This window comes from Phoca vitulina, unplaced genomic scaffold (genome assembly GCF_004348235.1).
Source record: "Phoca vitulina isolate PV1807 unplaced genomic scaffold, GSC_HSeal_1.0 scaffold35, whole genome shotgun sequence".
Lineage (NCBI taxonomy): Eukaryota > Metazoa > Chordata > Mammalia > Carnivora > Phocidae > Phoca > Phoca vitulina.
Genome location: NW_022589738.1, coordinates 14,909,395 through 14,981,483, shown reverse-complemented (window position 1 = coordinate 14,981,483; position 72,089 = coordinate 14,909,395). Strand labels below are relative to the sequence as shown.

Below are 72,089 nucleotides of genomic sequence, written 5' to 3'. Positions count from 1 at the left end.
TATTACTCATTACTCTGTGGGTTAGGAATTTGGACAGGTCAACAGGACAGCTCATCACTGTTCCATGTGACTCCACCGGGCCTGGAGGATGGAAGATGGACCCACTCAACCATCTATTTTTGAAGTCCCACTCAAAAATAAATGACTGGTGCTGTCTGTTGGGTGGGCACTTAGATTCTCTTCCAAGTGGCTTCTCTCTCTCCACTTGGTCTCTCATTCAGTCACCCAGCCTGAGCTTCGTTTTGTGGCAACTCTCTTGCAAAAGGGCAAAATCAGAAGCTGTGAAACCTTTTAAGTCTTAGGCCAGGAAGTCACATTGTCACTTCGGCCATGTTCCATTGGCAAGTCACAAGGCCAGCCACAATTTAAGGGAGGGAAAATCAGCTCTACCTCTTGGTAGGAGGAGAGGCAAAGTCACATTACAAAAGGGCACATGGCCTAGGTGGAATTGTTGCAGTCATTTTTGGTAACAACCTACCACTGAAGGTTACAACATAGAAAGAAAAGATAGAGTCTTCGCCATTCAGCTCAGCATCTTGTAGAAGCACTCTAGTTGAGGTGGCACACTTTATAAAGGGTTATTGGCAAGCAGGAAAATCACAGAAGAAGAATTACAAATGGTCAATAAACATAGGGGGAAACGCTCAATGCCAATAGTAACGAAAGCTCACAGAGGACACTTCTCATCTGCCAAAGTTACTAAGTCTTTAAAAGTTATCCACCTTTGAATGTAAAGGATCTGTAGCATAAACATTTGCAATTTCAACTATTTGAAAGCAACCTCACAGGCTAGATTTGACCTGTAGTAATTTGAAAGTATCCTGAGGCCCAAATTTGAATGCCACACACCAGGAGTGCAGAACAGAGTCACTGAAACTAGAAATGGAGCTCTGGAGAGCCTCTAAAAAATAAATCTCAATTCAACTTTGCTATTTTCTGCTACTTCTGCATGTCGGTCTACTTATAAGCTGGAAGGAAATATCCCAAAATGTCAAGAATACCTGAGTAGTGAGTGATTTATACTGTCTTCAAATTTTTTTGTATTTTTCACATTGCTTTGTTTCCAAATATTTTACTTTTACACTCAGCTAAAAAGAGTAAAGATTAGGCCCAGGATTGAACGCAATATTCCAATTAGGGTTTCTTTCATTTTTCTTGAATAAGACAAGCACATCCTCCATCCAGATCTTTGCACTCATGGTTCCCTCCGCCTGCAGTGTTCTTCCTCCCCACCCAACTTATTCTTTACTGCCCTCAAATCTTTGTCCAAATGTCAATGAAGCCAGCTCCCACCACCCTATTCAAAATTGCAAATAACCCCTTGCAATTACAGCACTGCCTTTCCCCCTTCCCCACTGATTTTTTCCATAGCTCTTATATCTATCTAATAGCTCGTATAACTTATTTATTTGTGTATTGTCTCCTCACCCCTACTCCTCATAGAATTTAAGCTGCAAGGGGGCAAGGAGGTTGCATCCGCACAGCCTAGAACAGAGCCTTGCACATAGTAGGTCTTCAATATATGTTGTGGTATGGTGAGCTTTTAAAAATCAGATTCAGTCCTGAGACCTGCATCCTACATTTCTCTTCGTTCAATCTCCAACCACATCAGCTTTCTTAGCAGTCACACTACACAGCTGTCTCTTATTAAATTTGTTGTCACTGAAACTCCCAGACCTTGTGCACAGGAACTACTCTCATATCCTGTCCTGGTATAAATCATGACTCTATATTTTTTATTAAACTTTAAGTTCAAGTCCCTGCATTTATCTTGCAAGTGTTGGCCATCCTTCCAGCCGGTCAAAATCCTTTTTGAATTTTGATTCTAACATCTCTTGCACTGGCTACAGCTCCCAGTTTTGAGTCTGCAGATTTGATAAATGTTTTAAACATCTTCATTGGTTTGTGTGGGACAGGGCCTAATGAACAAGTGGAAAGTGTTGAACAAATGGTGACTTGTACCAAATAATTTATGCATATGTACATTCTCTTGCTTAATCCTCTCAAGGGCACCATGAAATGAATGTTATTTCCAATTTACAGGTGCAACAACTGAGGCTCAGATAAATAGGCCACTTGCTCAAGGCCTCACCTATAGTAAGTGGTAGAACCAAGATTCCTACTTGGATCACTGAGAGCCATATACAGCTGTTATCTAAAGACTGTCTCAGGTCTTTATGGCCACCAAGAACCCTTAAATTCCAGAAGTAGGTTGCTGGCTACAATCCTAATTGAAGTTACAAGCACTGCACTTAAAATAATATTTCTGGGTCAATGGTTAACCCTCAGTATGCTTCAGGATCACTTGGGAAACTTAAAAAAAAATTACTGCCCGGGTTCTACCTCTCAGAATTTCTGACTCAACTGGTCTGCCATAAGTCACCCTAGTTTATGCAACTTGCCCACGTGACTCTAAGGTGCAGCTAAGGTTAAGAACCACTGCATATAGACAGAACGGAGGAAATGCAAAACTGCCAGCGTTCAGTGATTTCTAAATGAGAGAAATGCTCCATTTGCAGAACCCTCACATGCTCTCAAAAACCCAGGCATATATTACAGATGCATATATAACCAACACCAACCCCCCGCCCTCTTTTCTTCCTTTTCTTAACTCCACCCAGGTTTCCACTATCACCTTTCTGGAGTGTTCTATATGCTTGTCATACTACACACACACACACACACACACACACACACACACACACACACAGTGAGACCTTCTTGGTATCCTGTGGAGGTAGGTCCTAGGACAACTCCTTTGATGCTCTTGAAGTCCTTCCTTGGGGAGATCCCTAATGCCATTTGGTTTTTTTCCAAGATTGAGTAAAACATATTATGTTTTTGTATCTAAATTACACCGAGAATCAAACATTTACACCAGTGGGTGTTACATGAACAGATCTATTTCTTCACCATCCTTGTACTTTTGTTTTGCTTTTCTGTACAAATCTGTTTTATTCCTCATAGGCTTAAATCTACTTATTTCTAAAATACTGTTTGAATTTGAACGTATTTATATATTTATGATCATGCTTACTTTTGATTGTTTTGCTCCTTTACTTTGTTTCCCTAGGCCACACCACCTCTCCCTCCATTTTATACACTCCCACAGACAAAAAATCTAAAAGAGCAATGTAGAGAAACTTCAATTTTTGTAAACACTGAACTGACCCAGCTGTGAAATAATAACGCAAAGAACAATTTTCAATTCCACATTAGTGGGAATGTATTTCCCAGAGGTTTTTTTGGTTTTGTTTTTGTTTTGTTTCTCTCCCCCCACCCTGCTCTCATGAAGCATCAAATCCCCAGCCAGGTGACTTTTAGATGGTCAATCTGAAACTACAGTGAACGTGTGTGTTTAATGTTAATGGGCCCTACCTTCCTGGCGTAAGCAAATAAAGGCCTTCAGAGAATGTAAAGAAACCACAGTGAATATCAATCAAAATCCTTTAAATAGTAGTGTACCTTTAATACATCGTCCCTCCTGAGGATATCAAACTCTAATAATCTGTAATGTTGAGACTTCAGCCGTGTACGTTCTGTGCCATGGGGATTGCAGAATGTAGCTTGTGTCTCACTGTACTTCTCTGATAGGCACAAAGAAATTAGCCCAAGTACCGTCTGATGGAGAGGAGGAGCCCGTATATCAGTGCCTTTTGCTTAGACTTCCCTGCCTCTCCATTGGGGGTCAGACACCATCCTCGATGGCCTTTCTATTCAAAATGTGTTTTCTCGGGGATTACCCTCTTTTCCACATCTTCCTCCTCATCACAGTCCCTCCAGCAGACAAACACACATTACCCCCCAGTTCTCAAGTGGGGCCCTTGCCCAGCTTATTCTACCTAACAAACCTTCCATTCAATCCATTCATTCTAGTAGCTGTCATGGATCGCCCACCAAGTGTAGAGTCCTGAGCGAGATACAGAATATAGGTCATAAAAATAGCTCCCTGGCTCTTTACGGAACCAGTGGGGTTGTGAGGATTCTAGATAATATAAGTCTGTTACCTCCATTTTACACATGAGGAAATGGAGGTTTAAACAGGGACGCTTAGGGTGGCACAATCGGTTAAGCATCTGGCTCTTGGTTTCGGCTCAGGTCATGATCTCAGGGTCGTGAGATCCAGCCCCTCATCGGGCTCCATGCTCAGTGTGGAGTCTGCTTGTCCTTCTCCCTCTGCTCCTCCCCCCACTTGCTCTCTCTTTCTCTCTCTCTCTCTAATAAATAAATAAAATCTTTTTAAAAAGAGAGAGCGAGATCAGCTCACTTGCCCAAATCCACACACAGTTAATAAGTGGTAGAGTAGGAATGAAAGCTCATGTCAGTCTGACTCAAAAGCTCTCCTTATGACTGCCCCGAATAAACTCTTTCCCCTGTGATGATAGAGGGGCAAAGACATGTAGACAATTTTTCTAGAAAGTTAAATAAGGCTCTGAGTTCAAAGGTTAACATTTTCATTTCATCGAGAAGATCAACAGGGTTTTGGGAAGTAGGTCTTTGTAGGCTTTGGGGTGGAAAATTGTTTTTAAATGATATTTTACAGAGCCTAATCTAGCAAAATTAACCAGAGGGGGAGAAATGAGTCTTAACAGAGACCAGGTAGCAGGCAGCTGATACAGAAGTAAACACATGGCCTTTGGGGTTCATTACATCTAGGTTTCAATCCCAGGTCACCGAATACAGGCTGTGTAATCCTTGGGCATGTCGCTTAACCCCTCTGATCCTCAGTTTCTCCCTCATCCTGTAAAAGGGGGAGTGTGCTACATACCTCGCAGGACTGTATACTTATTATACTGCTAATGGTGCCTAGCACATAGTAAGGACTTCCCTATTGCCAGATGGGATGGCATATTGAAAGAAAGTAGTGGGGAGGAGAAGGGCTTGGAAGGAACTGGAGCCACGGTGAAGGAAAAATTGAGTATATTCAGTAAATGATTGATGAGAAGGTTGACAGAGAGGGATGGAGCAGAGCACTCAGCTTTGGGGCTCAGTAAGCCCCACCCCAATAGAACACGCTAGTAACCAGTAAACATTGCTGCTCAGAACAGGACTGGTCAACTGTACAGCACTGTTGACTTTATAAGAGCCCTTTCAAATCCCTTCTTCTGTTTTACGATAACAGTGTGACCCATACTGGCTTAATGAGACAATCCATTTGGGGAAGATCCCGATAAATATTTGCATGTTAATAAGAGGAATGAAGTGATCGTCCACAGTCTCTTCAGTAGTCACTGCTTTTGGTCAAAGTATAAACATTGTGATGGTCACAGTTGGTCCTTTGGGGAACTTCAAGCCCCCAGTGCATCTCATAATGATTGGCAGCCCAGTGCTGAGTCCACACACAGCCCTACTGATACTCACACAACTATGCAAATACATTACACGGCTGTTCACTACCATGTGGCTTGTAACAGAAGAAAAAAGGAAAATGACCTAAGTAACCATCAGAAAGGGACAGATTAAATAAATTATGATATATTAATACCTGGAATACTATGTCATGTTCCTTTGAACAAAACGTATAAAGATGCACAGATAGAGAATAATCTCCATGATGCATTATTAAGAGGAAAAAACCAAGGCACAGAACAATACGATCCTGTTAGCTTTTTCCCAAAGAAGATGTAGAGATAAGTACACTTAGATGTGCATCAAAAAATTCTTAGGAAGGGGTGCCTGGGTGGCTCAGTCGGTTAAGCATCTGCCTTCGGCTCAGGTCATGATCCCAGAGTCCTGGGATCGAGCCTGGCATCGGGCTCTCTGCTCCATGGGAAGCCTGCTTCTCCCTTTCCCACTCCCCCGTTTGTGTTCCCTCTCTCGCTGTGTCTCTCTCTGTCAAATAAATAAATAAAATCTAAAAAAAAAAAAAAAAATTAAAAAAAAATTCTTAGGAAGATTCCAGAAATGACTAACAGGGTTATTTCTGAAAGGTGGGGTATGGGTTAGAGGGAAAAAATAGTCTACACATCAGTTTTTGTTTTATAAAGTCCTATTCTGTTTGAAATATTTACTTTGTGAATGTATTCGTTTTATGCTAAAAAAGAAAAGTAGTTTTAAAAAAATCTCTATGGTTCTGTGAAGTTCTGCAGGCTGAAAACACTCCATCAAATCCAACAGCTTAAATTAAAGAGACAGATGTGCCTCTTCCCCAAGTCAATGATTGTGTTTGTATTCTGTATGCTATTAGGTGATTGTTTTGCTCTGGAGGAATTTTATTTGATTTTAAATTAGAGATAAGTGAGTTATACTCATAGGGCTATTGTATTGATACAGAGTGCTGGAATTGAATGCCTATTGGCAAGGGCAGCCTCATTGATGGGTATCATGAGCAAATATCTTTCCAGACATTGGAACAGTAGTACCTCCAACACAACAGTATTACGAGTAACGTCACCTAATCTTTGGGTGTGCTCCGTGTGTGCCCAGCCGGGTCCTAGGGGTCTCACCTGCATTATCTCATTTAATCCTCACAACACCCTTGCAAGGTAGGTATTCTTAATGCCATTTTCAAGATGAAGCCAACTCTTACCCTCCTAGCTAGAGAATTATTCCAAATCCTTTCTTGAAATGTTTGAACTTGCAAGTTACCGAAACCACATGTAGAAAGCATGCTTAGTTGTCATCATAGCATTGAGGACTTGGCACTTTCTTAAAGGCCCCAAATCCAGGGCGCCTGGGTAACTCAGTCGGTTAAGTGTCTGCCTTCGGCTCAGATCATGATCTCAGGGTCCTGGGATGGAGCCCCACGTCGGGCTCCCTGCTCAGCGGGGAGTCTGCTTCTCTCTCTCCCTCTCCCTCTGCCCTTTCCCCTGCTCGTGCTTGCTCTCTTACTCTCTCTCTCAAATAAATAAATAAAATCTTTTAAAAAAAAGTCCCCAATCCTCTGACATACCAACATGTTCAGGAGCTCCCCCCTCCAAAAATTCACCGGTAGGAACCCTGGAAGTCAAACATGGCCTTTGGGGTAGATTCCTGAACCTCTTGACCTCAGTTTTTCATCTCTAAAATGGGAATAGGAATACTCTCCTGACCTCCTCCAGAAATTTTTAAAAGGATCAAAGAAGGGGCGCCTGGGTGGCTCAGTCGTTGAGCGTCTGCCTTTGGCTCAGGTCATGATCCCAGGGTCCTGGGATCGAGCCCCACATCAGGCTCCCTGCTCCACGGGGGTCTGCTTCTCCCTCTCCCACTCCCTGCTTGTGTTCCCTCTCTCGCTGTGTCTCTCTCTGTCAAATAAATAAATAAAATCTCTAAAAAAAATAAAAAATAAAAGGATCGAAGAAGGTAATTATGTGAAAACTCCAAGTACATCCTCCATCCAGATCTTTGGCTTTCCTTCACAGGCAAGAAAACTTATAGTCAACAGTGATCAACAAATGCAATGAGTTTGTTTCACAGAGTCAAAGATTTTTAGTGCTACAAAGATCCCAGAAACCAGACCCCTGATTTTCAAGATAAGAGCCCTTGGGGGAAAAGAGCCAAAGTGACCTATCCAACATCACACAGCAGAATCAGCCCTCAAACCTCAGTGTTTCCAATCCACATCTCAGACACTTTCTACTTCCTTGGTTGTCTCTCCTTGCGTCCTCATCACTGCATCCCACCCTCTAAATCCTTTACCTGCCAAGTGTTGTTTTAGTAGGCAGATTCCTGCCCACCCCCATCACCCCCGGCAGAAAGTCAGAGATGTTTCTCTGACCCTCAGTTTCTTCATCTGTGAGATGAGTAGTGAGCAACAGAGGGCATCCTGCTTTTGTATGCCCCATGGCTAAGAGAGTGGGGACTCCACTGTCTCCAACAGACACTGCTCCCAGCAGAGCTAGTTATACTCAGAAGCTTAATAGGCAGGGAACAATTTATGGAGTCATTGAAATTGTCCCCCAAGGAAGTATCTCAGCACCAAAAAAGTCTGAAATCCCACTAGTAGAAAGCCATCCCTTTGGGTTAAAGTTTGGGTCTCACAATTCGCTATTAATGTGCAAATACCCTGAAAGGGACAGCACAGTGGTCACTTCCGGCCATTGACACTGGAGCTCAGGGGACTGGAAAATAGATACTGGCCTTGGAGTTGGAGCTGAGCTCAGATCCAGTCTCTGCCACTCTGCAGCTATGTGACTTTGGGAAAGATGTTGAGCCGCTCCAGACCTCGGTTTTCACACCTGTAAAATGGGTATAATCACCCTCATTTCACCAGGGTGGGGATAAGGAAGGTGTGTGTGGCATCTGGCTAATCCTTCCTCAGTAAATAAGGTTGCCATTACTATGTTATTGATGATGCTGCCTTTTAAGGTTTTTTGTTTTTTTTTAAATATGACAGGGTGCATGAAAGACCCACAGGAAATAGGTTTGGGGGGGGCACGGAGAGGACCAAGAACATCAGAGTATACCAAAACACCAGGCACAGAACTAGGCCCAAGAATCCATTAAAGGATAATTTTTTTTAAAAGGTAGAATTGTGACTCTCTTACACCAACAAAATGAACACCTGTCAAAGGTTTGATTTAATTCATTAGTTAATAAGGGAACCAGTAAGATTTTACAACCTATTCCAAAAAGAATTCGAAGCACCACTCATTTATAGGCAGATAAGGAATCCTGAAACAAAATTACAGATACAAGCAAAATGAGCCAAAAACCAATTGCATTCAACCAGACACAACGAATTTGTGTTCCTGTGGGAAAAAAAAATAGTTTGCATTCTTATCAGTTGACAACAACTTACAGAGTTGTAAAAAAAAAAGCTCAACGACAGTGAACAGTGGGGATAACCATGAAAGGTACACTAGACAAGACACTTAGTAATTCTCTTTTCTATTTCAAAGACTTGCACAATTTTTCCTGATAAGTCATCCAAAATGATCTGACACAGCGGTTCCTTGAGGTCAGGGCCCTGGGAAAGGTGGGCAGGGAGGAGAGGGGGACTTGGAGAGAATATGGAAGGAGACAAAGAAAGAGAACAGGTTTTCTCTTCCTCTGAAACATAAGGACGACCTGTAATAGAAGACTAGCCCTGCTGGAGGTCTGTTTGCTTTGCTCTTAATAAAAGACAAGCAGTGTGTGACAGAAACTTAATTATCTCTTGATATTCATTCTGCTTTTCTTTCTTAGTAACAGAATCCACCATTTTTTTTAAGCTGGACACAGAGCCATCCAGAATAAAGACAACACTTCTTAGACTCACTGATGTGTCCACATGACTAAGTCTTCCGGCCAGTGGGATGTGAGCTGAAGAGTTCTGGGAAACTTCCAGGATTGGTCCTTATAGGGAAAGTACATGCCCTTCCTTGACCCTTCTGCTTTTCTGGCAACTAAAAGATAAACGTGAGGACTGGAGCTTCAGCAGCCATCTTGGTGAATACCACCTGTTGAGCCTAGCTGGGCATCAAGCTGGCAGGAGCCCCTGACTGATAACTTCATAAAACTGCCTTCTGCAAAAGAGAGAAATGAACCTTGAACTTTTATTTTTATTTTTATTTTTTTTACTCACATTTGTTTCCGCTCTTTCAGTTTGGGTGTTCTGTCACATGCAGCTGAACCTAATCCCAACTGATGGGGGGAGGAGCCCTGGGGAAAGTTTGAGTTGTTTCCTGGGGAATTTCCATTTAAATTTACAGTGGTTTCTCTGAAAAATGCATTTCTATTCATAGCTAAACGGCAACTCTGTGTGGCCCTCCATTACTACCCTCTGCTCACTCACCTGTACAGAGTTTCCTAGGGGACAGAGTAAACTTTGCCTGTGACCCATAAGGGGCATTTGGAGACCTCACCTAAAATTGACAGTAGGGATTTACAAATAACGGTAGTTATTGTAAAGAAGAAGAGAAGCCCAATGCAGTTCCTGGTGTTTGCCCCATACCTGCACTGAAAAACCAGTGCTCCAGCTCCCAGCCCAGGATGATCAGGTTGGTTTTTGAGCAGGAAGGGAGCCCACTGAAAGCAGCGCTATGGGAAGGGGACCAAAAGGATGTCCCGCATGCTGGGAGGGAAGAGTTCACTCCCCTTCTGACTATCTGCATTTTTATAGCCTGAATAATCCAAAACCACATCCAAAATAAAACCCAGTGGCGTCTGGTTTTTGGACACATTCATTCTTGCAGCGGCTGCAGATTTACCTTGGTGATTGTATTTTCCTGGAGCTAATATTAGAGTGATGGCATTCCCCAAACACATGCTAACTAATTGCAGGCAAAGCAAGCCGAAGAAGCCATACTGGGATTAAAATTTTGATGCAGATAATCAACAAACCAAATAATCCACCCACTGATAATCAAATTCACCAAACTATGTAATTTTCAGACTCTGCTCGTCCTCCGTATATTTCCTGTGAGATAGTAGCATACCAGCCCTCAGATTTTTTTATACTTTTCTTTTTAAGGCACCCAACATTCCATCCACTTCTTTAAGTGTGTTCTGAAAACTCCGTGGTCTCTGTGAAAATTAAGCCTTTTTCTTTCAAGCTCCATTAAAAATCCGTATTTTGAGGAATTGTTTGAAGATCTTTCCCAAGGAGTAAGATAATATTTTACACAAAGAAGCCTAGCCCTTCTGCAGACATGACAACCCTGGGAATCACGTTTGCATCCGACTGATGCTTGGAAGGTGCAGGTTGAGGACTTCCATACAGATCTGACTAAAACATCGAAAAATAAAACTATATACTGTTCCCTCTTTTACCTCTTATAATTCAAAATATTTCTTCCTATCCTCTTTTCTGATTTTTTTTTTGGAAGCAGGAAAGAAAATCTGTTGCTTTTGTTTGCTGTGCTCTGAAACTGTTTTTTTTATTTTTACTCTTAAAAACCCCATGGAGGGATGAGTAGGCAAAGCAAGGGGGATTTTTAGGGTGGGTGAGAATACCCTATATGTATAACCTACGTACCCTAAAATGGTGGATACATGCCATTATGCATTTGTCAAAATTCCCAGAATGTACAGCATCCAAGAGGGCACCCTAAGGTAAACTCCGGACTCTGAGTGATGATGTGTCAATGTCGGGTAATCGATTGTAACAGATGTAGCACCCTGATGGTGGATGTTGATAATGGTGGAAGTTATGCATGTTTAGGGACAGAGGTATATGGGAAGTCTCTGTACCTTTCCTTCAATTTTGCTGTGAACCCAAAACTGTTCTAAAAAATAACATCTCGGGGCTCCTGGGTGGCTCAGTTGGTTAAGCATCTGCCTTGGGCTCAGGTCATGATCTCAGGGTCCTGGGATCAAGTCCCGCATCGGGCTCCCTGCTCAGCGGGAAGTCTGCTTCTCCCTCTGCCTCTGCCCCTCCCCCTGTTCATTCTCTCTCTCTCTCTCTCTCTCTCTCTCTCGCTTTCATAAATAAATAAATAAATAAATAAAAATAAAGTCTTAAAAAAAACCCATGCACAGGTCGGAGGGGCATCTCATCCCACACCGCCAGCATATGAAGGCATCCAGACCTGTGGTTTTAGTGTCAAACTCAGTGCCTAATCCCTCTGCAGCCCATCAGAAGGTTAGAGATAGAGTCCCCAGGAGGCTGCCCACCTTTCCAGAAGTGGCTGACCTCTTGTTCACAGCCCACCTTCACTAGTAAGGTGCCAAGTCCACTTTCTCTGCAAACCACTGGCATCAGACTCACTAAAATAACAAACAAAAATATCCACATTATTGAAGACAGTCATTTTCACCTCTTAACCTTGCCATCCGTGACCTTCGACAATTGTTTTCTTTCAACTTGACTTAAAAGGGCTTATTTCTTCATTTATTTGTATCTACTTCCCTAGACTTGGGGCTTAGGCCTGCTGAGGTTGTAACTGAGCTCCCACTGTATTAATACAAAGGAAGCCTTAAATCGATGGTCCTCAAGGGTGATCCTCCGACTTTTAGCATCAGCATCACCTTGTTATAAATGCAAATTCTGAGGCCCTGCCACCCTGGACCTATAGAATCAGAGTCTGGGAATGAGGTGGAGAATGAGGAGAGCCAAGCCCTCTAGGTGATTCTGATGCACGCTCAAGTTTGCAAACACTGCCCTAAAGCAATGGTTACTACTGGGATCACCTGGGGACCTTTCCCATGCCAGCTCCCCATGCCCAGAGAATGGGATTTACTAGGTCTGTGATGGGGCCAGAAAGGATAGTTTTAAAAAGCTCCCTAGTGATTCTTAGACTCAGTCCTAAATAAGAATTACCATGTGGTCACCCATGATAGCTATAAAGAATGCATTTGGCCAACTACCTTGTTTCTACAGTATTTTATTTCAAAGAAAGAATTTGGGAGGGCTGGATGACGGATGGACAGACCAATGGAAGAAAACAGCCAGGAGATCAGCTTTGCTTCTAGTTATAATAGCCAATACATTTTAGAAGCCTAATTTGAAACCTTCTCAGAACCAAGAGATAACTCTATAAATAACCAAAGATCAAGGTCGTTTAAGACCAAAACTTCCTCATCTTTTCCTTTTGACACACAGCCTGCCCTTAATGCATTTCCATCTTTAAGTGTTCTTATTTGGGGTAGCAGGAAAGTGAAGAAAGGAAACCAACATTTATGGGCCAGGTGCTTTATACTGAGTAGCCCATTTAACCAGCTCAACATCCTCCTCAAGGAGCTAGTCCCCCTCACAGAGGGAGAAACTGAGCCTCAGACATTAAGAAACATTCCCAGTTTCCAACAACTACTAATCGGCCAAGGTGAGATTTCAAACGATAAGGTTTGAAAAAGTTAAAAACCCAGACCAAATGGGAGAAAGCAAAGGCATCTGAACGTATTCAGCCTGGAAGAGAGATTTAAGATTGAGAGCACTCATCTGAGCTGGCCCTGCTAAGCTTTCTGCAATGGTAGGCGCTGAAAAGCTTCACCTCCTGCTCCAAGTCAAAGCTAACACTGCTCGCTTCACCCCCTTGGTAGTTAGCTAATAGTTTCCCCTCCAGAAGTTTACAAAGTAACCAAATAAAGATAAAGCACCCAGACACCAGGGTGGATGGCACACACTGCAAAGATACTGATCGCTATTTTCAACAAAGAATTCATTCTTTCCATTCCCATAAACCAACATGCTTGGTCCTCACCCCTCGAAAAAAAAATCTAAGGTTCAGAAATCTCGAATTCCTGAATACCCTTCTAATCCAGCCCCCAGGAGCTGCTTTCTCATGCAGATGATGTGCTGGTCTTTTCAAAGGGGTTTCATAAGCTCCTCCATTTACCTCCCCTCCCCATACACACACCATAATAAGCTATCCAGGAAGTCCTAGGCAGAAGGAAATTATAAATGTCTCAGAATGCATATTCTAATTTCAATCGCATGTCCTTGGTAGGTCATTTGCCAATTGAAGCAGAGAATTACTAACAGCTGACCTTGCTTGGGGAGCTGGGGAATCTTACCCAGAAAAGGCAGAAAGTAAACACAAAGCATATGCGTGGCAGACACTCACGTATAATGATCCCGCAACAGGCAGAATGCAGATGTTTCTATGACTTGAAGGAGGGGACAGTCCTGGACATTGACCCGACAAGGATGAAGATCATCACTCTCTAGGGGACACGGCTTCAGCCATAGCGGGGTGCTGTGCACAGTCTTTCTGACGATGAGGTCGTGGGCCACCTGAATGGTCATCACCTGGAGAGACAGTTATAAATACCGTGTCATCCCCAAACTTCCTGAAATACTCACAGAAATACTCACATTTCTAACAAGCACCCAGATAGATAAGTCTTTCTGCAGCACACAAAGTCTGAGAATCACTACTGGCAGAACTTGAAGAACTTCCATTCCGGATGACCAGCCAGGCTCCATTGCCATGGCAACGTGCTTGACAGCCATTTAGAAGCAACTTGCTCTAATGTCACCACTGGATGGGAAACACACTACTGCTCAGAGGTGTCCCAGGAGTCACAATTGAAATAATTAAGGAGCGGTCCAGTCACCGTGTGGGAAGATTCAATCAGCACCACAGACTGGTTTGCCAAGAAAACACAGAGCTAAGTGCTTTTAGGAGACCAGAACAATACAGAAGACAGGCTTTTTGTCATCAAAGACTTTAAATCAGATGGTCAGTTTGAATCTATTTTTTTTAAATAGGAAATTCAGAATATTAGCTCCACTAATATCCTGAGATCTGTAAGGGCGTAAAAGTAGGAAGAGAAGGGCTAAAATTGAAACTATTTTCAAAAAACTAAGCTGTTGCGTATTTCCCTCCTATGCTTGCAAGCTCTGCTGGAGCCCAGCCTATTTTTAAAGACTCTGGAAACCCACTCAAAGTGGTTTTCAGAGGATGTGGCCACAAATTGTGCCCATGCTACATCAGATCCTGAATAATAGACGTGTGGATCTGGGCAACCATAAGGGGAAAATTTTCTTCATGAAAGAGCAAACGAAGCTGGTGTGTGTGAGGTAACAGTTTTAGTATCCACATTAGTCCCAGATGTTTTTCCAAAGGGACTGAGTTTTATTTGAAAGCTGAGACAGACTATGGTTTCTTTGCTCTCTTGCCATGCCCTTAGAATAGGAAATATAGGCTGATTAAGTAATAACACACGGAGACTAATTAATATTTCAAGGTTATCAGCAATAGGCCACCTCTCTTTTTCAATACTTTGGAGCCTCAATCGTTTTCAACAAGCTTCAATAAGCTCAACGCAAACCAATAGCCTTTAAAACAAGAATGAGCCTTTGGGTTCTTAAATCTTCCCGAGCTGCTTAGTTCAGGTAGACAAAAGAGGGAAGGGTAGCAATAACCGAACAGGAAGAGACTCAGAAACCATAGCATCAGTGTTCCCACTTAGCCTGTGTTCAAGGCTTTCTAGAACAAAGGCTACAGCTCCCTTTCCAACCTTCCTTTTGCTACCCCCTAATACTGGACGAACTGGCTTCCTCTGTGTGTCTCCCAAGTTCATGCCCTCCATGGCCACCTGTGACCTTTGATCATGCAATTTCCACCTTGACTCTTTCTACATGTCTGCCATCTTCTCTCTCCTCTTCTCCTTGCCCCATCCTTTGAGAATGACCCAAGTCCTCGTCTTCTGTCCTCCAGCTTCTGGGCTTTCTACCCTCCCTCCTGCTCTGACCCCCCCAACCCCAAGCAGTTACTGTCACAACCCATTATGGGCTGAATTGTGTGCCCTCAAAAATTCATATGTGGAAGTCCTAATCTCTAGTATCTCAGGACTTGACCTTATTTGGAAACAGGGTAGTTGCAGAGATAATTCGTTCAGGTGATGTCATTCCAGTAGGTCATAATCCAATATGGCTGGTGTTTTTATGAAAAGAATACCATGTGAAGAAAAAGAGATTTGCATAGAGGGAAAATGATGTGAAGATGCAGGAAGAAAACGGCCATCTTACAAGCCAAGGAGAGAGGCCAGGAATGGATGTTTCCCTCACAACCCTCAGAAGGAACCATCCCTGGCTGACATATTGATCTTAGATGTCTGCCTCCAGAACTGCAAGACAATACATTTCTGTAGTTTAAGCCACACAACGTGTGGTTCTTTGTTATGGTGGCCCCAGCAGAAGAATATATTTCACATATATGTAATATATATATTTTGATGCCCCTTTTTGCATACAAAACATTAAAAATTATATTTTACGACTTGATTGTTTTTAAGATGAATATAAGAATATTAGATATCCAAACACATTCCTCCACCTAAAAGTTTTTTTCTGATTTTAAAAAGAAATTAAAACATTTTCATGGGCCCCTGGCGCTGTGCCTATTGTGCTTAATGGACAAGTCAGCCCCACATGCAGCCTCTGAGTGGTCACTCTGGTGACAACATTTTGTGCTACCAAGTAGACCACAAGCTTCAGGAGGGCAGAGAGCATGTATGACCTCCTCTGCATCCTTCACCTTTAACAGATGTTCAAGAAAAATCTGTCGATTAATTGATCTGGTCTAACTTCCTGTTTGGGGGGGGCGGGCTATGACATCTAAAATTCCTAGCACATTTCACTGTGGTGTCTTCCTTTTTACATCTCCAGGGAAGAAAACATCATTCCAGTGTTTATCAGAGCTTACATCTGGAATCACCTTCCCATAGATAGCCAACATGCTTTTCAAGACAATCCAAGAACATTCCTCATTATAAATGTCCCCAACTCCATAAAACCTGTCATCTCACTGTGTGACCCTGAGCAACCACACTAAAACCTTGGCCCTCAGTTTCCACATACGTAAAATGGGAAGGTAGCTCCACATGATCATATAAGGGTCCTTCCAATTCATTAGTGGAGCAAGAACTAAAACCTGGCTCCAAATCCAGTGCCCTTAAATTCAAAATTTTTCAAAGACAGAGACTCTTTCAAGGATGGTGATAGGAGAGGAAAGCCTACATAACCTCACACACCCACTTTGGCTCTGCCAAAACGTGAGATGCTCACCCTGGTTGTAGGTTTCCTAATCTCTACCCTGCTCCCCTTGTCTTCCTTAGATTCTCAAAGTAATTATGGTCGACCTTTCACTTCCCTTCAGAACCTGAATTTGAGACCCACAGACACCTAATGAATGAAGGATTCTTCCCATGGAACTCAGAGGTGTAAATTATGCAGACACCACAGTCACCTCCTGAAAATGATCCTATTATCCGCATAACCATTCCTGATCCTCAAACACATGTTGTGCTAAAGTTTATTACTGTAACCTTTCAGAAGGATTTCTTAAGCATTTGGGGGGGGGGAGGGTACCAGCATTGTAATAGACATGATGCAAACTGAGTCTTAACAGGATTTCATTGTTAGTGAGGGAGGGAGGGAAGAGCCAGGAAAAATAGAAATAAATTTCCATCAATAGAGAAATGGTCAATAAAATAGGATGTATCCATACTCCGTACTGTGAAATAACGAGATAAATCTGCATGTACTGACTTGAGATCTCCAACACCTATGTTATATATATATATGTTATATAGAATATATAATATGTATTCTGGTGTGCAAACCCTGAGATAAGGATACAAGTACAAATAGGTTTTTTCAGGAGATGATCCTGGGAGACATCAACAGAAGAGCAAAGATGTGAGACAGGGAAGGGAAGAAAGCCAGTAAGAAAATGTGTTACCAAGCAGGCTAACACCATGAGCAACTGGAGCTTAATTACTCTGGGGACCACGGGGGACCCCAAAGAACACACTTGAGAGTTATTCCAACTGGGAGGTGAGGAAGTGGGGGGATTAAATGTCAACGCTCATCAGTTATCAGTTGAGGTACTGTTCCTGGGGCATGTTGAGTCTCTAGCACTGCCAGCTTGTCTCACATGCAGAGAGAAGACACTCTCATAGTTGGAAAAAATCCTCAAATACAGATCCACAGTTGCTGATAGAAGTCCCACCAGCATGTACAGAATCGGTAAGTGTCAGGGGCATTTTTTATGGTATACAAGGCATTTGCTTGTTTTCAAGCACAGAGAAAGGTTGAAGGATGCCCATTAGCTATCGACAGAAGCTACTCACCTGGTGGTTCTTCAGAACAGTTCATGGCCACCTTCCTCCATGTTATCTTCCTCTACTGCAGACAACCGAATGATACTTCAAGGTTCTGGTTGGGAAGACAAAACTCACTGTTGTCTCCTTGAAGGCAACTATACCTCATACTCTTCTCTGTATGCAGGAGCACATGGCACGATGGTGGGTATCTATCATGGTAGCTGCTCAGTAAACATGATGGATCATGTGGTCAATGAAACAGACCCTTTCTTGGCCCCCTCTAGGAATCTATACCCGGCACAACTAAAACATTTATTTTTTTTTAAATCAATAACGATTTGTGTCAATTAAACATGTTTTAAGATACTATGGTCTTCTATTTCACTCTACTCCAACTCTTCACTTGTCTACCATTCCCTATGCTGAGCCTCAATAAATTGGCCACACTACTCCTTGACCATTTGCGTAGCACTAAACCAACACTCACACGACAAGGGGTCTCTGGCTGTTTAAAGTTCTTCTGCCCCCTACTCAGGGTTCAGGGAAGTCAGTAAAATTTCCTGGACTTGAAGCACTGTAAGGGGCTCCTTGCCATATTCCAGTTGACTAGCCAAGTAAAGACCAACACATATGTGGTAGGTTGGCCTGACTTTTGCCTAACAAGTCCAAAGAAAAAGGGTCTGAGCAAAGCAAAATTCTCTAGAGATTCTTTTAAGTCTAGACAAACAAACAAACAAAAAAAGGGATGAAAATATAAGGCCAGACTTATACTTATAACCAGAGGGGAGTCTTGGGTATCCAGAGAAGTCTTGGATGTCTTGGTTTTGTTTGAGTACTGATTCATGCACTTATTCATTCATTCACTCATTCATTCAAACATTTATGGAGGGATTGTGATGGGCCAGGCACTATGCTGGCACCTTGTCAACTCATGGTGAATGAAAAGGTATAGGCCAGACTAGAGGGCAATTTAAAGGGGGCACTTTCTAGACTAAGGTCTCTAGTGATCTTATCTATTTTATAATACCAAAGCCTGGCTAATTTGTATTCGTCAGGCAGTGTACAGTTCTTGTTTATGGCTACATCCTAAAACCCAAGGACCAGAGGGGAGGGGATGCTCCATGGCTGGAGGGCCCGCCCCCATACCCCCAGCCAGCAGAGGACCCCATCTAAGGTAGCAGTCAGCCTGTTCCAGCCTCACTGCTTCTGTCATTGGTGTGGTTGAGTTTCATCTTGAGGTCTCTGCAGCTTCTTGCCCAATCCTTCTTTATCTTCTAAGGTACAGCTCAAAAATCCACTCGAACACAACAGAGCAGCCCCACACAGCCCCTTATGGAAAAACAGGGGCTGGGAAAAGAAATGGGAAGCAAGCACAGATTGAAATCTAGGGCCTTGAGCTAAAGCATCAGGCCCCCCCAACGTGTGATTTATTATAGAACATAGACCAGAGGTACTTAGCTGAGCCACCAAAGACTTTATCTCCTCTGGCTTTGTAACAATATGATTCAAATAACGTCCCTGGTTGTGAAAAGATCCATTAATCCATACAGCCTCCCTATCCCATCTTGCAGTCAAACATGTATTTGGGGCTTAGGACAAAATGGAGCCTAAAATGCTTTATTCTAAAGGGATGGTCCCTCTGGATAAAATTGCTTCCTAAACAGGAGAGCAGGACCAAAGAATGAAAATTGATATAATTTCCCACTCTTTGTGAAGAAACGTTTAATTTGACATCTTTTATCCAGGGGAATTCTGGATACTAATCACTGCTCGTTATTGTTCCTTGCTTTGATGCACCCCTCCCATGGCTACGCTTTGAATTCTACCTCCCCTCCCCCTTAAAGTAGGAGGTTGCAGGTAGATAATGAAAAAAATAATTGCCCCTGGTTAACAGGGAACATTAAACGGGAGACAGAATTTAAGTGACTGTAGCTCTGAGTTAAGCAAGCAGAAACAGGCAACGCTCTCGAAGGCCCTTCCTTCTCTCTTCTTGAGATGTTCCAAGCACTGCTTATAAGAACGGTGGAGAAAACACTTTCAAGGATCTTTTTCTCCCCTGTACCATATAACCGTTCAAAACGCGGCGCTAGATAAAGTTCCCGTGTACAAGTAGATTTACGACAGGAGGAAATTGGACTCTACAAACCCAGGTGTGCAAATAAAAGGACATATTCTTCAGAAATAAAATCGCATTTAACACCGAGCTCCCATTCCCCCCGGACTGAAGAAAACCTCTCTCAGTCACGAGGGAGTTCTCTCTGTTTGACTCCTGGAAGTTGTTCAAATGCGCCCAGGGACTTGATGCAGAAGTCCAAGGTCAGGGAAGGCCCGCTGATCTTCAATCCGATCTCATGCCTGCCAATGTCGGTGCCTCCACAGTTCTGGATTGCAGATCTACCATGTCTGTGCTCCCACTTGAGCACCTCGGTGCCTGGGGACCTCCTTCCCTTGCTCACCTCCTAGCTAGCCATGACCCTCTCGGGTTTTTCCACCCCTCAGGCCCTGTAAAAGCCAGAGCTTCCATTTCCCAAAACCATCACCCCTTTCCTTCCAGTCTTAGAGAGGTCTCCCTCTTCTCTTTCTGCTCTCGTAGCCTCTGCTTCAAAAACCACGCAGCTCTCCGAGTGGATAGAAGGATGGATGAATGTGATAAAGCAAGCATAGTAGAATGTTTATGGTAAAATCGAGATGGTGGGTAATGGGTATTCACTGTAAAATTCTTTCAATTTGGCCATATGTTTGAAATTTTTCATAATCAGTGGTGGAAGAAAATGCAACTCTCTCCCTAATCCCTAACACTCCATGCTGTGGCTTTTGAAAACAAAAGCCAGGAAGGGAAGTGGAGCACAGTGGGGTACTTAGCCCTGTGACATAAATCTCCCCAAGACAGGGGAAATGATCTGGCTAGCAAGCCTTCTTGGAATCCAAGAGGCAAAAATATAGAGAGGACAAAGCACCCTTTAGTATCTCAATGGATTTTCCCACCACGCTTTCCAAAGGAAAGAGAACCAGGTGTGATTGTCCACTTCCACACCTCAAGACCACCCCCATCTGAAATCTAGTTGTCCACACCATAACCACCTTTTCACTCAAAGATGCTTTGGAATGAAACAATACCTGACCCCCCTCACTTTTGCATCCCACGGCCAAGATGTAAAGGATGGGTTCTTGGCTGCAGGACACACAAACTGAAGACAGCCCAAATTTCAGTAGAAACGTCAAGTAGCTCTTGACCTCTGGAAATATCCTGACTACTGGTTCTTAGGGCTGTATTGAAAAGATCTTAGTGTTAACGAGGTGCCTGGGGGGCTCAATCGGTGAAGCATCTGCCTTCAGCTCAGGACATGATCCCGGGGTCCTGGGATTAAGCCCTGCGTCCAGCTCCTTGCTCAGCGGGGAGTCTTCTTCTCCCTCTCCCTCTGCCCGTTCCCCCACTTGTGCTCTCTCTCTCTCTCTCTCTCTTGCTCCTTCTCAAATAAATAAATAAAATCTTTAAAAAAAGAAAAGATCTTCTTGTTGCTCTGAATGCTGAGAAACACTGAGCTGGCTCTGGAGGTCCCCATCACTCCTATAGTTTCAGCTGTAAGCAGCTGTTAGAAAGCCCTGAACACAAAGCACAGGGTAAAAATCCAATGTTTCCCATCCAAATAAGTAAAGCCACGTTTCTGACTGTCACAACATCACATGGAAGTGATTGAATGGATTTCCATCAGATTTGGAAGATCTGTTTTGGATGGCCTGAAAAAATATATGCTGAGTGGTGAGTGGGAAATACATATTGAGTTGCCCATCGGAGCTCCATTCTCCATGAGAGAAGTAATCAGTCTCTAGAGAAGGCAAAACTGAGGTACAACAAGATACCCAAGGGCCTTTCAATGAGAAGAGAGATGCGTGAAAAAGATGGATTTCAACTCAGAGTCCTTACTTGGGTTCTGTGATCTACAAGCATTGATTGGCAATTGGGAGGTTTCTACCTCGGACAACTCCAAGAAGATGCTCCACAATGAGCTGCAGCAGGGATTAATTTATTTATTTCAAGATGGCTAGTGATTCTCCTGAGAAATGCCAGGAGGCTGGCTGGTTCATATGACACAGGAAGACTGGCATTGCAATGGACCAAGAAAGAAAAAGAAAAAAAAAAGGTACTTAACTTATACCAAAGTATTTTCTTTCATTTACTCTTGTTCTCAGCCACGTTCCTCTCTAATATTTATCAGTTACAGATCATCTAACCACTTTACCAATATTAGACTAAAAGCTCTCACTCCCCCCACCTCATCTTTCACACACACACACACACACACACACACACACACACACACATACACACACACACAGTTGTCTAACAGATATAGCAGCTTCTCTCAGCTCCTCCTCAGGCATGGGTTCTTTTAGACATGTCTGTGGATTTCTCCTCGTAATTCCATGAGTTTTGATGATGATGATGATGATGATAATAATAATAATAATATCCCATTATTATTTTAACACTCCTTCAATAACACCAATTCAGATCTAGCCCCTCATCACAGTACAGGCCTACTGACCCCTCACCCAGAGATAGAGTAGGCATTTCCACTTGTACCCTAACCCCCTCTTTCTGCCTCTCTTCCCCCGCCTCAGCGTTCCCTAACCACCACCCACAAAGGCAAGGCTGATTTTACTTCCAGCTTTGTTGCTTGAATAAGCCAAACTTTCCAAATCAAAGAGGGAGAAGTGTGAGAGAGGGGAACAAATAATGGGCAAACTCTTAGCAGTTTCCCACTGCTGAGCTGCCAGGGGAAGAGTTTCATTACGATGACACGAATACTAGAAAGAAATGCATTGTTTAAATTGTTCCCTTCTAGGCAGATAGAAGCTGAATCAAATGGCCAGCCTACTATTAAGACAAGTGAGTATGAAATTAGGTAGCTTCCAAGTGCAAAGAAGCGTGTTCTATACAGTGTGTCTTCCTTTTCACTGTCTGAAGCTTACACCCACTCAGCGTCACGGGATGCATACTGCAATCTCCTTCCTGTTTACAATCCACTCTTACTCACTCCCATTGGTATAGAGCTCTGGAAGCCAGCACGGAATAGGAACCAGAAGGTGCAAACTCCTGAAATGAGGTCAGTGAGCATGTTAGACAGAATAATTTGGATTATAAGTCAGCTTTGTCATTGTAAGAATAGTGTTTCAACCAACAGATCCAACTCCAGGATCTTAATGTGTGACAAAGAACAAAAAGGAACAAGAACCACCTTGATAGCAACTATAAGATTTCACCTTCCCAGAGATAAAGACTCCACAGTTCCTCAAGGAAACAATGGGGAACTTGAAAAAGACTACCACTCGACAACAGGACCAAACTGTCTGCCCCTGATCCAGCCATCACTAGTGAAGTCGCTAGAACACTAGTGAAGTTGCTAGAAGCACAGCCTCCACATCCCTCCAGTCCGGATCAGGGTGTTGTTGGAAGAATTAGCCAGAACGCTTTCCGTGGCAAGCTACATTTCCAACGTCTACGATAGCGGGCACTCAAGGAATATTGAATGAATGAATGAATGTGCATTCGTGTGTATCCAAAGCACCAACATAGGCTAAAAATTAAAATGTCCTCACCACCTATCTTACCGAACTAGAGCTCTGAGCGAATAAAAGAGACCCAGTGCAGTGCGTGAGTCTCCCGGACAGAGTCTGATTCCCTGGTGCTGACGGCCACGCCAGCAGGACCCTGACGCTGATCTGCCTTCTAACTGGGAGCCAGACAGACTGAGCAGCAGAGCTGGGCCTCTCACTCTCCCTTTGCATCTGTGGCTCCTTCTGCCTGCTGATGAACCCACCGAACAGGGACACTTCCCGGCTGGCGCCCTGGTGTGGTTCTGCCGTACCCTGGGCCCTCCCCATGGCAAGCACATCCACCTGGCAGGGTTGAAAAAAGGGGGCATGGCAGGGATTCAGGAAAAAACCCCACGTAAATGTCTCAGCTGCCCCATCCAGCCATAAAGCTGAACAGCACCCGCCCGAAATCACCACCACGACTTTACATAAATGACTTTCAGGCTGGCTACAAAACCCCATGTGAGTCTCAACAGTAAAGGGCCGCTGGGTAATTCACCAGCTGGCTAGCTGATTTTAGCACAGTTAGTAAAACACAGCATTAACATTTAGCTTTTGTGTGTAGAACAAGCTGTGCAGTAAATTTTTCTAAATGTTACCGAAATATATTACCTGCAAACTATAGGCTAAGCTGAGGCAGCCACAGGAAAAGTTTTTGTTCTCAGAAAGCCCACATTTTAGAAGCTGCATTGGGAGGACTCGCATGCCTGGCCCACAGGAAGTAGTTCTTAGTGATGAGTGGGAGGCACGCCTGGGGTGAGGATCCAACCTCTGCCGCAGGGCGCTGGCTCATTTGATCCATCCCCTCGTATGTACTGTGTGCTTGCTGCTTGCGATAGAGTGAATGTGTCCCCCGAAAACTCATCTCTTGAAAAGCTAATACCCAAGGGGATGGTCTGAGGAGCTGAGGTCTCGGGAAGGTGATTAGGTCATGAGGGTGGAGCCTTCACGAATGGGATTGGTGCCTCATAGAAGAGACACCACAGGGCTCCCTGGCCCCATCCACCACATGAGGACACAGCAAGAAGGTGCCATCTCTGGGGAAGCGGGCTCTCCCCAGACACCAAATCTGCCAGAGCCTTGATCTTGGCCTTGCAGACTCCAGCACAGTGGGAAATAAACATTGGTTGTTTATAAGCCACCCAGCCTATGGTGTTTCTGGTACAGTCGCCCAAACGGACCAAAACGCTGCCTGCAAAGCCCTTTATGGGGGCTGGGTCATTTGAGGACCATGAGGACCAAGCTTAAAAGGCATTGTGAAGGAGGACATTTTGTGTCTGAAACGGCCCTCAGGACGCTGGTGTTGTGCGAGCTGCTGGCAGTCCCGCCCATGGCTTCTCAGCGCATCGCTGACTGCCATCCACGCCAAGAACCTCTTGCTGCAAACATCTGTGACTCTGCCTGGGGGCTTTTTCTGGCTCAGAGAACATGCTTCCCCTGAGCACTGGCAGGCTGGAAATGCTGTGCAGTTAGCATCCCCCGAGGCAAGCCCCAACCAATGGCAGACTGGAACTGGGGGGGGGGCAAACAGCCGGCTGCCTCTGCACCTCAAGTGGGATCAAACTAAGGCATATCCCCCATCCCCCCCCCACACCGTCTCTCAGAGTTCCAGGCACCCACGTGGGAAGTGGCTTGGAGACGCACCTCCGTCTGTCTTCCCTTCCCGGCCCCATCCTCCACTCCCCTGGGGTGCTTCCTGGGGTTCTGACCTCAACAGCCCTTCAGAGTCACCTTCCTGAGGACCCCATCCTAAGACAGACCCCTTCTTCTCTCTTGGGAATCTCTCTCACCCTCTCGACACAAATCATTTTGGAATCCCACCCACGTGCGAAATCTTTTGATAGTGTCTTCAGACTCCCCACTTAAAATGAATTGTTTGATTACCTAATTAGTCACGTTTCTTTTCGGGAAAGAGCCCCCAACTTATTCAAGGCGTGGTGTCACTGATGCAGGGGAACTGCCCCGACTGGACCAGAATGCTGGTCTCAGCCTCGGGGATGCCTTCTGACGCCAGGGAATTCCCACCGAAGAGAAACCTGTAACCACAGGCAGGAACGGGCAGAAGTGCCGGGAAATGTGAAGCAAGAGCCAAGAAGGGGGCAGAGCTCTCATGTGGAAGGTACAAAGGGACCTTGTGTATCACAAGAGCTTGTCTCCAGAGAGGCTAGAACCAACATAAATACCTGCACAAATCAACACAAGGCAAGGCAACTTGAAAACAGTCCACCCACTCTTAATTATCCTCGGGTGGATTATCTAGCTGGTGGACCATCAGTAGCAAAATGTATACCCTAGCCGGGTTTTCCTCTCACCTCCACCCTCTACCTGGTGACTTCCCCAAACATGGGCTGATATATATTCAGGAAATGCAAAGCCATTTTAAGATAAATCTGATGAGAAGATAAAGAAATTCATGTGCATGCAAAAGCCCCAGAGAAACGATTTCTGACTATTCTTTTTATTATTCGGGCTCACAGGTCTCCTCCAATTGCATGGTGGTTCAGGAAGTGACTCCAGATGAAAACAGCTCTGCCAAGAGACACATACCCGTGGGAAGGGTCGACCACCTTGCAGAGGCTTTCCCACCCGAGCCTGACTGCAAATATGCAGCTAGATAAATTTAGAAGCCACAGCATACATAAATGAAATAGCATATACTCCGCATGGTCCCACTAGCATAGTGGCTTGCCGGTTTGACCATTCGACAAATACTTCTCAGGTGTCTACCATGTGCTGGATGCGGGACCCGCCAGATAAAAGGAGGTTGTCTAACCTCAAGGGGACTTCGTTTTAGTAAATTTTGCCCTTCATCTTTAAAAAACTCCATTCTATTTTCTGCTTCTGATTTTTAAAGCCAACCTTTCATATATACTATATATATAATATATTTATATATTTCACACATATATATTCTTGTATTATATATATTTTAAATTTTACATGTAATATATATTATACATATTGTATATTCTTATATATTATATTACATAATATATATTATATAACATGTTATATGATTATATATTATATATGTTTATATGTGATACATATATGCAATATGATATATATGATATGTAATACATGTTATATATGTTATTATATATGATATCATATATATGTTATATAATTATATAATATATATTATAGAATATGTTATATAATATAATTAGAATACATATTCTAATTACATTATATATTTATATATTCATAAGGTATAACATTATTATTTTGGAACTCCAACTTAGGCATAAGAAAGACCTTGGGTCAAAACCTGGCTTTGTCATTTACTGAGTATGTGACTACAGCTAGTCTCATTAGCCATAATTACTCTGAGCCTTGGTTTTACCATCTTTAAAATGGACAATTATAATAAGAACTAATCAGAGTGATGTTTGGAAGTAAAATAATAAATATAAAGGCTTAGAGCAGGTGCATTAATAGTAAGTGTTGCATTATTTTCCTGTTGTTTCTAGATGCTACTTGCCTTCCTTGGCTTGTGGCCCCGTGACGGCAAGTTCTGCCGATGGAAGCATGCCTCCTTCTGTGACTCTGGTCCTTCTGATACCCTCTTATATGGTCCCTTATGTGATTCCATTGGGCCCACCTGGACAATTCAAGATAATCTCCCATCTCATAAAATCCTTAACTGAATCATATCTGCAGTCTCGTTTCCCAGATAAGGTAACATATTCACAGGTTCTGGGATGAGGATGTGGACATCTTTGGGGAGCCATTATTCTGTCTCCCATGGTGCTAGTTGTTTTTTCTTTTTTTAATAGTAGTCTTGATGCCTAGAGCTTTGTTAACTGCTTTGTATGTTTTCTAACCTACCGCTTGACAACCTATGGCAAGTGTGACAAAGATGGCATGACAATTGTCGGTGGCTGCATGCCACCCACCTCACCCACCTGCCGCCAAGCCCAAGATGATGACCAGTGGTCAGCCTACATTCCGGGTGTGTCCTACCCTGGGAACACCTCACCCACAAGGAGTCAGAAGGCCCTTCTAGCATCACACATTAACAAGCTCTTTCAAATGTCTTGGATTGTGACGATCATCTCATTACTCTCACTGAAGACGTAGAAATGAAAACATGCCTAACCAATTGGTAGAGAAGGGAAAGCCAGAAATAGATGAGCTGCTGTCTCTGGGTGTTAAGCAAAAGGTTAACTTAAATTTCACGTAGGTCTGATACCCTAATAAGAAATGTCATGAACATAATAGAGGAGGTGATAAGAACGTGGGTTCCTAAAAAATTGAAGCACCACAGGTTTGCAGACACCACCAAGGCTCTCCCAGCACTAGAGGAGAAGTATGTTCAAGACAGTCAGCCTAAAAGATGAGTTATGGCCCAGTTTCCCTCTTAAGTCAGAAGGTGATGTTTCACTGAAATGCACCAGCCCCTTGGTTACATTGGGATTTTCCATTCCCCTGCCTACTGTGGTCCTCCATCTGGATATCCAATAAGCATCCCAAGTTTCCCATGGCCCAAACTGCATTCCAGAGTCCAACACCTACTCAAAACCTCCTCCTCCCCAGTCTTCTTCCCAGTCAACCACAACTCTGCTCTTCCAAAGGTTGAGGCCAAGACCTAGGTGTTGTCCTTGATTCATCTCATTCACTCACACCCCACATTTAATCAAATCTGCAAAATCCTGCTAGTTCTATCTTTTAAAAAATGGGGATTCAGCTACTTCTCCACACATCCACTGCTGTCACCGTGGTCCAAGCTACCATCATCTCTCCCCAGAAATACTCAAATAGCCTCCTAGGTGGTCTCCCTGTTTCCACCCACACCCCCACCCAGTGCATTCCCCAAGCAGACAGTATGACATTTTACAAACACAAGTCAGCTCATATTAACCCTCTTTTCAAACTCCTCCAACTCCAATGGCTGCCCACCTCACTCGGAAGAAAAGCCAAAGTCCCACAAATAGCTTTCAAGATTCTGCATGACCTGCCCCCCCAATCTCCTCCCAAACTACTCCCTCCTCTGCTTACTCTGCCTCAGCCACACTGACTGGCCTCCTCCCTATTCCTCAAACATACCAGGCATGGTCCCACCTCAGAGCCTTCACAAATGCTATTCCCCCTGCACAGAAAGCTCTTCTTCAGATAGCCACATAGCTCATTCACTCAACTCTCCTCTATGGCTCTGCCCCAAATCACCTAATCATTAGGCCTTCCCTGAGCACTCTGCCGAAAATAGCAGCCCTTCCCCATGCCCCGTAACCAGTTTTATTTTTCTCCATAGTACTCATCACCTCCCAACATAGTATATGTTTGTATTGACAATTATCTGTCCCCCACCCCCAACTTGAATGCAAGCTGCATGAGGGCAGAGGTTTTTGTCTTCTCTGTTCATTAGTTTTATTTTATTTATTTATTTGAGAGAGAGAGAGAGGGCAGGAGTGGGGGAGAGGCAGAGGGAGAAGCAGACTCCCCGCTGAGCAGGGAGCCCGACATGGGACTCCATCCCAGGACCCTGCGATCATGACCAGAGCCGAGGGCAGACACTCAACTGACTGAGCCACCCAGGTGCCCCTTCTCTGTTCATTTCTGAGCAGAGCAGCAGCTGAAGGAGTATCTGGTACGTGGTATGTACTCAATAAATCAAGAATTGTGTTAATCGATTCAAAGAATGAATGGCTGAGTCTGGGATAATGACATTTAATACAGCAAAAAGAAATGAGCACGTCTTAGGGCTGAGGAGCATGTCCCAGAATTTACTTGACCCTGAAATACAATTTAAAGTATAACATGCAAATTGGGTCATCATTTGGGGTTAATTTATTTGCTTGCCTGAGAATTTTGATCATGAACTTTTAAGAAGCAAAATATAATGGCTTTAGGCAGGATCGTGCTTGCAGAGGACAAGTTTAAATATTGGTCCCAACTCCTGTCTTAGGCTGCTCTGGTCTAGAGAAGGAGTAGGTGATAGGAAATACTCTTAAATCTCTTAAATCTCTCCTCTCTCCATTGGCCTATCCAAATGCCCTCATTCATTCTTTCACTGCCTGAATAAAACAAGGAACCCTGCCTAATAAACTTTGCATTCTCCTGGGAGACAGTAAGATCTACAAAAAAAAGTACAGAGTATGTGAAATGGTGACCAATGCTGGGGGAGGTAGAATGTAGGGAAGACGGCCATGAGGGGGAAATCATTTCTAGACAGAGGGAACAGGAAGTCCAAAAGCAGGGTGTTGGGATCGTGCTTAGCAGGATTCCCAACCAGCAAGTGAGTGAGGGGCAAGTAGGAGGAGGATGACATCAGAAGGGTCTCAGAGGACTGGGACATGGAGGGCCTAGTAAGGATGGGATGTTTATGCTGTGTGATGTAAGAAGTTTAGAAGAGTTTTGCACAGTAGAGTGACATGCTCCAATTCACATCTTAACAATGCTGCCAATGCCCACACTTGGTCATTCTATTAGGATTTTCTTCAAAAGGTGCATTTGTTCAGTTTAAATTCCTTGGAAGCAAAGAATGTGTCTCTTTTCTTCCTGCACCCTAAAGTCTCAGCATCTTCCACAGCCAGTTGGTCCTCAACAGATGTTTATTGATTCCCTCACTGGAGTCACCTGGGCAGGGTTGTACAGTGTTAACTTATCAGCCAAGATGAATGGGTCCAATTAGGCATACGGCTAGCCTAGCTCCAGTGTTCATCCACTGGCTCCAATGGGAAATTCTCTCTCCTTGGGCAGAAGGTCATCCAAGCCCCTCTTTTCATGATATGACAGCTTTTATCTACCCACCAAACATAGGGATTCCTGATGCCAACAATGTCATGTTTAAGGGATTTTAGATCTGTGACCCACCGTCCATCCCAAACACAGTCTGTGCAGGTCTGTCGTTAAAGTAGGGGCAGTAGATGAGGCTGACAGCAGGAGAATTATTCAAAGTTACCAAGTAAATCGCTAAAAAGAATTTGCTGTCTCTCTGCCTCATTGCATCGTTTTGATTCCAGATCCTCCATAACCTTAACTTCAAAGAAACTAGATCATTAACTTGACATTCAATCCAATACAGCATCACATCTCATATGACAATCCATTCCCTATGTCCCTTTTATCTGTACTGGAAATCGAATGTGAAGCCCCTTTGCAACTCAAATTGTTTTCTGACGAAGAAAGAAACTCCCCAAAGCTAAGGAGAAGGTGAGCTGTTGATGGAACAAAAGCTCACCAACATTAGAGTTATTAAAAAAATCTCTTAGGTCACCGTGCCCACGGTTGGCATTTTTCCTCCGCCACCCACTTTCCCCATCCGGTGCTGGAGGAGATCAGGGCAATCTTAGCAAGTAAACACCAGCAACAATTACACTGTGTTCTCGGCTTGGAGTGTTCTACCTGATTTTTATGTGACCACATTGGTCTCAATTAGGAGGAAAGAAAAGGGCAAACCAGAAGCAGTGAGCACACATCTTCCTAAAGCAGTGAGTGCTCTTCAAACTTCAGTGGGCCTCAGGGTCCCCTGGAGGGCCGGTGAAAACAGAGTGCTGGGTCTCAGTGCAGAGTTTCTCGCTTAGTAAATCTGCGGGGAAGGCCTGATCATCTGCATTTCTCATAAGTTCCTGGTGACGCTGCTGCTGTTGGACCCCGCTTGGAGAACCACTGGCCTAAAGATAGAAACTCTGAAATACCTAGCTGTGCTTTAAAATACCCAGCTGTTTGGACATGGAAGCTAGCTGGATGAGATACAGACCCATAAATGCAAAGAACAAACTGGCGGGTTCCAGAGGGAAGAGGGAGGGGGAGTTGGGCAAAATGGGTGGAGGGGAGTGAGAGGTTCAGGCTTCCAGTTATGGAATGAATTGGTCACAGGGATGAAAGGCACAGCATAGGGAATATAGTCAATGATCTTGTAATGGCATTGTATGGTGAAAAAAAAATCTGGTTGGACAAGAATCTATATAAGGCCTGATATATATGTGCATATTTTAATATACATGCTGAAGGATCCACTCCAGAAGAGCCTAGAATTGTCACATCTTTCTTCTTTAACCTCCTTTATGTGATCAGATCTCCTTAATATGTCTGTCTGTCTTGTTCTATACTGTTTTCTCAGCACCGAGCCCCCCCACCCCAACACACACATACAAGGGTTTGGCACATGGTGAGCACACTTGACCAAAGCTGCCTGGGCCAGAAAAAGAAGTCAAAGCTCTCTGAAGACTGACATTTCCTGATCACCATTTTGTTAGGACTTGCCCAGCTGGAGGCAGGAAAAGACTTTTGTTTCCAACTATTTTATTAAATCAATGTCTGAGCACTTGTTGATACAATGTTATGATCAAAGGCTGAAACCCGCCCCCCATCTTCTAAATTCCCCCAACACCCTTAGGAAAACATCCTAAAAACATGTATCTGTTGAAATGGATTCAGCATCATCCCTGGCCTCCACCCAAGCCCTCGAGAGAACATTCCAGAACGCACAAAGAGGGCAATTGTCCAGAGTTTGGGTATTTTCCTCCACACACACACTTGGGAAATACCCCTGGTGGAACACAGTATCGACTCCTTTCAGGCTCTGTGGCTGCCTCCTTTTATCCCAAAGTACCTGGAGGCTTGGCACACACACTCTGCTTTTATTCCCTGGTCCAGGGTGAGTGAAAAGATTTATATGCCAGCCGCATCATCACCACGGTGTCAGGGCTGCACAGGAAAGAGAAGACATGAATCCGATGTGTGTTCCCAGAGAGAGACCTTCAGCTCATTACAATTAACAGATTATTTGAGAGACTTCAATGTGGTCAGCTGCCAAAAACAACTTAACAGGAAAAATGCAATACTGATTTGAAGTAGAGAAAAAAAAATCCCCCTACTCCTAGGCATTGCTGCTCTTTGTATGGGCTTTGTTAAGCTTTATGTTGTCTTAAGGGAAAGTGCAGGATGCAAATGAATTCTTCCAGGCTGGGAAAGACTGGTGGGGGAGCAGCACTGAACAGCAGGTGTAAACAAACAGAAGAGAGGCCTGGATTTTGCATGGTTGTCTAAAACCGAGATGCTTAGAGACTGGGGGCTATCAGGAGATCTCACTCACTTTGCCAGTTGAGGTACAGAAAAAAGGGCTGAGCAGGAGGGTTTCCAAATGTCACAGGAAGGCTTCATTTTACCTGCTTTGAAACTGGAGAAGGAAAACCTACAAAATCAAGACAAACATCTGATGGAGGAAGATGAGCATTCAGTATGTGACGTCCCAAAGGGACCGAGGAGAATTAGAAATGCTATCTCCTCTGCAATCAGATGGGCCAGGGAGGGGGTGGATGAACATGATCATCCCCGTTCACAATGAACTTTTAAGGGACTACAACCCTTTTCAGAGGCCAGCACTGAGAAGGGACTGCCAGGGGAGGCTTGGGGAAAGTTAATTTCAAGAATGAGCTCAAACAGTTGAGATCAGAATTCTTGTCTAACCCTGTTTTAAAGAGACCACGCATGGCTGGGTCTAAGGGTCAGGGTTGATCTGCCCACAGCCACAGGTCTTAGCGGTGGTCACCAGACCAGCCTCAGACCCCGGACCTGGCCTACAGCAGGGTGGTGGGCAGTGTGCATGCCCCGGGGCCAAACAGAAGGACAAAACATCCGATCCACCCTGGGAATCCTGCATTGAAGGAGAAACCAGCTCTGAAACAGACAAGCTCTTGTTGTTCGGGAGATCCGTTCTGCATCCCTGTCTGCCCCCAGAATGAACCAAGGGCAGTGGCTTGGGTCTAAGCGGTGGGGACCTCCAGTCCCTAGATGGCTCGAAACTGTGTCAGGCTCCCAGCACCTGCTAGAAAGACTCACAAGATGAAGAGCAGTTGCGGCAGATGGAAGGGAAAGTCGATTTTGATATGAGAGTGCCGGGTTCTGGTTCTGGACCTGCCTGAACATATGTGACCCTATACACGTTACTTCACCCTCTTCTAAAATGAGGGTGACTAATGATCATTAAGGTTGCTTTCATCCCTAACATATTATTGTTTTAAAGAGTGAAAATGTGAAAACATAACCTTCTCTAGAAGGGATTGGATGAACTGGAGGTACTGAGCACATCAATGAGTTTTTCTGGGGTTTTTGTTGTTGTTGTTTTGTTGGGTTTTTTGGGGGGTTGTTTTTGTTTTGGTTTTTGGTTTTTTTTTGCACATCGATGAGTTTTAAAACCAAATGCTTGCTTCAGCCTACCCTCCCTGGCTCCCGAGTTTTGGGGTACAGAAGAGCCACTCCTTAATTTTACATACAGTGTTAGCTTCTGTAATCACCACGTAAGGCAAAAATGCCATATTGTGAAAATAACCCTTGAAAAGCACTTTAGGGGCGCCTGAGTGGCTCAGTCAGTTAAGCATCTGCCTTTGGCTCAGGTTATGATCCTGGGGTCCTGGGATCGGGTCAGGCTCCCCGCTTGGCGGGAAGTCTGCTTCTTCCTCTCCCTCCGACCCTCCCCCTGGCTCGTGCTCTTGTTCAATCTCTCTCTTTCTCAAATGAATAAATAAAAAATCTTTATAAAAAAAGCACTTTAAATTGTCCACAATGAACAGTATAGGGGATTTTTGTATATACTCTGCAACCCCACATAGTAATATGAATTGCTATATGTACACATATATAGTGGTGGAGAGTAGTTAATAAAGAGTAGATGTACAATCAAATTTTAAGTATTTTAAATTGTATAAGATAAACAGACTGCCTAACATGGAAGAATGTAGCAATGTATATAGTTGAACTCACACAAGTTAAATGCCTGTGGATCTGGTTTATTAAACAGGCTGAACCTGACTGAGTATAAACAGGAAATGACTGGATTTTTCTTCATTACTGCCTTCAGCCTTGTTACATCAAACCAGTTTCCCTGCCTCTTGAAAACATCTTAGATAAATCTCCTGCCTTTTAGGCCATTTAAGAACAAGCCCAATTTTGGTATTTAAAAACCCAATCTAGGTCAATACTTCATTTCATATCCAATCCAAAGCTTCTCTCCCCTTCCCCGGGCTCAAGCCTGACCAACCAGGCTCAGAGAACCAAAATTTTGGGTAAGAAGTCATAACAGATCTTTCCAGTCTTCTGTGGAGCAGCCACTTGGCTAAGCTGGAACTAGGTTTTCCAGAATTCCCTTCCCTTTGTCTGTGTGGGCAGCACCCAGGTCGGAAGCTCCTCCAGCCCCCACTGGGTCTCCTTCTTCTGCTTCTCAAGGGCCTGGGTCAGGCATGGCAGCTCTGTAGCAGACCGTGCCAATTTCTCCCGCAGGCCATCCCTGCCGCTGAGTTCCAGTTTGTCCTTGTGTGTTCCAGTTCATCCTCGCTCTTCCCCACCTAACACCCAGTTTCCCTTCCTGACTAGCTGGCCTGGCCAATCTATAGAGTCATTGGTCCCAATTCCAGACACAGAACCAACAGTCTCACATAGATTTCTCCATCGGCTTCCATAGGAAGCAAGGTCTAATCCCTGTAAAAAATCTACTATACTCTATCATTTGTAGTAATTCTACTCTTCTCATTGAACCCAGGCTGGTATGCTCCCACTGCTTGCACATTTCTGCTTGCTTCTCTGGGATAGAGAAGGAGGAGATTATAGGAAAGAGGCAACATCTCACGTCAATGTGCTATTTTAGCGTGCCTCTGTCATGGCGGCCACCAAAGTGCAAGCTCGTCTATGGGCTGCAGATGTGAGGGGAGTGGGACCTTTGGACCTTTGGAGAGTCCCCAGGGACCTCTGGGTGACAGTCTCCTAGCTCTGGTGACACACACTCTGGCTGATCAGTTCTGACCCCCTCAGCTTCTCCACCTAAAAGAAATCCTGAAGCCTCTTACTTCTGGAATCCCTTTGCCCCAACAAGTCACCCTCTTGGACACAGTCCCTGAAAGAGGACTCCAACTACCTTGCCCACTGTCCTACTGGCCCCCAGGAACTGCATCCTGGCCCGCTAAATGGTGGGCATACAGCCTTCCCGCTCCCCCTACCCTTGGACTGTTCTTGCAGCAGCTCCAGCCAGCCTATCCCTTCAGACTTTTCCAGGTAAGAAGGTATCAGTCTCTTTGATCCCGAGCACCCCTAAATTCCAAGAGAGGCAGGTAAATTTCTCCCAAGAGCTGCATCACAGTGCTCTGCTCCATTCCAAGGAAACACTAGGAGGGCTGGAGAAAAGCCAAGCACTTGCTGTTCTCTTAAATCCCCTTCTTGAATTTCTAGTCTCATCTTAAGTATGCTGCTTGGGGTTATAGACTCTGGATGGCTTTCATTAAATTTTAATGACTTTTGTGTATGTTCTTTGGAACATGGAAGTTTTTATCACCTATTATACTCAGCTTTGGATCTTTGGTTCTATTGAATACTTTTATACTATCCCTTCAAACCTCAGCTTTGAGAAAAACCATCCTTAAAATTAACAAGAATAGTCTATTCCATGGTACAATTTTAGGAATGCTAAGAAGGTCTGTCTGCCCAAATATTTCCCCCTCTCTTTCCTTCTATGATACCTTGGACTCCATCATTAGAGATGCATTCTACCTGATTTGACAGATCAGAATATAGTACATGCTAAGTAAATGCTTATTTAATTAACAATTGTTTAAGAACACAATAATCCTATTTTTGAGAATAAAATACTTGAACGACTTTTCAAACCCACATTTATTGTTTGTCCTCCTTCACCTCAATACTTGTTCCCCAAAATTATTTAACTACCTGATGATATTTGAACTAAGGCACTAAAATTTTTGAAAAACAGGTTTATTAAGTGGCTGGGGGGGGTGAGTTCATGGGAAATTCATTTCTTGGGGGAGCTCTGTTTCTCTTAGCTACAGAAACGAGAGGAAGTTCAAGGTGTTGAACTAGATTTAGGCACAAAGTGTTATTCTTTCACTAATTATTTCTGCTACTGATATGGAAGGAGAGAGAATTGTATAAAGATAACATGGACCAGAGTAGTGGTTCTCAAACTTGAGTGAGCATCAGAATCACCTGGAAGGTTGTTGAAAACATAGATCCTGGGGCTCCACACTCAAAGATTTTGATTCAATAGATCAGGATACTTTGAAAAACTGAGCTGGGGCTTATAAAGATAGGCCTGTATGTCTGTCCCCACCCGACCCCCCAACACATACACACAGGTTCACGCATGTGTGCACCCACACACACACACGTCAGGCATTTGTTAAGCTTCCTATCTAACACCACCGGGTCCTTTTTTAGTGTATACGAACTCCCAAAAATTCAGTCCTGACAAGTTTCTTGACTTCACCTCCATTTGTCTGACCCAAACCATTCAATGGCACCCTCCAGGAAGAGTCTATGGATTTGTCTCTCCAGGACAGACTCCCATTAACCACATTTGCCAGTGAGACTAATAGTAAAATAGGAATGCCAGATTACTGATTAACAAAGAAATATCTGTCCACAGGTGGGGCTGGATACTTGCACTACTGCATTCTCTCTGTAGAAGAAATCTGCATGGGAATCAGATTATAATCAACAGGTTGCTGATTGGACATAAATTCAGGTGAGGGCTTTAGGTGGAGGAATCACTGGTGGGTGCCATGAAGTCAAGAGTGTCTGGGGCATCTATCTACACAATCAAGATCTACTTGCCCCCAGGACCCAATGGGACAGGGCAGCCTCTGCCCTAGACAATGGTTAGAGGAAAAAAATGGTCAGCCCAAGCGATATGACCTTGCCTGCAGTCCATGAGGGAACCAATTTGTCCTCTGGTGGATAGGTTCCCTCTTTTGGAGTTGCAAAATAAATATCTGCTGAATTATTAACTACCTTACAATGATTGAAGTCCTTCACTCTAGATATATTATGTTGTGGCTCACAGACCTGAACTCATCTTGTCTCTTCAAGGGGATTTTCTCTCTGAGATTTAAACTGTAACATCATCACATAAAGGATCAGAGGAGAGAGATGTATCTGTCTTCTGTTAATTGTTAGGGAGCAAATTAAAGTTCTGGCATATAACAGTTGCTAGGTCCCCATACCCAAGACATAGAATGAAGAGAAAATTCTCGGCAGAGGGTGAGGAAGTGGGGCAAAAGCAGCCACTGTTCTCTACGTGGGCCTAGGGGCTGTGTGTATGGAGGCAAACACTGGAACCCCTGGAGGACCATCCTAAAGCCCTTTGGAGGGCCATCGGAGTCATTAGAGATTAAAAAATATAGGGCAAGTTACTGGTTTGATTTTGCATTTGGCTTTGGTACTTTTGAAGTTCATCCAAAATGGCATTCCATCACTTCAAAATTATAATCTGTTATCATTTTCTTCTCAAAATGATACATTATGCCAGTTATGTATGCAAGGAGAGAAAAATCATTAGTAAATGCAACAGGTAAGGTATACATTTATTGGCCAAAGAGCTGCTAAAAGGACAGGTATTTTGTAAAGAATTTGCAAGGGTGAACGAACCTTCACCTCTGCTGACCCCGAGCTTCTGGTTTCCTTTGTGGTTCCTGGAATTCCTTAATTCTAAGACTGTGGGTCCCATTGATATCTCTCCCTCCCTACTCACCAACCTGGTCCAGAGCCCACAGGCACAAATATTTGTAGGTTTTTGTTGAGTTTTCTGTGATGTCATCCAAGATGACACTTTATTACCCAGAAAATACAGAACAAAAAATTACCTTCAGGACTACCCTAGAAATGTCTTGTTTTCTGACATATAGCAGAAACTAAGACCACCATCCAGCTCCTGTCAACAGGATCTTCAATCAAGAGTTTTAAAGGCTATGGCTACAGACACCATCACCTCCCTCACCCCCTTACCCTCTCAACAGCCAATGCCCAAGCCTGTCACTATGGGCTAGAAGCTACCACGCAAGAACAAAGCCCTCATTAAGGTACTCAATCAAAACCAATAATAACATTGGCATCTACAGAGGCATATCCCAGGGCACAACTCCCACCCCTCTAAACAGCTCTCTTTTGTGAAGATTGATAATAAAAGATCTTCCCACCTTTGATTCTAAGACTAAAATGATGAGTTAAAATTCAAGGCCTCTGTACACTTGAATCATATTCTGCTTTGCTTTTTCAATAACGAAGGCATGTCTGTAATTGAAACATGCAAGGAAACAGTTACAAGCGTTTTCTATTCAGCATAGGGATAGAAACTTACTTCTCATTTATACTCTGCCATCATCAACTTCTTGTGCGATGCAGACAATTTCCCCTCTCTGGGCCCCTGATTTCACACCTGAAAATACAGGGATTAGCCTGGGTGATTTTTAAGTCTCTTTCCAGCCTAATAATCTGCGTTTCTATAAAATAAAGGCTAACGCAGAGGACTCATAATATTAACGGTGGCATAGTGCTCTGCATTTAATAAAAACATGTAATCCCTTCGACATGAGGTCCACCATCTCATTTAATCCTCTCTCCAACTGTGTGAGGAATGCATCGTTTACCCCATTATTCTGGCGACCACTGAGACATAAAAAATTTTTTAATATTAACAAATAATATTATACGTATTCTCAATATAAAATGATAATAAGCTATCAAAGATGTTCATGTTTAAAACCAAAATGGTCATATCTCTGTTTCTCAGGGCCAGGAATTCAGGGGGCTCTCTTGGGCTGTCTGGTGCAGGGTCTTTCATGCAACCATGGTCAGAGAGTGATTGAAGCTGGAACTGTAGGAGGCTGGAGCAGCTGGGGGCTGACTGAGCATCCGCTCTGTTCATGTACAGTCTATTCTCATTATTAGAGGTAGTTATGTTCTATAAAGTCACTGTGAACACTAAATTAGCAAGAGTTGAACCATTCCTCCTGAGGGAAGTGCAGGGTTAGGTTCCTGCAAGCCTCTTGGTCACAATGTTTTCAACAACTGATCAATACGGAACCTTGTTTTTTGTGTGTTTCTGCTTAAAGACACCTTATTTGATATATATTGTCGATTCATTAACATTGAACTCGCAGCCAACAGCTCTGTAACTCATGCCTGATGGAAGCTTATCTCCCACATGCATTTTCTCCATAAGGCACAGCACAGCCTTCTTGCACTTAGGAACGCTAGACAGCCCTTCAGCATTACACTTGAAGGCCATTTGAAACAGCAAATCACCAACCAAAAGCACAAAAATGCCAAACAAACAAACAAACAAAAAAGCCCATGGCACTAAATAGACTGCAAAAAGGACACCTGTTTACAGTATGAGAGCTGAAACAAGAAGGCAGAGCACGGCCTTGCTGGATCCCAGCTGGGAACGTGTGCATTGTGAGACTCAAATTATTCGCCGCTATGCACATGTCCCCAAATGACCACAAAAGTGCTGCAGGTATTGATGTGGGGTTACACATAAACTTTGGCAAGTGAGGAGATTCACCAATGTGAATTTCACAAATAGCGAGGATCAACTGTAGTTTCAGAGCTTCTCAGTATGGCTTCTCAATGAGCTCATGTCAGTTTTCTCACAGCCTGGTGGGTTCCAGGCAGCCAGACAGCGATGTGGCAGCTCATGGCTCTGTGTGAGTTCCAGCAAGCAAGGCAAAAGCTGCATCACCTTCTCCAACCTGCCCGAGGAAGTCATGTGGCATTATTTCCACTGCATTCGGTTGGTTACCAGCGAGTCAGAGGCCTATCCAGTTTCAAAGGCAAGGGACGTGGAGCCCATCTGCTGAGAAAAGAATGTGGGGTGGGAGAAATTGCTGTGGCCATCTTTAGAAAGTGTAATCTGTGACACCCATTTTACAGATGAGGAAATGGAGGCAGGGAAAGTTAAATAACTTAGTGTCATCCAGTTAATATGTTGCAGAGCCAGAATTTGAACCCAGGCTTCTCTGACACCAAAGCCTGTGCCCTAACCACCCCAGATCCTGCTCATGGAGCATCCCTTTGGTTTATAATCTATGGTTTCAACCCAGTGCAAACAAAAACTCGAGATCAGCGGTGCAGCTGAGCAAAGAGCTTGATGAAACAGATGGAATTTTAGGAGGAACCTGTAGAAGGAAAAGGAAGTTGCTTGGCAACTGCTGTTGGGGAGATTGATCAGAGCATGAACTTAAATATGAAGAAGTCAAGGAAAACAGAATAAAGGTCAAGCAAAGCAAGGATTTAGCTAAGACACAGTATAAATAAGAGATAAAAGAGAAATGATGAGTTCTGGGACCTAGGAAAGCACACAGATACAGAGCCACATTGACAGAAATGCGGTAGGACTTGGACACCGGAGGCGGTGCCCACAACCACAGGTGAGCTGGTCAGCACAGGATGACCTTCAGCACGTTCTGAAAATTCTATCACAGGACAAGCTCCTATTTTTACCCATCATTTGAGAGATAGAGTCTGGCTCTGTGGCCCCTAGAATAAATTAGGAAACTAAAAATGGTGATGTAGAATTCGGGGTCTACCAGGAACATGTTACCCATGGAACCTTTGCCTATAAAATGGGGGAAGGGAGGTACCTACTTCTTGGTGAAACAGAAGTTAAACAAGCAAACACTGTGTTCTCCAGTGACGACTTACCCCCAGGTCAGGCAAAGCAGCCTGTTGATGATCATGGGCTTCATTACAAGAGTTAACAGTGATAATCCCTGGTAGAATTTCTCCCAAGAAAATGATTACTTGAACATTCCAATGATACCACCATTTGGGACACTCAAATGTAGGTTTGTCCCAACCAAGTGTCTCAGCATGAAGGAGCGTCACCCACTTTCCACGGAAACCTGGAAACACAGAACCTCTGATGGCTCCATAAAGGCCATCCTCCTGATGATAATGATTCTCCCTGAGTCTCAGAGCTCCCACTGCTATTATTGGCTAACCAATATTCATTTTCTTCTTGTTGATTATAATAGTTTTCTACTGCTGTGCAACAACTTACCAAATCTGGGGGCTTGAAAAACCAACAGTTTGACTTTGTTCATGATTTTGTGGGTCAGTAACTCAGGAAGGGCTTGTCTGAGCAGTTCTGGTTTGGAGTCTCTTATGTGGTTGCAGTCAGATGCCAGCTGAGGCTTCAGTCATCTGAAGGCTCAAATGGGCTGGATGTCCAAGATGGCACATAGGGCAGGCATTGATGCCAGCTGTTGGCTAGGAGCTCAGCTGGGGCCGAAGACTAGAGCTCTCACATGTGGCCTCTCCAGGATGGCAATCTCAAGATGGCCAGACTTCTACCATGGTGCCTGGCTTCTTCTAGAGTGTCCCAAGAGAGCCAATGGGGGGCTGCCAGGCCTTCTATGACCTAGTTTTGAAGTCACTTCTACCATACTCTATTAATTGACACAACCACAAGTGATCAGATTCAAGGAGAGGAGCGTAGACCTCACCTCTTGACTGGAATAGTGTTGAAGAATTTGGAGGCCATATTTTAAAACTGCCTATTATAGGTTAAATTGTGTTCCCCAGAAGGATATTGGGATCCCAACCCCCAGTACCTGTGAATTTCACTTGATTTAGAAGTAGGGTCTTTGCATATGATCAAGTTAAAATGAGGTCATTAGAGTGGGCCTAATCCACCTAATCCAATATGACTGGTGTCCTTACGAAAAGGGGAGATTTGGACACAGACATGCACACAGGGAAGACACCATGTGAAGATGCAGACAGAGGTCAAGGTGATGCCAAGAACAAGGCAAGGAATCCAAAGATTGCCAACAAACCACTAGAAGCTACAAGAGAAACGTAGAGCAGATTCTTCCTCACAGCTTTCAAAAGGAATCCACCCTGCCAATACCTTGATCTTGGATTTCTGGCCTCCAGAACTCTAGGACAATAAACTTCTGCGGTTTAAGCCACCCAGTGTGGTGTTCTGTTATGGCAGCCCTAGGAAACTAATAAGCTCTCATACAGACTAAAAGAAGCCTGATTTTGTTTAAGAGGACAAGAAGCCCAGGTGAGAACATACACCTTCCCAGACTCCCTTGCTGCTTAAAGATAGCCATATAATACTGATCTGCCAGGCATTTCTGGGAAAGCCTTGCTTACCTATTAAAGGTTGTCCTTTCTTCTTTCTCCATGTCTCCTTCTTACTGCCTATAATGTGGAGATGAGGTGTAGGAATGGATCGGCCATCTTGCAACCATAAGGACACAAGCAGATCTGGAAGATAGAAAGAACTTGAGTCCCTGAGGGCAGTCCTCTCAGTCCCACAAGCAAGACACCATGGGCAGAGCATCTCTTGTGCCCCAGGCACCATGCTAGATGCTAGGGACAGTCTCCCCTACCTGCCTCTAATGATCTGTCCTTAATCTCAGTGACAGATCATTTCAACTTAATGAGATAAAAGCAGGCATAAGGTGTGGATGTGATGTTATGGACTCCCAGAGGGAAGCCTCCTACCCATCCTGCCAGGAGAGCTTCCTGGAGCTCCCCTCTGGGAGAGACCCAAGGGATATACCACCTTAAAAGTCTCTATCAGCCCTTGGGGAGCTGAGATCCGGGGGAATGTTCTCCTCTCCCTCAACAAGAAACACAACTTCCTGAGATATCAGGTAGTAGGACCTGGGCTCTCTGAAGTAGTTCTCATGGCAGCCACTACCTCAGGACTCCTAGCAACTGGGGCCTCCCAGGCTGTCGTGGGAGACACCTCAGGCTGCCACAGAGCAGCCAAGCTTCCTCTCTTCTCAAGGGGGCTAATCAATGGAGACCTGAAAGAAGCCACACCATGGATAAAAGCAAGTGGGCCTAGAACCCACTAACTTCCATTAACTTATGACACCCTCCAATCAACCCATTTCTCATTATTGCCAAAACCCTGAGTCCGAAGCCACAGCTGCAGCAGCAACATGGCTTCCAGGCTTTTCCACAGAAAGCTAGGACACTAGGTTTTCTGCTGAACCAGTCTGGCTTTCCTCATGCCACAGGTAATCCAGTCAGATCATCAGTATGATGAGCCCTAAAGACTCTGACAGAAGTCACTTGAGAAAGCTCTCAGCCCTTCCTAAACTTCCACCAATCCAAGGACATCTTTGCCTTCCATGACCCAGTGTATGACTCCTTTCAAAGGCAACAGCTTACCAGAGCCCGTGAAAGAGCTCTGTTCATCATTTCACTTCCATAACCCTCACTTCACTCTGAGAATAATTATAAACGAGGCCCTCAAAACAGCAGGAGAGGGATGAACATGGGTCTCTATGGTCCCTTGGCCAATGAATGCAAAGATACTGAAGGCCGAGTGGGGCCAAATGTCAGCCATACAGACTCGTCTTCAAATCTCTAGCTTTATGGCCTTGCACCAGTTGCCAAAACTCTCTGAGTCATGGTTTTCCCATCTATAAAATGAAGGGCTAATACTTACCACTACAGTTGTTGAGGGCGTTAGACAAGAAAACATAGGTACAAGTGGCCGGCCCCCTACCTGGCACATGGCAGGAGGTCCTCAACAACCAGTGGACTCCTTCCCTCCTTCCTTTGTCATGCTGTGGTTTGCAAAGTCTTCTGGGAGAAGAAGCAACGAGGGATTGGAGGTGCCCTTCTGTTCCCCTTGAAGAGTGAGGTTCATGTCATCTCTTTAATATGCCCCCATGGTACATACACAGCAACACCATAATAAAGGAGGTAAGAAGAGTGAGGGGAGAAGTGAGGGGAAGGACAAGAAAGAGATGGTCTCATCAAAATGCCATTTGCTGTTAAAAGAACATTTTTGAAGCTGGGATAAAACCAGTGGTGCACTGAACTAGCAATAAAAGCCAGCGCTCCCTGGCATTCTGAACAAGCCCAACATTTCCCCCACAGGCAGAGTTGGTGTGGAAGAGTTCAGCATCCCCCAGATTTGGAAAGGAAAGTGAGCAGAGGGCAGACTCAGGCATCCTGGCAAGGGAACCTTGACCTCACCCACTCCCACCCCGTCCAAGCCCTCACAGGGCCCCACCGGGTCTTCCTCTGCTAGCCTTCTCCACTCTCTCTCATTTAAAAAAAAATTTGGGGGGCGTGTGGGTGGCTCAGTTGGTTAAGAGTCCGACTCTTGATCTCAGGTCTTGATCTCAGCTTTGTGAGTTCAAGCCCCACGTTGGGCTCCATGCTGGGTGTGGAGCATACTTAAAAAAATTTTTTTTCCAACATACATTCCATTTATTTTTAAAATTTGACACATAAATAGTATACATTCCTTAAGCTAGGTTGTATACATTTTTCCACTTTTATTGAGATACCATTGACATATAACATTGTTACTAGTTTAAGGCATACACCATCATAATTTGGTATATGTATATATCGCTAAATGATTACCACAATAAGTTTAGCTAACATCCATCACCTCACATGGTTACAAACTTTTTTCTTGTGATGAAAGCTTTTAAGATCTATACTCTTAAAAACTTTCAAGTATACAGTGTAGTATTGTTAACTATAGTGATCATGTTGTACATTATATCCCCAGGACTCATCTGTGTTATAACTGGACATTTGTACCTCTTGACCATCTTCTTCCACCACTCTTTCTTATCTCGACACCCTCACTTCTCACTGTCACCACCAGCATCTCAGCTCTCTCCATCTTGCCTTCCCACCCACCCTAGAACTCCTCTGTCCAGGCCACTCTGCCAGTCTCCCGCCCCTGCCTTCTCAGATTCATTATCTTAATGGCAGACACTGACCTTCCAAAAGACACAAATCATGTAAACCAGTCACATTTTATAAGATTTTTACAAATAACACACCTAATGTATAATCATCATAGAAAAATTTGATAAATCAAACATGAGCACCCCCAAATTTTTCATAGGACCACTCCCCACAGAGATAAAGAAACCAAGGCATGGGAAGGCTCAATCACCTTTGCAGGAGCGTTCAGCCCCTCTACAAAGCAGTAGATCCAAGATTCAATCCGAAGCGGCCTCCTCTGGAGCTGTGCCCCTAACAATTTCACTATACCACCTCTGAGATGGAAATAAGATTCACAGGAGAGTTTGGGGTCAAATCATGGATCATGGACCATGGATCAACACTATCATCAGAAATTGTTATCTTGTTATGTTTGCATAAAAAGTCATCATAGATTCAGTGGGAGGGTGTAGTAAAGCCAACACTCTTACAGGAGACGGTGACTCAACTTTTTGGAGGATAATATAATATTATAAATTCAAAGACCAAGAAAGGGCTTTTTGGTTCATTGATCTCATGTTATTTATATTCAGAAAATAATTGGAGAAATTTATAAGGACATATATGTATGATTGCTCATGGCCACAAAATTTCAAATAGCAAGGGAATAAAGGTTCTAACCTGAATTAACCTAAATGTTCACAGTCCTCCGCACGTTCCAGACACTTCCATGCCTCCACATTAGCACCTTGCTGGTGCCTCAACCTGCAATGTCTTTGTCCCACTCCCCTCTGTAGGTCCAGATTGCTTTGCCTGTGCAGCTGGCATCTCTCATTCTTCCTTCTTATGAGTTTTATCAGTGCCTGGCTCTTGCCCTAGGCAGTTTCTGCCCTCATGCAGTCCTCTGTGTCTAACTTGTCCCATCCCATGGTGCCTGGCACATGGGGAGTACTCACCGATACTGAATTGAATTGCCCGTGCAATTTGATTTTACAGAACATTATGATTTAGAAAGCACATTCACAGATATTTACCTTTGAATTTTAAGACATTAAAAAGCAGCAGAATAATAAAAGAGCCATTAAAATTATTTTTTTAAAGCAGCAGAAGTAAATATTTTTGTTCCCATTTTAGAGATAAGGAAACCGAGGCTCAGAATGGAGTTTTCCAAAGATCACACAGCCAGGGGGGCATAGATGCAGGTCTAACCTCAGTCTTCTGACTTGAACACAATGATGCCTCCACAACACCAAGAAAGGGGGAATGGGGCTGGGGCGGCCCCATAGCAGGTGCCCAGCTACCTTCACTGTGGGGAGACTTGATGTCACCCAAGGGAATGGGAAGGGATCTCCTAAGGAGCCAAAGCTCTTGAGATTAAGTATTTTCTCCACCTCCCATCGTAACTATCCTTTCTCTTCATACAACCTTTCAGGGCTGGTTCCAAACCCAGATTTATCCCCATCCCGTACACCCAGCCTCAATCTTTGAAACTGGCTTGAAGTGGCCTAACTGGTTGCTCAGGTTCTTAAAAACCCCCCATCTTCTACATTGGGCCACCCCTTAGCACCAATATCAGTTTGCTTTCTCCAGCCCTCCCACCTGACTCTGGCCCTAGCCTAAGCCTGAGCTGTTACTCTTCAGTAGAGAGACCAAGAAAATAGAATCTCTTTCCTCCAGGCTGAGGGACAGACCTCACCCTGCACCAGTTCAGAACCTCTCGGACCAGCTCCCCAAAGCATCCCTATGCTGATATGCCTTGGAGGGCTACTCCAATTGCTTTCTAAATAAACCCTGGCACCTTGTCCAAGGGCCTGCCCAACCACTCTGCTTCGTAGGGTGCAAACTAAAATATGAGAAGAAGACTTTCCCTCCTGCATGCAAGAGGGTTTCAAGGGACTCAATTTTCAGACTAGAATCTGCCCAAGGACATGCCTAAGGAAATGCAGACCCACGTTTCCTACCTCCCTTTTCGCAACTGCCCTCCTACACTCTGCTGAAAAAAGGCTTACCTCTCATCCTTCCAGAACCTTCTACAGGTGCTCTGCCCCAGGCAGTAAAAATGTCTTAGGTATCAAACAGAGGGTCAGTTTCAAATTTGGGGCTATTGTTGACAAAGTAAATAACTCTAATCACTCAGTAACCAATCTTGTTGCAAGCCAGGTGGTGTCCAATTGTCTGCTTTCACCAAAGCTGCGGGAAGACCTACTAGAGTTGTCAGCTGATAATCAGAAGTGATTTTTGAGAATTGTTTACTACTACAGGATCCTTGGCAGAGGATGCAAACTTTAGAGAACCAAACAACATTACTGCAAATAAAATTCTTTCTACTCTGATCTGCATATATTTGTGAACAAGATTTCTGGGCACTTCAATGGGAACACAGTTGATTGTGAACTCTGGCTTTTCCTGGAGATAAGTAATATTCATTCACAGATATATCATGTAAAGAGATGCATTTCCAGGGCACCTGGGTGGCTCAGTCAATTGAGCGTCTGACTTAGTTTTGACTCAGGTCATGATCTCAAGGTCATGGGATCGTTTTGGGCTCTATGCTGAGTGTGGAACCTGCTTAGGATTCTCTCTCTCCCCCTCCCCCCACTCACCTCTTGCTCATGCACGTGAAAGTGCTCTCTCTCTCAAAAAAAAAGAGAGATGCGCTTCCAAAAAATTTTACTTTTATGCTTAGTAATTTACATTTTACTTATCAAAATTTGATACCTACTTATGCTGCTTTGATCAATTTGGTGCCAATCATATTGTAATGCTAACTTCATCAAGAAGAGATGTTGACACTTAGAGTTTTACTGACCATAATTTATTCTCTATAACATGAACATCTCCCCCTGAATCTAGGCATGTTTATCCAGTTGCCTATTTGACACTTCTACTGGATGTGTAATAGGTATCTCAAACTTAGCATGTCCAAAATCATACTTCTGATATTCCTCCTCAAACCAGCTCTTCCCACAGGTTTCCACAGCCAAGTTAAGGTGCTCTTATCCTTTTCGCTGCTCAGGTCAAAACCTTAGGGTTGTCCTTGACCCCTGAGGCAGCCATGAGAATGTGCCTCACAGACCTCCTATACAGGGAGTGTAATTGAGAGCCCCACATGCTGTGCTTGAATCCATGATTGCATTTGCATTGAGGCCACCCCCTCCACAGACTGCTCCCCACCAATAATGGAGTGTGGCAGGAATACTGAGTCAGACCAATTCCTGGGAGACACAAGACTCCTTTGTTGGTCAATTTTGGCTCAAAAACTCTCCAAGGACTTTGCCAAACCTTCCTTAGACTGCATGGTAGCCTTGGACCTCCATCCAACCTTCTCTCCCTCTCCCCTCCATCCAGGGTCAGACTTCCATCACGGTCTGATGGCTAGCCCAGCTTTCCCTGGCTCCTTCCCAATTTCCTTTCACACCGGGAGTAATATGAATACAATTCTTCCACGCCCTTCCATCTGGGCATCCACTTCTCAGAAGACAGATTAACACAACTCTTCTCTTTCTCTCACACCTCACATCCAATCAGCAAACCCTGTCAGCTCTCTTCAAACTATAAGCAGGGTCCAGCCTCTTTTACCCTGGTTCAATCATCATTGTCTCTCTCTTGGATTATGGCAGCAGCCTCCTGTCTCAGTTGGCATGGTGTGTTAAAGATGGCCATAAATTCATTGTGTTCCTTTCTACCGCCTCGAATCTGGCATTGGCCTCTGACTGTTTGAGCCAATTGCACATAGAAGAAGCGATGCTGTGCCATTTCCGGACCTAGGCTTTAAGAGGACTGGCAGCTTCTGCTTCCTTACTCTTGGAACCCAGCCTCCATGCTGTGTGGAAGCCCTAACAGCCCACTTGGAGGAGAATCAAAGCCCAAGGCTGACAGCCCCAGCTGAGCGCCAAGACAACAGCTAGCACCAAGTTACCAGCCATATGAGTGAAGCCATCTTGGAAATGAATCCTCCAGCCCCGGCTACCCTAGCTGATACCACATGGGGTGAAGACAAGCTATGCCTGCCAAGCCTTGCCTAAATTATAAAATCATGAGCGAATAAATGATTATGGTTGTTTTAAGCCATTACGTTTTAGGGTGGTTTTTGACACAGCGATAAATAACTGAAAGAGCCAGGGCCCCAAGAGGAAATAGATGGCATGCTGAGCGTGGCTAAAGAGAGTTTAATTAAGGGGCTGTTTGCAAAGGCGTGGCCAGGGTTAAGGGATGTTGAAGCACCAAGGACTCACATGAAGGGGATGCCCTGTCCACCTCTAGCCCTAAAGGAGCAATGGAAGAGGACAGTTACCAGAAGCCCAAAAGGGTAGCTATAGGGGGAACACTACTACCTGACAGGAGTTATGGCCCTAGATAGAGGGACACAGCCAACCTGCAGCGACTCAGCATGGAGGCAACCAGTGGAACAAATGGAATAAATGCCCCAGTCTCATTCCCCTCTCTCCCTCTCATCTCCCACTGGTCCCCATTAGCCGAAACTACCGGAAGCCAGAGAGCACACAACCCACTGATGTAATCCATAGAGATCTGCCTCCCAGGGCGCAATGCAGGGTGGAGAAAAGTGGAGAGTAGATCTGAAGAGCAAATAAAAGATACCCAGCACCTCCCTAACAGTTGTCCCTGCTTTGGCCCATACCCACTTGCAGGCTATTTTCCAAGATGGCAGCCACAAAGTCTTGTTAAAATAAGTCAGATGACATAACTTCTTTGTTCAAAATCCTCCACAGTCAGTCAAAGCTGAAAATCCTTAAAATATCCTACAAGGCCCTATATAATCTTACTATTCATGACCTCTGAGCTCATCTCCAGGGGCCCCCACTCTCCACCTCCTGGTTCCAGCCAGGCTGGCCCTCCTGCTCTTCTCTGAATGTAACAGGCACAGTCCAGCCTCAGGGTATTTGCACCAGCTATTCCCTCCATCTAACATGCTCCTTCCCTCATATTCACATAGCTGGGGGCTTTACTTCCTTCCTTTGGATCTTGTGCAAAAGTCACCTTTTCAGGGAGACCACCCAATAAAAAAATGCCAGCACCACCTCCCACCTGACATGAGATATCTCCTTGCCTTGCTCGGTTTCTCTTCTTGCCATAAGGTAAGTTCCATGAGAGCAGAGATTTTTGTGTTTTGTTTGCTAGAACAGCATCTAGAACACTGTCTGGCACATAATGAGCACTCAGTAAAGATTTATTTAATAAATGAATGAAAGGACACAGAAAAGGCGACGTGTAATTTCTGTGCATGTGTGTGTGTGCAGGAAAATGTAATAGAGTGAGAAATAAAAATCTTTTGAGCATGAAGTGTATTAGGACAGTTTCTTGGGGAGAAGAGAAAGAAAATTCAAGTTCAAAGAGAAAAAGGAATGAATATAAAACTTCTCTCTATTAAGAAAGAGCTTGTTCATGTATTTTTTTAATGGATGTTCATGAGCAGCAAATGGTTATGGTATTTAGATTCCACTTCCAAGTGTGACATAACAATTTGATTTTAAAATGACAATATTTGCAATATGCTGGAAATTAAATCCTTTGCCACTCTTTAAATTCATGATTAAAACTATTTCAGAAGTTAACGTCAAAATAGGTGAAGGGGCTTCACAGCTTAACAAAAATAATTTAGGGGGTACTCAAACAAAAGTGTTTGAAGGCCACTGTTCCTGTATACATTAAAAGAGCTCTGGCCTAGGAACTAGAAAATATTACTTCTTATCTTGGCTTCGCCTCTAACTAGCTGTGTGACCTTGGAAAAGTCACTTCACCTCTCTGGGCCTCCGTTGTCTCATCTGTGAAATTAAAGAATGAGAGAACATGAAATCTAAAATCACTTCCAATTCTACAATCCTCTGCTCTGTGACCACAAAAATTGGTTTTCTGTCCTTTTACAATTTTTATTTTCTTCTTGAGAATCTCTTCCTCCCTTTTGCTCCTGCTTCTCTGGCCACAGGCCCACCCCTAGCCCAGGTGGACTGGGGAGTGAATACAAATCAAGGCTGCCAGCCTGCAGCAGGCCCCCTCTTCTCCACCCGTGAGGAGACATGCATGCATGAACACAGGCAGCCTGTGCATCCAAGGTCCCTGCGCTGTCCCCGCACCAACAGACCACCACCCTCAGGCTTGGAGGTACAGCCCTGTTGTCTTAGTCCATTCGGCTGGCTATCACAGAATACTATAGACTGAGTGGCTTATAAACAACATGAATTTATTTCTCACAGTTCTGAAGGCTGGGAAGTCCAAGATCAAGGCGCTGGCAGATTTAGTGTCTGGTGAGAGCCCGCTTCCTGGTACATAGATGGTGGTCATGTTTTTACTATGGCCTCACAGGGCGGAAGGGACCAGGGCGCTCACTGAGGCCTCTTGTAGAAGGCACTAATCCCTTTCATGAGGGCTCCACTCTCAGGACCTAATCACTGCCCAAAAGCCCCAGCTCCAAATGCACTGAGGATTAAGTTTCAACATGTGAATTTGGGGGGGGGGGGGACACAATCATTTAGTCTATAGCAACTGTCCACCCACAGGAGGACTGATCCAGCGGGAAGGCCCGAGGAGGCTTGGCAGCAAACTCAGGGCCATTTGAGCAGGAGATTGTCTGGTTCTGGGTACCTAGGCAAGGTTCCAGGTGGTCATGTGTCCTTGGCCCCACAGGCATTTCCCTTCATGGGGAAGGACATGTCTGGAGAAAGGCCAAAGGGAGGTCCTCTAAAGCCCAGGGCCCAGGGAGGGGTCTAGTTGCCTGGGGCTCATGTGGTCCCGTATGCCCGTAACCTTTGCTGAATGATTGCCCAACAGGTTGAGTGAATAAACATGTGTACATATGCACACAAGGATATACTACATGGCCAGAAAAAGGGACTAAACTACTGATATACAAAGCAATGCAGATGAATCTCTGACACTATGCTAAGCAAAGGAAACCAGAAACAAAGGACTACAAACTGTATGGCTTCATTTATATGAAATTCTAGAACAGTCAGATTCCACAGAGAGAGAAAGCAGGTCAATCGTTACTTAGGGTTGGGAGTGGGGGAATTGGCCACAAAGAAGCACGAGAGAACTTTCTGGGGTGATGAGAATGCTTCACAGTTTGATTATCATGGTGGTTTCACAGATGTATACATTTGTCAAAACTCATCAAACTTAAAATGGGTGCATTTCATTATATGTAAATTATGCTTCAATGAAGTTGATTTATGAAGAAAAACAATAAGAACAAAAGGATTGCCTGGCAGAACTAACATCTGTTGATAAGTATATATTCCACATCATGGTAAAATTTCTCTTGCCCTATCCTGATAGAATTCTCCTTAAATCTATACACACATGTTCTCAAATAAATAGGTATGTGTGGGTGTATGGGGGGGGGACTGTTAACCATCAGTCAAACTTACCTGACTCTGAACCCCAAACTTTTCCCTTGACCCTAGTCTACCTTCATTTTGGAATCAAAATTCCCCCATGGAAGGCAGTGTAGAATGGGGTTTTTGTTTGTTTGTTTTGGGGTGTTTTGTTTTTGTTTTTTCTTTTTGAAGATTTATTTATTTATTTTGGAGAGAGTGTGCGCAAGCAGAGGGAGAGAGAGTGAGAAGCAGACTCCCAGCTGAGTGCAGAGCCCGTCTCGGGGCTCAATCTCACAACCCCGAGATCATGACCTGAGCTAAAATCAGGAGTCAGACACTCAACCGACTGAGCCACCTAGACTCCCCACAGTGTAGAATGTTACAAGTGGTGAATCCAACAGCCCTGGGGTCAAGTCCCAGGCCTGCCACTTGTGAGCCTTCATCTCTCTGGGGTAGTCAGAGCAGGAGCCAAACACAAGACATCATCCTTATCCAAATATGATGACATAGGTGGCTTCGACCATCATTCTTTTTGCACTAATAAAATTTAACGAGAAACCTAAGGCTAAGATCTCACATTTAAGAAGCCAGATGCCAGGATTTGAATCCACATCCCTTAAGCTCTGCACTTTAATGCTCCTCCAGAGCATGTTACTTAACTTCTGAATCGAGAGTGCCTTCTTCCTAAAGCTGAAATACCACTGCTTATATTTTAGAATCATTGCGAAAAGCCAAATAAGGTGCCTTGTGTCATTGATGTGGTCAAATAAATTGTAGTGTTATGGCCACAGAATTTCCAGCCATTTACAGTGTTTGGATCCAATACCAACATCAGTACTTCCTGCCCACCTTTCTTCTGGCAGGTTCCCCAGTGTAGGAAACTAGGGATCAAACCCAGAGGGCTCTAAAGTAACTGGGAACTCCATGATAGCAACTTACCAACATTTAGTCGACCTAAGAATGTCCATGCAATTTGCTGTTTGAAGCCAGTTGAAGGAATCCTTCCATTCCAAGAGCCAAGACACTAAAATGTGAAAGTTCTTGAGAAGCATACTTAAGTTCAAACAGAAGAAGTTTAGATGTTTCATTTGAGGTTCCTCTTCTTGTGGTCCCTCAGCCTCCCTGAAAGAATACTCCCCTCGCCAATTGCAAAGCCCCCATACATGGACACCATCCCTGTTGAGAAGTACCAAAGGATTCTAGGGGTGGGTTCTTTTCTAATACAGTTGTGCTGTGTTACTTCAAAAAAAAAAAAAAAAAGTCATCCAAGAGCCCTGTGCCTTCACTTCATGCTCCAAGAAATAAGGGGAACTGTGATGATTCCATGTACAGGAAAAAAAAAAAAAAGGTGATATCTAAATAAGAGGTAATGTGGCTACAAATCCATGTACCGCATGAGACTTGTCTTTGCTGGGCATCACATCATCACTATGAGATCCACGGAGGATGGTGACAGAAGTGTTCCTAGCACCGTGCCTGGCACATAATAGGAGCTCAATGCAGGCTAGTGTCCGGCCCCTCTCTGGGGTTTGAGCGGGCAGGATTTTCTCAGAAGTCCCAGACTCTTTTCTTTATTGCAGCAACTGAGTCAACAGGGGATGCATCTACCTTAACTTCTGGGAAAACAGGGCAAGAACAATTGCAGTGGAGGTGGCCACCATGTCTAGGCTTAAATGCCCAACGGTCCATCACAGGAAGCAGAGTAAAAGAGGGCTTTCCTGGAGGCTAATTAACAGACTACAGACATCTGAGACTTAAGAGAATAAAAACAAACCACCCGCTGTCACTGATCCTTTTCATCTCCTTTTGAAACAGTGTAGCTAAGGGGAGGACATTCCCAGCAATAGCTGCCAATAGTCTCCAGAGTGGTTACTAAGGACCAACCTGGCCTTTAAGTAATCAGATATTAGATAGAATCTGCATCCTAGGGTGCCCTCCACCCAAAAGCTCACCTCTAGTGCAAGAGAGATGACCACTCCCTCCTCTCCATGCAAGGCTCTGTTCAGAGCTAACCTGCTAGCAATCTTTTCCTGATTGGCCAAGCCTTCCTCCAGCTCAGTGTACTAGGGGAGACTTGGATCCAAGCTGGGCTGTGGTCTCTTGACCAAAACTTGGAAGTGGGACTCAGCTGGTTCAGTACTAGCTAGGGGTGATGGACATGTAAGGTGATATAAACTTTGGGGCCAAGGACACCATTTGGGGGGTGCCATGTTTGGCCCATGTGCTCAGAGACATAGAAAAAGCCATTCAACCCAAAAGAGAGAAAAATGCTGCAGAGCTACAGAGAGAAGCAAGGAGAAAATACAAAGAAACCCAGAGGACAAAGGGGGGGGTGTCTTGGATGGCTCTTTAGGGAGCCCTGCTGCATTCACCCCTTTTTGACTCAAGCTGACTTAAGTCATAGACAACTCCCCTTTTATCAGGTCCGGATATTCTGATCCTTATGGCTTCACTCCTTTGGCTGAAATGTTGGACAACTGATGGCCCATGAAAAGACACCACATTAACCTTCTTATTGGTCCCTGGCACGTTCACATGAGTGACTTTGTTAGAATCTTTCCCAAAGGCAAGTTTTGACACGGAGATTAGTGAGGAGAATCCAAGGGTGGGCCCTTGGAGGGGCAAAGTGCCCTCCAACCAAGAAGGTGGAAAAGCCCAGAAAATGCTGTGGGCCAGCCAACCCAGCCAGCCACTTCGACTGATGGCCAAACCCAGGCCAGTGCCTAGTGGTGCTGGGCTCTCCTGTCAACCTCTCTCCATTCTCCCTCACCCCGCCTTCTTCCTCTTCCTCTCTCACCTGGACCTTACATCAGTCTCATAACTGGCTTCCCATGCTCCAGCCTCACCCACTCCATCCCATCCTCCCATTGTCAATCTATTCTTTTATTGACTATCTCCTCCATTGGGATGTCCACTCATGAGAACCAGGGCTTTAGCTGTCTTACTCACCAAGGAGATTTAACCACTCCGAATGTAGAGTTTCCAAAGCTTGCTGCCCGTGCCTTCTCGCCACTCTTTTTATAATGTTTTCTGTGGTCTGAGCTGGCTTTACTCATGCTGGTTTCCCCCTTCCCATGGACACTTTGCAAGGCCATGGACAGGGACCGATTTATCTTGCAGGCCCCAGTTCCATGGAGAGTCAGATCTTTTAAAATGCTGGCTGGATGGAGGAATTGGATGGACAAATAGAAGAATGGAGGGAGAGAGTGAACGTGTGTCAAGGCCAGAGGAGACAGTTGCCATTACTATGGCTGTCTAATTAACAATCCCAAAACTTATTGGCATAAGACAATAATTTATTAGGACCACAGAAATGTTGAAGGGGAATTTGAGTCAGGAATTGGGAAAGGGCTTGGCTGGACAGTTCTCATCTGGTGTCTGCCATGTGGTTGCCGGCAGATGCCAGCCAGGGTTGCAGTCATCTGAAGGCTCCCCTGGGCTGGACATCCAAGATGGCCGTTCGCATTGTTGACAGTCGATACTGGTTGTTGGAAGGGAGCTTGTCTGAGACTCAAGTGTAACACCTCCTCATGGCCTTTAAATCCTTAAATCCTTTAAACCAGCCTGGATGCAGCTCAGGCTTCCTCACAGTAAGGCCCCTATGGTGTGCCCAACTTCTTAAACTACCTCAAGACCTTAAGACTCTTTCAGTCAGCCTCCTTTTGTTGCGGGAGAGAAAATCGAGGTTCAGAGAACTGACATGGCTCATTCATACCAAATGAGTGGCAGAGCTAAGGCTACACCCAACCAAGCCAGTTCAGCCTCTGTCTACCTCCTTACATCAGGGAGGCCTCTATTAAGTGACAGTGTTCTCACTTTTAAGCAACTGAAACCAACTTTGCCAAAATTAACAGCAACAACAAAAGGTGCAGTGAAATGTAATAGAAAAATTCTTAACATATCTCACAGAATCAAATGAAGTGTGAGCTGCCCGGATGAGGTAGACCTAGGGCCCTTGGGAGAAAGCTTTAACCAAGTTTCTCATTAAAAAGCTATGATCAACAGGCACTCGGTGTTAACACCTTTCTAACGCTGTCTCTCTTTTTTTCAAAGTCCAAATTTCCAAGAGAGAGAGAGCCTCCTCTGCCTCCAGCAGGGTTGGGTTTCTACCTCCCCATCAGCCATGGCTGGGGGGGTGAGGTTGCCGAGTATAGACATGGCCAAGGAAGGCCTTCCCTGAGTTTCAGGACATGCCCAGGAAAAAGGTGCTCACCACGATCCTGAAAACACTGTGAGTCCAATTGTGCAGCATCTCAGCAGAGGGAAACCACTGAGCCATGGGATGCAGAGGATTTGAAAAATGCATCCTCATCCGCACTGGAGAGTTGAGATACAAGCTTGACAGACACCACGTGAGGAACTAGAAGCTCGTCTCATGTCCCTAGGGACCACAGTGCTGTGATTGTTGGGCTGCAAATGGTTAAGGATGGCTCCATGTGTCCCAAAGTTCATAAGTCCCACACTTCTTGCTGTCAGGCCAAGTACATAGAATTAGAGATTCTACAGCACAAAGCTAGGCAAAATGCAAAGAAACAGAAACAAATGCAATCGGGGCAGTATAGGATTTTTGCAAAACACGTTGGAGCTTTGCTTTCATAAATCAGTGTTTCTCAAGCCATGCCAGGCCATGCTGATACGTTGAAGTCAGTTTGGATGTGAGCCATGAGAAAATTTATTTTTACTAATAACAGGTTGAAGTAGCAATGTGTAATAGTTTCTTAAATAAAAAGAATATCTATGGACACATATATCACCCCATAATGACATCAGGGTCACACCTATACACACACTTTCTCTTGTGAGAGGAAAACGGGTAGTGTTCGAGCCCCCATATAACCCTGGGCAAGCCTGGGGCAGTGTGTCACACACATGGGTGTCATCTGTTATCATTGTCTTGGGAGAGAAAAACTGAAAAAGAGCTGCCAAAAGTGATGTCTTTGCTGATCTGCCAAGAACAGGGAAATTTAAAAGTGTACTGGGAGCCTGGTGCTGGTTCACGTTCTGTCCAGCATTAAGAAAAATTATCCAAAACTCAGAACCAAAGCAGAAGAATGACTGCATAGACTTTCCAGGTCATTTTATTATTTTTTAAGATTTTATTTGTTATTTATTTATTTGAGAGAAAAAGAGAGTGAGTGAGAGACAGCACGAGCAGGGGGAGTGGCAGAGGGAGAGGGAGAAGCAGACTCCCCACTGAGCAGGGAGCCCGACTTGGGACTGATCTCAGGACCCTGGGATCATGACCTGAGCCGAAGGCAGATGCTTAATGGACTGAGCCACCAAGGCGCCCCTAGCCTTTCCTTGTCGCTTTAACCAGGCTTGCCCAGGAGAATGTGCCTGTGTTCGCCTTTGCTGTTGCCTATCTGATTGGGGACCCAAGACTATGAGGTTAGATTTTAATTTGTATATTTTTACCCAGTAGGAAAGGCAACCCTCTTCGGGTTTCAGTTTTACAGTCTCCTAAGACATTTGCCAGCTCTGTCTCTATCAGCAAAATCATTTCAGGATCCCTCTGACTGACCATGTATAAATATCTGTCCTTTAAACCAGCCTCATCATCTTGCTGGTTCCCTCATTACTTAATGAGATGAATAAAATCCTTGACACGTGTTCCTTCTCCATTTGTCTGAGAATCATGTTTTTTAATGCTTTGAGGATTATACCTCAACATTAAGAATGAGTCGGCAGTTTCTCCATCCTCCTCAAATGCAGGGGAGCTGGGTGAGCTGGGTTTCAAGATCCCTTCCAATGCCAGTATTGTACAATTAAAGTACGGTCTGAAATATTCAGTGGGGCGGGTTATTTGTTAGAGTGAGAAACTTCCAAAGGGAAAATTTCAGAAAGGTTTAGGGATGGTTACATATATACATATATACATGTATATATGTATATATAAAGTTCAGCTAAACAAAGAATCTCAAAACAATCATCACGTACCCTGAGTATTCTAAGCCCCCCTTATCCGTGGTTTCAATTTTCGCTTTCCACAGTTTCAGATACCTCGAGGTCAACCACAGTCTGGAAGCAGAAGATCCTTCTCACTATCATGAAAAGGTCAATAGTAGCCTAACTAAGGCTACGTCACAATTCATGTCACTTCATCTCATCACAGAGGCATTTTATCATCTCACATCATCGAAAGAAGGGTGAGTACAGCACAGTAAGATATTTTGAGAGAGAGATCACACTCACCTAACTTGTATTACATCATATTGTTATCCTTGTTCTATTTTATTATTTAATTGTTGTTGCTAATCTCTTCCTGTGCCTAATTTATAAATTCACTTTATCACAGATGTGTATGTGCAGCTCTTCCTCGATTTACAACAGGGTTATGCCCTAATAAATCCATATGGAATTGAAAATATACTTAATACACTTAACGTACCAAACATCATAGCTTAGCCCAGCCTACCTTAAACAAGCTCAGAACACCCACATCAGCCTCCAGTTGGGCAAATCATCTAACACAAAGCTTATTTTATAATAAAGTGCTGCGTTAATTTACTGAATACTCCGCTGAATGTGAAAAGCAGAATGGCTGTAAGTCTATCAGTCATTTACCCTTGTGATTGTGGAGCTGACTGGGAGCTACAGCCTGCTGCCTCTGCCTGGCATCATGAGAGAGGGTCATACCGCACACCAGTACCCTGGAAAAGGATCAAAATTTAAAGTACGGTGTCTACTGAATATATATCACTTTCGCACCATCTGAGAGTCAAAAAATCGTTTAAGTCAAACCATCATAAGTTGGGGACTGTCCATGGAGGACAAATGGAAGACAGAGTTTCAGACATCCCCTGGAGGTCATGGAACATATACCCCTCAGATAACGGGAGATTACTCTACCAGCAATTAAGAGTCCGAGTCTCTGGAAAGCTTCCTACCTTGTCTGGAGATGGTTGTGAATCCTCATGGTGCCTGCCCTTGCAGAACAGAGTTAGATCACCTGACGAGTATGAGAGACATGGAAAATGATTCCTGACTCCCCTTACTCTGCCGGATGATAGCATGCAGGGTCTGATGGTCAAGAGCAATCTGACCAGGCCACCTGGCTCCTGGCTCCCCAGAGTGTGGTCCAAGGATATCATCTGGGAGCATGTTAGAAGTGCAGAATCTCAGGCCCAGCCCAGACCTAGTGGAACAGAATCTACATTTTAACAAGATCCCCCGGTGATTGACATGCACAGAGAGTTCGAGAACCATTGATCTGGCTGGAGTCTTCCAAGATGGTTCTCCACCCTGACTGCACATAAGTTTTAGAACTTAAAGAGATCGGGCATTTTTAGTATCCATCATAGCAGGAAGGGAAAGCAGGTGACAGGTGGAAAACATAAGCCACTCGTCTCAAGTCAGCACTGTGTGAGAAGCCCAGCAAAGGGGTTTGGCGATACCAGGCTTTTTCAGTTTGGCTTCTAGGGAGGGAGACAGGAGAGGGAAGCTGAAGGGCTATAGGGAAGAAGTCTAAGAATGACAAGCCTGTAGATTTTTTTTTTAATTTCCTCCCAGGCGGGAATGAAGGACTTTGTGCCTAGCCAGGATGCCCATCCCCTGTTCATGATAATTTTGTTCCATGAATTTATCCAGAGTTTCAGAGCAATAATCAGGGGCCTTAAAACCCCAAAGGTCTCAGAAAGTGCAAGTAAGAAGAAGGACAGGCTGTGCTTTGACCATCGCTAACAAAATCCCTTTCCTCTTTCTGCATCCCAGGCCGGGAATTCACCCGATTCCAGATTCTACAGTAAGAAATCCCCATGCTAATCAAGTTACCTCTCACTATCCCAGCCTATGGTTGCCATTTTTAGAAACGCTGTACTGTGAGCACAAGACGATTAGGTTAAGTACCAGTGGCCTACAAATGTGGGTCCAAATACTTGTCAGAGATATATTCTGACAACTGCATCCAACAATCTGTTTAGCAGTTTCTCGTGCTTTGGTTTCTTCAATTACGAAGAGCTGCTTTGAGGGTCTAGTGAGGTCAGGGGAAACAAAGAAGTGCTGAGTGCCATAGTAAGTCTCTATCTGGAAAACTTTATTTTTTTAAGCTGTTATTTATTTATTTGTCAGAAAGAAAGAGAGAGAGAGGCAGAGGGAGAGGGAGAAGCAGGCTCCCCGGTTGAGCAAGGAGCCCCATGCGGGGCTCGATCCCAGGACCCTGGGATCATGACCTGAGCCGAAGGCAGACGCTAAACCAACTGAGCCACCCAGGTGCCCCTGTATTTGGAAAACTTTAAATTGATATATGTAGTTGGTGAAAACAGAGTCAACTGATGAGTTTATTGAGGCTATGTTAGTTAAGATAATGCAGGCTGCTATGATAAACAAACCCAAAATGTATAGAGGTTCAAAACAACAGAAGCTTATTTGTCCCTCACATCTAGTTGAAAATAGGTGTTCTAACCAGAGACTCAGGGGCTGGGGCTCAGGCTCACTCCATCTTGAGGCATTGCTATCTTGAACATGTGGATCGGGAAAAGCACATGGAAGGTTTTTGTGGGTCAGACCTGAAAGAGGCACACATCACTCCTGACCATATTTTATTAGCTAGAACTCAGTGCCTTGGCCACATCAAACCACAAAAGAAGCTTAAAAATGTAGACTAGCTGTGTACCCAGAAGACGAAATGGGCTCAGTAAAAGATTTTGCCACAGTGGGTCAAAAGCATCATTTTAAAATGGGATAGAGTAGAATAGATCAAAATGCATTTGACCTGGCATATAGGGAGGATTAGTAAAGTTTTGGAAAAGCCTTGTTTCCATCACTTATATATTTGTATATATGTATGTATGTACTGGGTGGAGGTATAAAATGTATTTTTTACACTGGGTCATTCTACCAAAGAAAGATCCCTGTGGACAATATTAGAAGAGACAGCAAAAGGACACAATGGGGCTCAGGCCCTGAAGGGGGCTTTGAAATCATTGAGAAATTGGGCACGTGTGAATTTGCGTAATTATGAATAATATCAAATACGAAAAAACTAGATGCAGCCACATAGATGGGGCTGATCCTGGGAATCATGGGCACATGAGTCAGGTTGGACCTAGGTGCTCATTCAACCCCTGCCAGTCGCCCACCTCCAGTCTCCAGCTAACTCACCTGTGGCCATGCTTGCTGAGTATGAAAGGATAATTTAGTTGTTCCTAGCAGAACGTGCATGGAAAAACCATCATGAATCAGAAGAATGAGTCTGTTCAAGTTGGATAAAGGGCTGCTTTCCTCGCATGTTAGGACAAAGACTCTGGTCTCTGTACAAGTTCAAATCATATCACGTATCCCATAAAGAGCCACTCTCTGGACGCACCGTGGTATGGACTGTGAGTAGGAATGTGCATGCTGAGACACGGAAGAGGCAGAATGACAGAAAGTTCCAGAAGTATAGAGAATTCCTAGCATAAATGGAGCGAATGGAGCCAGGTCGATGTATTTCGAAAGGACTTGACATAGGGAACTATTTCAGTGGACTTTCTAGGGAGAGGCAGGGCATGGTTTAGAGAAATACAAGCAGAGATGACATTTTGAATGTTGGAACCCTGAGGTGAGCTGCAGAAAATACCTTAAAGTTAAGTCAACAGACCTGTATCTGCATCCCAAAGTGATAGCTTACGCATCCCATTCTACAGATTAGGGAACAGAGTCATAGAGGTGACACCCGAGGACTTTCAGCTCATAGGTGGAACTAGCACTCAGAGAAGTAGGCTCAGTAATGGGAAGGGACAAGAATCTACCAAGCAGGATCGTCTAGCAGAGGACAAAACACGCTGGGACAGCAGGAAACTCAGATGATGGCAGAGGGCACCCTGAGAGAGAGGGCAACTCAGGCTCTTGAGCGTGGGGACAGAGACAGCCACTCTTACTAGGGTGCCCTGGGCAGAAAAGGACGAAGCAACACCGAGATCTGAAGGGGGTGGACAGTCTGTGAAATGCCAACAGCTAGGTGCGTCCCATCTCTTCCCTGCCATCCTCCCCTCCAAAGAGAAAAGAAAAAGCTCAGTCATCTGGAAGACAGGTGCCCACTTCAGTTGTCCCAGGCGGATCTATAAATCCAGCCCCTCCCTTTCCACGACCCACCGGAACAGGGCTGGAGACAGTTACTTCTTAGAAACACTAAAAATACACATTACATCATTCCTCCCCCACAGACTTCAACCCCCACAACCAGCCAAGTAATTTGAGCCCCTCTGCAAGGCCTGCCATAGCATCCCTTTGAGGTCTGTGTTTTCCCTATTTATCGTATCTGGGAGACTGACAGACATATGTTTTATGATACATTATATATTAGGCTTGGCAAAAGACTCCATTTCTTTTAAAGATGACTAAAGCACTAAGTTATAGCCGCCTGGACCTCCCCTGCCATTTGTCCTCTGAAGCTAGTCTCTCAGCTGTATTTCTGTCTTTCAGTATGACATTTGCTCACAAAATGGACAGAGGTGGGCCATTAACAACCGAAAACTCACTGCTTCTACGCTATTTTGCAGAACAGAAGGTTGGAACCCTCTTCATGAATTCCTCTAGTTCTCGGTTCTCATAATTGCCCGAAATAGATGAGGGCTCCCCAAAGCTGCAAAAATCCCATTTCTCTTGAGAACACCAGCCAAAACGGAGAAAGGGAAAATAAAAACAGATCTGCTTTTTCAAAATGGGGTTCTGTGAGTTTGCCGGCCCCCTGGGGCATGTGTTCTGCAAGGGGCATGTGGTTCCTGCCTACTAATTGGTTAAATTCTCACCCTCAATCATAAGACACACACTTGTGGAGATCGCTGCTCCTCAAAGTTGTTCTTAAATTTCGGATGATGCCTGCAGACCAATTTAGACACTGTCTTATTGCACAGGCAATTAGTAAAAGAAACAAAAGGTAGTGCACGAAAGTAGAAGCAACGCCAGAAAAAAAAAAACAACCTTCATTAGCATTATAAACTATGAATTCAGACCGGTAAGGAAGAAAACTAATTTCATTTATTCTACACAAGAGTCACTGATTAATTGAAAATACACATCAAAAAGCTTCCTTTGCACAGCCGTCTGGGTGGCTCAGTCAGTTAAGCATCTGCCTTTGGCTCAGGTCATGATCTCAGGGTCCTGGGATCGAGTCCCTGCTCAGCGGGGAGTCTGCTTCTCCCTCTGCCCGTCCCCCAGCTCATTGCTGTGTGAGCGTGCTCTCTCTCTCTCTCTCTCTATCGCGCGCACGTGTGGGCAGTCACAAAAATAAGTAAATAAAATCTTTTTTAAAAAAGCTTCATTTGCATATAGCATCTCTGGTACCCCCAAGAAGCTTTGTGTGGGCAGGGGGTTCCCTGTGGCAAACACAGGCACATGGAGACGCCTCAACCCTACAAGAGCCGTCACCCTCTCCAACTAAGGAGGTCCAGCTTCGTGGGTGTGTTGACGAGCCAGCCCCAGAGGGACCACTGAGTCAAACTGTGGACAAACAGACACAGAACAACTTACAGATATATAAATCTGTAAAGAGGAAGAGGAACATATCCCTTAGGAATTTTTTTCAACCAGGAAGTTTCCTCCACAGGTGGTTTTCCATCCTCTCGTTTCCCACAATTAATGTCTTACGTAGGAAGACATTTCCCTCCCCCCTCATTTCTTGATTCTCCATCCTGAAGACTATTCCTCAAATGGTGTGTGGAGGCCCCATCCACACAAGCCTTCACATTCACTGCCACGTGGCAAGGCAGACTTCTGGGACATTAATGGCTCATCCTCTCTCTGCATACAGGATGCTCAGTCCCCTCTTAAGTCTCCTTTTGAAAGCCGATGAGACATCAAAGAGACATGTCAATGGAACTTGCTCCACCCTTGCCCCATCCAAGACACACAGACACTGCTCCGACTCGGAATCTGCTATGTTCTGAGAAGCCTTCCAATTTGAGCGGAGTCTGGGGCAAACATAACCACAGAAGGCCATTACTGGGACAGGACTTCCAGAATCACTGAGTGAGGAGCTCAGTAAATCCTCCCCCAGAGCCACCATAAAACTGGACAAAATGGTCCAAAACGACCATTTCTGGAATCCAGAAATTGACCAAAGGCAAAAAAAAAAACAAAAAACAAAACTGATAAGCATTTATTCCTCCACAAAACTCGTGAATCTCAGTAAAACGGGGAGAGCTTACTGTGTTTGGCCTGAGGCTGTTCCCTGCCCTAGCCCCCAGCTCCGAGGCTCAGGTAGTTTTACCAGAGCAAGGCAGGCCCGGAGCACCACCACTAGAGCGGCTGTCACGATCTGGAGATCGGTGGATGAAACTAGGGTAAGCTGAAACGCCATAAAGCTCTTGCCAGTATCCAGTCATTTTTCTTTCTTTTTTTTTAAGATTTTATTTATTTGAGAGAGAGAGGGAGAGAGAGAGAGCATGAGCAGGGGGAGGGGCAAAAGGAGAGGGAGAGAGTGAAAGAATCTGAAGCAGACTCTTCACTGAGCAGGGAGCCCAACACGGGACTCGATTCCAGCTCCCTGGAATCATGACCTGAACCAAAGGCAGACGCTTAACCAACTGAGCCACCCAAGGCGCCTCTCAGTTGTTTTTCTTGAATAAGCACTCCCTGGGTTGCTGCAAGCTTTCGGTTAGTTTCCAGAGTTCTGAGAAAGTTGATTCTGCCAGTTTTTGTCACATTTTTCATTGCTTTTATGAAGAGGAAGACTTTTTGGAGTTCTTTACTCCAGCATTTCCGCTGATGTCACTATCTATTCTCAGGTGACATGATCAAATATATAGAAAATACCAAGGACTCCACTAAAAAACTATTAGCACTAATAAATGAGACCAAGATTGCATGCATGATACAAGATCAATCGACAAAAATCGATTTATTTCCAGGCCCTAATAACAAACAATTGGAAAATGAAATTAAGAAACGGAATAGCATCAAAAAGAAGAACATACTTTTTTTTTTTTTTAAAGAAGAACATACTTAGGAATCAATGTAACAAGAGGAATCTGTGGTCTGTACACTAAAAACTGTAAAACATTGTGGCAAGAAATTAAAGAAAAGATGAATAAATGGAAAGGCATTCACACATCAGAAGACTCAACGTCAATAAGGTGGCAATTCTCCCCAAATTGGACTACACATTCAGTGCGGTTCCTGTCAAAAATCCCAGCTGCCCTTTTTGCAGAAATTGCGAGGGTTGATCCTAAAACGTGTATGAAAATGCAGGGGACCCAGAATAGCCAAAATAATCTTGAAAAAAGAAGAACAAAGTCAGAGGACTTATACTTCCTGATTTCAAAACTTACCACAAAATGATAGTAACAAAGACAGATTAATAGATTAATGGAACAGAATTTAGAGTCTAGAAACAAAACTCTTACATTGATGGTCAATTGATATTTTACAAAGGTATCAATGCAGTTTGATAGAGAAACAAAAATCTCCAGAGATGGCACTGGGAGGATAGGATATCCACATGAACAAAGATGAATTTAGATACTTCCCTCATACTATCCACAAAAATTAACTCACAGTGTATCACAGACCTAAATTTAAGAGCTAAAAGTATAAAGGTTCCAGAAGAAAATATAGGAGAAAATCGTTATGAGCTTGAGTGAAAAAACTACCTTGATAAATTGCACTTTATAAAAATTAAAAACTTTGAAAAAAAAAAAATTAAAAACTTTGTTCTTCAAAAGACACACTTGTGGTGAACATAGTGTAATGTACAGAGAAGTTGAATCACTGTGTTGTACACCTGAAACCAATGTAACATTGTGTATCAACTATACCCAAATAAAAAAAATTTTCAAAAATTTAAAGACAAGCCACAGACTGAGAGCAAATATTTGCAAATCATAGCCCTGATAAAGGATTTGTATCCAGAATCTATAAAGCACTCTTACAACACAATAAGGAGATGAACAACCCAGTTGAAATTTTGGCAAAAGATTTAAAGAGGCATTTCAGCAAAGAAAACATATAAATGACTAATAAATACATGCAAAGATGCTCAACAGTATTAGTCATTAATGAAATTCATAATGTGACTACAATGAGCTACCTCTTCACACCCACTGGAATAGCTATCATCAAAAAGACAGACAGTAATAAGTGTTGACAAGGATATGCAGAAACTAAACCCTTACGCTTCGCTGGTGGGAATGTAAAATGCTGCAACTACTTCGGAAGAGAGTTTGGCAAATTCTTTAAAACTGTGAACATAGTTTGAGCATAGGATCCATCAATTCTACTCCTAGTTATCTCCCAAGAGAAATAAAAACATACATCCATACAAAGACTTGTACGTGAATGCATATAACAACATTGTCCCTAAGAGCCAAAAGGTAGAAACAATTGCATATTCATCAGTGGGAGTGGAGAAACAAATGTACATCCATATAAAGAACCTTATCAGGCAATAAAAAGGAATGAAGTACTGATATATGCTCCCACGAGGCTGAACCTCAGAAACATGCTAAGTGAAAGAAGCCAGACCCAAAAGACCACACATTGTGTGATTTCATTCTGATAAAATGTCCAAAAAAGGTAAATCTATGAAAACAGAGAATAGATTCATGGTTGCCTGGGGCTGGGGATGGGAGGGTTTACAAATAGGCATCAGGGATCTTTTGGGGGTGACAGAAATATTCTAAAATTGGATTGTGGTGATGGGTAGTCACCCCAGAAATTCAAGATTCATTGAATTTTTCATTCAAGAATCATCGAATTGTACACTTAAAATGGGTGAACTTATGGTATGTAAATTGTGTCTTCACAAATCTGTTTAAAAAAATAAACGTAACCATGATTATAAAAGGGCCATCCTTAAATAAACTACTCATAACCGTGTTAAGCACCTGTAAGACAGCCTAGTGTGGACGAGTATACTAGAAGCACAGCCTGAAGGACAGAAATGAACTCTTAGAGGCAGAAGGCTGACTTCAACCCATGGAAGACTCCCCACCCGGAGCAAGAGGGGCACAGCCCTGCACATCCCATGCCAATCGCTGCATCCGCTACTCCTAATCTTTTTCCTTTGGGAAGGGGCAATAGAGATCAAAGTACAATTTATGTTACCCCAAAAATCTTAACAATTGTGTGCCTCTTGAGGGAGTCTTGACTTTCAAACAAGTGCTTCAAAATAAGGTATCAGATGTCATCCCAGAAAGAAGACCAACAGTGACTATTGGGGAGAACTCAACAGGCCCATACCCATTTTCTACACTGGAAACAGGCCCATATGCCTCATTTTCATTACACCCCCCCGCCCCGCTACACACACACACCCACAAGAAATTAATAACCAATTTCCATAGTTAAGCATGATAGTTGCTATTTATCGGACAGTTGCTGTGTGTCAGGCATTATAGTCAAGGCTTTAATCCTCTCAACAAACATAACCCTTTGAGGCAGGATGTAGTTTTATCTCCACTTTACAGATGAGGAATCTGAAGCCCAAAGAGGTTATAAAACTTACCCACAGCCGGGCAGCTGATAACTGTGGAGCTGCCATTCTTCACAGAGGCCATATTCTCAGTCCCTACTCTCTTAGGGCAGTGTTTCTCCAACTTTCTTTTTAACCACAACCTGGAGCAAAAAATACACGCAAAATATATAAATACACAAATTTGTATATGCAAAATATACAAATACAAGAAATATGATGGTACATCGTGACCCAGGACATATAGGTGTATCTATAAATGAAGTTCCATAAAACAATACCCTTCCTATGCACAAGGCACACTGATACTTTTATTCTATTTATCTTATTTTACTCTTTAATATCTTGGTCAATACCATTAACTCCATTTCATGACATATTAGTGGATCACCATTCACAATTAAAAAAAAAAAAACCACACTACTAAGAGCCTACCATTGACCAGAAGCCTTATCAATAATATAAACAGTCGATTAACACATTTCGTATGTTATATGCTTTATATACGATATTCTTACAACAAAGTAAGCTACAGAAAAGAAAATGTTATTGAGAAACTCATAAGGGAGAGAAAGTACATTTACAGGACACTACTGTATTGAAAAAAAATCCGTGTATAAGGGGACCCACGCAGTCCAAACCCATGTTGTTAAAGGGTCAACTGTACATCAGTGGCCTCTAACACTTTTGGCATATAACACATATAAATGTGTCCGCTGACAGTTATTGGAGCTTTTAAAATAAAATTTTAAAAGTGAAGCCAAAAAATAAAAATGAAAAATAAGTTTAAAAATGTTTAAATTTAAAAAAAAAACACTCCTATACATAAAACTGTATATGTCTCATTGAGATGAGACTCCCTAGAGAAACTTTCACAACCTACAGAGGTAGGTCTGCCCATCAAAGTCAAGTGCCTGCCAGTCCGATCATCCATCCACTCTGCAGCCCTTCACCTGCCAGAGGAAGGAGAAAGAGAAAGCTAAGAGCCCAAGTGAGTCATCCAGCAGATAGCCCCTACTCAAGAGTACATTCCAGAACCTGGCTGTAAGGGGGGTGGGAGAAGAGAGAAGCAATCCATTTGCCTGAATGAAATGTGCCATAACAGAATTCTTAGCAACATACCCAGAGACCAAGAGATTCTCAGAAAAATTCTAAGAATTCTAAGATTCTAGGACTAGAGTATCATGGGTAGACCCGTATCAAACTCACTTTTCCTGAACACCACTTCAAGACACCTTATGGGGGCCTATGAGGTCCCAAGCCTGGAAGATTCTAGCACTCACACCTTCCACTCACATCAACAGCATAAAACTCAGATCCCCAATTCAGAGACACCCAAAGACCTTTCTGTTTAATTTATAATTTAAATAGACGTAGATTCTTTTTAACAGCTTAACCAAGTAAAAAAAAAAAAAAAAAAAAAAGTTTAAATAATTTCTTGCCTACACATTTCCACTTTATTAAAATAAAAATATAACCCTAGGGTTTGGATTTTTTTCTTTTGATTTGTTCCCTGCATCATTCTGGTATTTCATCGTGTGCTTATCTGAGGACAGTTCTTTTCTTTTCCATTAATCTTGGTAATCCTAGCAGCCTTCTCCACAATTCGCTTCTCTACAAAGTTGCCTCTATTTGCTTAGATTTTTCTGCCGATGTAAGCACTTGGACTGAATCAAAAAGGTGAAGAGGGGATTAGGGAAGCCCATACTGAAGGTCTTAAACATGTGTGTTCTCAAGTCTTTCTTGATCAGGGAGATTACATTGGAAGAGTTATCTCCGTCTACTTAAGAAGAGAGGCTGCAGGAAGCACAGCATTGTGGAGACTGTTAGTGAGGGTTTGTTAAAAATTACTCCTTTTGCTTCTGTCTTTAACCATTGCATTCCTAAGAGGCCTCCTTTGTAAAGCCCCTGCTTCAAAGTAGACTTTTAAGGTGTAGATGTCTGCCAGGCAGCTCAGATCTAACATTTCCAAATCAGAGCTTCTGACTGCTAGCCATCACCCCCCACTCCAAGCGCTTCTCCCCACCCCCACCTTCCCATTATCAGCAAAAGGTCTCCCCTTCCTGCCAGTCAGTTCAGCCTAAAACCAAGTGGCCATGCGTAATTCCTTTTCTTCCCTCACCAACCCCCATGTACAAGCCATTAGCAAGTCCTATTACTCGGCTTCCAACATAGATCTCAAATCTATCCACTTCCCCCCCCCCCCCCGCCATTGCAATAGAATAGCCCTTGAAATGATGTCCTTGTTTCTTGTTCTGTCCCCGCCCGATCCATTCTCCACCCAGCAGATAGAAGATCTTACAAATATTTAAAGCGGACCATGTTCTTCCTCTGCTTAGAACCTTACACAGATTTTCACTGCAGTTAGAATAATACCCTTGTTCTACAAGGTTCTATACAGGTTGCCCCTTGCCCACCTTTCCCAAGTGATCTCCTCTCACCCTTCCCCCAACTAGTTCACTACACTTGAGTCACACTGGCTTTCTTGTCTTTATTTTATTTTTTTTATTATGTTCAATTAGCTGACATATAGTACATCATTAGTTTTTGATGTAGTGTTCAACAATTCATTAGTTGCATATAACACCCAGTGCCCATCACCACATGTACCCTCCTTAATGCCCATCACCAGGTTGCCCCATTCCTCCACCCCCTCCTTTCCGTAACCCTCAGTTTGTTTCCCAGAGTCCAGAGTCTTTCATGGTTTTTCTCCCTCTCTGATTTCTTCCCGTTCAGTTTTCCCTCTCCTCCCCTGTGGTCCTCCGCACTATTCCTTATTTTCCACATATGAGTGAAACCAGATGTAGTGAAAAGAAGGGGCACCTGCACCCCAATGTTCATAGCAGCAATGTCCACAATAGCCAAACTGTGGAAGGAGCCGAGATGCCCTTCAACAGACGAATGGATAAAGAAGATGTGGTCCATATATACAACAGAATACTACTCAGCCATCAGAAAGGATGAATACCCACCATTTGCATCAACATGGATGGAACTGGAGGGGACTATGCTAAATGAAGTCAAGCAGAGAAAGACAACTTTCTTGTCTTTAAACGCAGCATGTTCATGCTCGTTACCACCGAAGGGCGTTTGTACTTACTGTTCCCTCAGCTCTTCACGATGGCTAGCTCCCTTCTGGTCTCAGCTCAAATGTCAACTCCTCAGAGAAGCCTTCCGGGATTGCTCTACCTGGTGCTGTTCACCTCCCCCCACACCCCCACTCATTATCACATTATCCTGTTTCCTTTTCTTTGTAGTGCTGACCACTACTTGAAATAGTTTTTGCTTACTTGTTTATTGTCTGTCTCCTCCACTGGAATGCAATCTCTATGGAAGCAGAAACCATCGCCTCTCTCATTCACTGTCGTATTGCACTACCTAGAAGAGCGCTTGGCACCCAGAGGACACGCAGTTACTTGTCAGTGAATGAATTGGCACACCATGCTACTTCCGACTTCCTTTTGTACATCAACTAATGTACAAATCATCTAAACCAGTCGTTTTAGGTATGCTCTGTTCCAATGCCTTCCTTAATATCATCAAGGATATTAAAACTCTGAAAATCTAACTCTGAGGAATTAATTCCACCCTAGTCTCCTCTGGTTCATTTATGCTTCTTATCATAATTCATTGATTCAAAAAACACTTACTGAGGAATTACCAAAAGCCGGGCACTGCGTTAGCTGCAGGTATATCACCCGGGGCAGCTTTACTTTTGTTAGCCATTGCTGAAAACTGCATACTCAATACAGCCAAACGCTAATCGCAATTATGTATCTAAAAAGACATCTACCTTATTAGGATGGACAGTCAGAGCGCTGGTAATAATATCCTGTTAGCTAGAAGGAGCTTTATACCAAATAGAAAGGTTGATTTTTCTTCTTTTTTTTAATTAAGAAAAACTAAATAAGAATTACATGGAAGAAAGCAGTCCTATTCAAATATAAAATTAAACTGTGTTGGGGAGAGGAAGGAAGACGGAGCTGATTTCTCCTCACAGGTTAAAAAAGTGGAAGTTTTTGGAAATCCACAGCACATAATTTACTGCATGAAAATACAAGCAGCCGGTTCTTAGAGCCAGAACAGCTCCATTAGGGCATCTGTCTCAATTACAAACCAGTTTTGGTTTAGCTATCAACATTCAGGAAGTTATTAAAACTGCACAAAACCAAAAACCAGGAGCGAGAAGGAAACCTGGTGCTCAAGGCCACTTTCCTCAACTTATACATGAGGTCACTGTAGCCAGGTCATGTCAAGTGGCTTGTCCAATGATTCCCAGCAAGTTAAGCAGCCAAGTTAGAACTCACAGTCAGGTTTCCTGGCCCATTGGCTCCGACAGGCACAGTTTGTTGTCTATCCAATTGCTCACCCAACTGCCCTTCCCCATCTCCACTTCCCTGCTAATAAAACCCTGATTTGTTCAAGGAACAGGGAAAGATCCTGTGATTTCAGGAAGGAAAGTCCCTTTCCTTAGCATCGGGGGATAAATTCTTATTGGATTAAGCGGTCTTCTCATGCTCTTTGGTTAGTACTGGTCCGTGATGAGCCTGTGATCTATTTCTGGCAAATAAGATCTAAAGGACAGTCCCTTCCAGTGATGTGTCACTTCCCCACCCTCCCCCCAAAAAATGGAACCCTCAGAAGGCAGGAAAAAAATTCCCCTTCAACTTTCTCTGTTCAACGTAAGTTTCCAGTTAGGGAATGAATAAGTCACAGGGATGAAATGTACAGCATAGGGAATATGAGCAATGGTAACATTGTATGTCAACTCTATTGCGATTAAAAAATCTGCCTTCAACTTTCTGCCTTGAACTCCGACGTGACACTTAGAGATGCTACCATTCTTTTGAAACCATAAGGCAACAAGTCAATAGAATAAGCATAGCAGATACAGAGAAAAAGCCAAGGTAGCTGAAACAATGGTG

General features: G+C 43.9%; 1 long non-coding RNA gene across 2 annotated transcripts; it reads right to left on the bottom strand.

Moving 5' to 3' along the window:
• Positions 1-13,440: 13,440 nt before the first annotated feature.
• LOC116645958 lies at positions 13,441-43,369 on the bottom strand. Of its 2 annotated transcripts, none has more exons than XR_004302062.1 (6): positions 43,256-43,369; positions 41,884-41,997; positions 39,461-39,574; positions 38,075-38,152; positions 17,419-17,503; positions 13,441-13,588 (listed from the first exon to the last, which is right to left on the bottom strand). It is a non-coding gene; the product is annotated as an uncharacterized LOC116645958 (long non-coding RNA). The 2 variants fall into 2 exon arrangements; XR_004302063.1 differs by having other exon boundaries at positions 39,461-39,571.
• Positions 43,370-72,089: the final 28,720 nt, after the last annotated feature.